The following is a 60,948-nucleotide window of genomic DNA, read 5'->3' on the forward strand; positions in this document are numbered from 1 at the left end:
TATCAGCTGCTTGATGTTATTCCCAACATAGGCCTCGATTTTGTAGTGTTGCTGTCTTGAAGTGTTTTTGCTGATCTAGCACATGTTGATTGAATGCTTATAAGAAAAATCAGAGGACATTTTATCGATAAGAAAAAACGGAGACTCAGGGAGGTCTAGTCACTTGCCCAAAGTCACACAGCTCTTATTCGAGCCCAGATCTGTGTTTCTCAAAATATATATGCTTCCACTACATCTCCTATGCCTAAAGAGTGCCTGACATCTACCTCTGCTTGTGCAGACTCGTTATGTCCCAGGGTTCTGATTAAAGGGTCCCAGGGTTAAGCATCTACAACAAGCCCTTAGAACAGTCAGCTATGTTATAAAATGGGACTGAATATGCTAAGCGACGTGCTAAGTCACAGAAATAAAAATACTGTATAAGTCCACTTATACAGCACCTAGAGTACCTAGCGTAGTCAAATTCATAGAGACAGAAAGTAGAATGGTGGCTGCCAGGGACTGCATGGGGAGGAAGAATGTGGAGTTAGTGTTTTCACGGTAGTTTCAGTTTGGGGCAATGAAAGGTGGTGATGGATGCACAACTACGTGAATGTATTTTATTGTTACTTAGCTATACACTTAAACATTGTTAAGATGGTAAATCCTGTTGTGTATTTTACCCCAATTTAACTAATTATTGAAATGCCTTCTGACTTGTTATGGCCTCATAAATTTCCCCTTCTCCATACCTTCCTCCAAGGGCAGTGGTTGAGGCTTTGTGATTTTCCTTTCCTCTTCTCAGTTTCTTTCTTATGCCTCTTAGGGAACCTGGTTAGCTTCACAGATTTGAGGCTGGGGTTGAGAAATGTTAGCACTCAGTGTAGAAAACTCATTCCACGTGATAGTATAAGGCAAGATTGATATGATGAACCACTATAAGGTACTCTGCAGAAGTCAGAGATGTGGTAGAAGCATTTACGTCTCGAAAATACAGGCCTTGGTCCACAGAGGAGCTATGCGGCTTGGAACAAGTGATGAAACCTCTCTGAGCCTCAGTTTCCTGATCTATAAAACAGCCATAATGCCATCCCCTCATTGTTGTGCCCTCCCTTTAGCTCACCACCATGCTCCTCTGTGTACCCAGCTGATCCTTCTGCCATATACGAATCTTTCACACACAGGATGTTTATACAGAAGGCAGGAATCTTACATGGGCAGGTTTCATCCTCACGGGAACAATGACTCTATCACTAGGTGAGTATTTTCTGAGAAATTTAGCTTGAAAGCAAATGTTCTCTGTTTCTTTAATTACTTCTGGTATGGAGTATCAATGAGAGGTCCTCTCAGAGGATTTGCAAGGACCACTTTCGTCTTCTGATTTTAAAAGATTAGTTGTATTTTTAATCCAAGGCTATTAAAGGTTGACAGAACAAGACGTATACACAATATAATCATCGAATTGTCTTAAAAAGCTAAAAATTGAATGGATTTAGAGTAGAATTTTTGAAAGGAAATTAACATGTATTAAACCTCTGCATGGAAATGAAAAACCTTTGAGAGATAATTTCATAAAGAGGTCACTAGATGTGTAAACCACTGACGATGGTAGTGACATGTTACCTGCGGTGTCTAAAATACTTTAATACTGACTTTTTAATTGGCAGGGCCAAAGGGAGAGACCCTGAAACATAAGTCTGCGTTCTAATCAGACAGCACATTAAATGGACATTTCCAGGATTCACAGTTAAGGAAACCTAAAACGGGGATACACACAGAATCTTAAGGAGGGCCTGACCTCAGTAAACAATGTCTGTGAAAATTTCTAAATATTTAAAATGAATCCAGTCCCTGCGTTGTGGTTTCTTATTTTACTTTTCCTGTCATAGAACCTCATGTACTGTGAGGTTTTGAAAAATAAGATTGGACTGACGGGCCTTTTCCAACATTCTTCCCTCCAAAGGTATCCTATTACAGAGAAGTCAGATGCAGAAGCCTCTCTCCATCCTAGTTTCCTGTGCAGAGTCATCATAGGCTGTCAAATCTGGAAGGGGCTCATGGATTCTTCATGTTACAGAAGAGGAATCTGGGGCCCAGAGTCACACAGCTGGTTGGTGCAGAGCCTGAACTAGAACTAGGCGTCTCAGTTTCCCATTCAACACTTACTTTAAAGATCATGAAATCCATTGACTCTTCCACCTGGTGCTCACCAAAATCCAGCTCCCAGAATGGAATAATAACGTGGACAAGGAAGAGAATCATGTTTACAACAAAGGCAAAGCCAAGTGGAAGAGCAAAATCTTTAAAAAAAAAAAAAAATGTCAGGAAGAAAGAAAATTTACAAAAGTGTGGTCCTCATTGTTCAACTCCTGCTTATAAGTGAGAACATGCAGTGTTTGCTTTTCTGTTCCTGTGTTAGTTTGCTAAGGATAATGGCTTCCAGCTCCATTTATGTCCCTGCAAAGAACATGATCTCATTCCTTTTTCTGGCTGCATAGTATTCCATGGTGTGTATGCACCACATTTTCTTTATCCGGTCTATTATTGATGGGCATTGGGCATTTGGGTTGATTCCATGTCTTTCCTTTTGTGAATAGTGCTGCAATGAACATACGTGTGCATGCATCTTTATAATAGAATGATTTCTATTCATGTGGGTATATACCCAGCAGTGGGATTGCTGGGCCAAATGGTATTTCTGCTTCTAGGTCTTTGATGAGTTAATAGGTGCAGCAAACCACAATGGCACATATTTACCTGTGTAACAAATCTGCGTGTCCTGCACATGTATCCCAGAACTTAAAATTAAATTAAATTTTTTAAAATAAAAATAAAACTTTTAGGAGAAACAAAAAATGTGATCTGACTTCAGTTATCTACTTGCCAAAGGTGTAATTTCTTCCCAGGCAGCCTGTGCAGAGCTTAGATGCCCTGGAGAGGAGAGAATGTTTCAGGAGCCAGCCAAACTGGGCTGCCAGGGAAAGCACTCTTTGCAAGATTTGCCTTTGGGACTTGAGGTCTAAGCTCTAAGACTTTGTCACCAATTATTCTCTATCTAGTTCATGCACATCTGTTCATGCACATCAGTGAAGACGTAAGCTTTTGAAGACTGGTTAAGTGTCTGTTACATCCTCTATAGCACGTTGCACACAGCTGAGAACACGGTAGATGTTAAGAAGTGGTTTTGGAGTGATCCCTGAATCCTCCATCTGCTATTACATCTATTTTTAAGACACTGGAGATGTCCTATAAACAGTACAGAGGTTAAAGTACATGCAGGGAGGGTATCTAATCTAAAAAAAATAAGCTCCTCTTTTTGAAACTAATTCCAAGCATGCCCCACTAAAGATTAGGTGAATGAACTTCCTTGAACATTGTTTGTGGTCTTGATTCTTAACTTATCTTCTAGATTTTTTTTTTTTTTTTTGTAAGCAGAACACTAATTCCCTTGCACCAAGTCATCCCAAAAAAAAGTTTTATTTCACTAACAAAGTCTAAAGACAAAGAGATCAAATAAATCCAAATAGTGTGTCACTGTTTACTAGATCTCCACTGTTTAAAACTTGGAGATCTTGGTTCAAGATTTCTTCCCAGCAAATTTTAGATTTCTGTATAGACTAATCTCCATTCAGGCTCAGATAGGCTAATGCTTTTTTTTCTCCCGTAGGAGGCCGGATAAGAGAACATCTTAGCCAGATCCTTTGAATTTATCAAAAGAATATTGCTTAAAAAATACATTATTCAGCTGTCGATTCAGAAAACTAGTTTTGCAAACTATTCCATGTTGGCCGTGTTACCAGTGGCTCTGGTGCGAATGACTGTAACATCTGCTCAAAGCTAAACTATAAAGTAACTTTGTCACCCTGTCCTTTAACTAAGCAGCTGAGGCTTTAAGGGGTGATGTCTAAGGTCTGCCTCATCAGCTGAAAGAGTGAGCAAATCTATGAAGACTCACCATGTGTGAAAACATGTGGAAGCAAGAGTAACAACAGAAGGCACCAATGTGTCTCAAAGACCCCACCTGAAGGTCTGCCCATCCATGGTAAGGGCTCAATAAATGTAACTGACTTGGAATCGTTCCACCCCTAAAAGGCACTGCTAAATGCTGATCCTCTCCCTAAGGATTCACCACGTGCCATTGATGCCACCCCTCCATGTGCCAAGTCCAGCCCTTAATGACTTTCTTGCTAAGAAAGTTGTAGGGGAATAGAACAGAGTCAGTCTGCCCTAAAACTCACTAAAAGGAGAGTTGAGGACGTGATTGCTGGACTGAGAGGCCCGAAGCATTTAAGATGTATGAAATGGAAAGTTGAGGTCAGAGAACTGAATTCCCTGAACTTTTCTAGCACCCTCTCTCTGGGGAGTTTCTGAGAAAAGCAAAAGTCAATTTCCCAACTGCTTCATTCAGAGGTTAGGGAACCTATCTCTCATTAATCCAATTATAAAACAGGGACTTCTACTTCCTCCCTCATGATTAAGCCCCACATATTCTGGCCTCCATGGGTTTCCCTCTCCATTCTCAAGTAAGCGACAGAGGAGAATCTAACATCCCATCACCCCCTGTCCCCACCAAAGACACACTCAAGGGGCCATTGGCAAATTCTACTGCCCTCATGCCTCATTGGACCAAGGATGTTGGTGAATTCCAGGAAGACTCTAACTAAGTGGACCTGGACCACTTCACAGATGAACTTTGGACATGTCACCTGAATCACAGCATGCTAGACATGTAATTTACCCCAGTATTAGTGAATATTGTAGATGTTCATTTTATTCATATTTCCTTGTTTTAGAATGTCACAGCCTGCAGAATAATTTTTTTGTCCTTACTGAAAATGAAATATTATATGTGTCTATAAACCCTTGTGAATTATCATGCACAAATAGCTTTAAAAGCATGTATTCATTCTCTATCTCTCCCTCACACACACACACACATGCATGCACACATGAACTTCTACTTCCTCCCGTGTGATTAGCCCCCTCAAATTCGTCCTGTCCAGTACATTTAGTTTAAAGATGTGAAAATAGCCAAAGAGGAAAAATAACTTGTACTTGTAGCTTGGCTAAACCAAGTCTCTCTTAACACCTACTGTAAGAGCCATCCAACTGCTTGTTCTTAAAAGTTCTAAGCATTTTATCACAAATTCTTAACACGTGGTTTTCACATGCAGGGGCTTCAGAAAGGCTCAAGTTGACTATATCAGCTGCTAGACATAGTTTCCTAAGCAACAGCACATTACATTTGTGTTGGGCATTATTATATCTTTCAACTTTTCCAATATCTCACATACAGTCAAAGTAACACTCTATTGGAGTAACTAGTATTACTATTTGACAGAATAGGTAACTGAGACTCAGAAGAATTAACAGAATGGTTCAAACTTACAAAACCGATAAATTGCCCAGTCTGGTCGAATGACGAGGTGTTCCAGTACCTCCCGACTCACAGTCTGTGATTGGCAGTTGATGTCTTTTTAGGAAGCAAACAAGCCAGTGGAAAGATGAACAAGGTTTCCCCACTCCCACCTGCTTCTGTTCTATGCAGCCTGCTACTTCTTCAAAGTTCTGTGTCCTTGGCTAAATAAACCATGAAACAAGGGTATAAGTGTGGCCTACTCCTTTTCTCCATGTCCCTCCTGAAACACTATAAAAACTCAAGCTTTTTTTTCCCCATTTTTCTCATCTTTTTTTATTATTATACTTTTTAAGTTCTGGGATACATGTGCAGAATGTGCAGGTTTGTTACATAGGTATACACGTGTCGTGGTGGTTTGCTGCACCCATCGACCCATCATCTACCTTAGGTATTTCTCCTAATGCTATCCCTCCTCTAGCCCACCCCCACCACTACCCTCAAGCTTTATTTTTAAATCCCAGGGTATTCTCCTATTTAAAGAAATCTATGTTAAGTATTTCTACATGTTATATTAATAATGCCCTAATTTATCAGTTTCAAATGAAATAGCTTTGGCTGCTGTCATAGCCACAGCCTTTCTCGTCTTCCTACTAAAATACTCTGCCAAACATTTTAGGTGAAATTTTATGTAATTATTGAACAACACCATGAAATGAGTACTTACATTATCCCATTATGTAGATAAGAACACTGAGGCATAAATTAGTCAGAAACTGTCTGATTATCACACTTGCCAAGTGACAGAGTTATAATTTAAAAGTAGACAGTCTGACTCCAGGGCCTGTGCTATAAACCTCAAGCAATAGGTAATGAGTCCATACTGATTTTTAAACAGCTAGCATTTTACCTGCCCCTACCGGCTGTCAGCACCTTTCTCTCTACATCTATTTGGAAGATTATTCAAAATCTAGAAACTAACTTGGATGAAAATAGGAGATGATCGAGAGTGCTGGGAGAGATTTGTGGCAGCACATTATCCCTGGTAGGAATAGTGCCACAAGTAAATCTCTTTAAGCAGAAATAAACGTTGGAAATAAATGTAATTTACTCCAGGATTAGTGAATATTGTAGATGTTCATTTTATTCATATCTCCTTGTTTTAGAATGTCACAGCCTGCAGTATAAGAATTTGTTGTCCTTACTGAAAATGAAATCTTCTATGTGTTTCATAAACCTTTGTGAATTAGTATGCACAAATAGCTTTAAAGGCATGTATTTATTCTCCCTCTCTCTTTCCCTCTTTCTCTTTCTCTTTCTCTCCCTCTCTCTCTCTCTCTCACACACACACACACACACACACACACACACACACACACACACACACACAAACATGCTATCCAAAGTTATCAGCTCCCTGGTATATTTTCATTATTTTTATTTAAGATATAGCTTGGTGATCTTCCAAAGCAGTCTGTATGAATTTGCTTGATAGTTTTTTAGTTATGTGTGGTATTTCAGATGGATGCTTGCAAAGTTAATTTACATAACAGCTCTTAAATATATAGACATTTGGGGTGTTTCTAGGTGTTTGCTATTATAAGCATTACTACATTGAAAATCCTTATTCACATGTACAAATAGATTTCTAGGATGTATTTTCACAAGTGGGATGCTAGTTCAAAAGATGTAAACATTTTTTATTTAGATAATGTCAAGTTGATTTCAAAAAGCTTTTTATCAAATTATACTCCCAACATCAATTTCAGAAACATCCATGTAATATCCTACACCATATTGAAATTGTAGATTTTCAGTCTTCTTTTATTTTCTAGAATATGTTTTTAATCAAGAATGATCCTAGTCGAATACACAAAGAAGGAAATAAGATTAACTTACTTTGGCTTTACATATGAAAAATTTCATTAAGCATGAAATTCTTGAATCAGACAAGAGTTCAGAAAATATACTTACTTTCTTGGAAAAAAAATACTTAAATGATAAGTTTGAAAATTTCAAGACAGAACTGAAAGCTGTATAAGAAGACTAAATATAAATTCCAGAAATGAAAGATATAATATTTAAAATTGAGATCTCAATGAATGGTTTTAATAGCACATTAGATATGACTAAAGAGAATTAGTGAACTGTAAGATAATCACAGAGGAACTAAAGTACTAATCAACACTAGACTTTTATAAGTTGAGGATAAATTTTTAATCTCTAGAATAGACCTAAAGAAAAACTAAAATAATAAGTAATTTCCCAACTAAGAAAAGCAGAAAAAGGAAACAGAATATTTAAGAAGCCAACATCACCCTGATAACCAAAATCTGGCAAAGACACAATGAAAAAAGAAAATCACAAGCCAATATCCCTGATGAACACAGATGCAAAAATCCTCAACAAAATAGTAGCAAACTGAATCCAGCAGCATATCAAAAAGTTAATTCATCACAATGTAGTAGGTTTTCTTCCTGGGATGCAAGGTTGGTTCAATATATGCAAATCAATACATGTGATTTACCACATAAACAATTTTTTTAAAAAGCCATATGATCATCTCAATAGACACAGGAAGAAACTTTCTATAAAGTCCAATATCTCTTCACAATAAAACCTTCGACAAACTGGGCATCAAAAGAACATACCTCAAAATAATAAGAGCCAGGTATGACAAACCCACAGTCCACATCATTCTGAATGCACAAAAGTTGGAAGCATTCCCCTTCAGAACTGGAACAAGACAAGAATGCCCACTCTTACCTCTCCTAGTTAACATAGTACTAGAAGTTCTAGCCAGAGCAATCAGGCAAAAGAAAGAAATAACAAGCATCCAAATAGGAAAAGAAGAAGCCAAACTTTCTCACTTTGCTGATGATATGATTCTATGCCTAGAAAACCCTAAAGACTCCACCAAAAGGTTCCTAGAACTGATAAATGACTTCTGTAGTTACAGATTACAAAATCAATATACAATAATCAATAACATTCCTACATACCAACAACATGCAAGCTGAGAGCCAAATTAAGAACACAATCCCATTCGCAATTGCCACCAAAAAATAGAAAATCTAGGAAGACCTCTAACCAAGGGGGTAAAAGATCTCTACAAGGAGAATTATGAAACACTGCTGAAGAAAAACAGAGATCACACAAATGAAAGGGAAAACAGTCCATGCTCATGAATTGGGAGAATTGGTATCCTTAATATGGCCATACTGCCCAAAGTAATCTATAGCCTCAACACTACTCCTGTCCAACTACCAATGTCATTTTTCACAGATTTAGGGAAAAAATATTCTAAAATGTATAATGTGACCCAAAGAAATCCTGAACAGTCAAAGGAACCCTAAACAAAAAGAACAAAGCAGGAGACATCACATTACCTGATTTCAAACAACAGTATAAGTCTACAGTAACCAAAACAGCATGGTACTAATACAAAACAGACACATAGACCAGTGGAATAGAATAGAGAGCCCAGAAATAAAACCTCACACTTAACAGCCATCTGATTTTTGACAAAGTTGACAAAAATAAACAATGGAGAAAGTATCCCCTGTTCAATAAATGGTGCTGGGAAAGCTGGCTAGCTATATGCAGAAGAATGAAATAGGATCCCTACCTTTTACCATATGCAAAAATTAACTCAAGATGGCTCAAAGATTTAAATGTAAAACCCCAAACTATAAAAATCCTAGAAGACAATCTGGGAAATACCGTTCTAGACATCAGCGTTGGCAAAGAATTTATGGCTAACACCTCAAAAGCAATCTCAACAACCACAACAAAAAAATTGACCAGTGGGACCTAATTAAAGAGCTTCTCACTACAAAAGAAACTATCAACACAGTAAACAGATACCCTACAAAATGGGAGAAAGTATTTCAGCCTATGCATCCAACAAAGGTCTGATACCCAGAATCTATAAGGGACTTTAACAAATCAACAAGCAAAAAACAAACAGCCCCACTAAAAAGTGGGCAAAGGACATAAACAAACAAATACTTCTCAAAAGAAGACACACAAGCAGCCAACAAACATATGAAAAAATGTTCAACATCACTAATAATTTGAGAAATGCAATAAGATATCATCTTACAGCAGTCAGAATGACTATTATTAAAAAATAATAGATCCTGGTGAGACTGCAGAGAAAAGGGAACATTTATACATTACTGGTGGGAATGTGAATTAGTTCAACCACTGTGGAAAGCAGTTTGGAGATTTCTCAAATAACTTAAAACAGAACTACCATTCAATCCAGCAACTCCACTGTTGGGTATATACTCAAAGGGTAATAAATTGTTCCACCAAAAAGACACATGCACTTGTATGTTCATTGCAGCACTATTCACAATAGCAAAGACATGGCATTAATCTAGGTGCCCATCCATGGTGGAATGATAAAGAAAATGTGGTACATATATACCATAGAATACTATGCAGCCATAAAGAAGAACAAAATCATGTCCTTTGTAGCAACATGGATACAGGTGGAGGTCTTTATCCTAAGCAAATTAATGCAGAAATAAAAAACCAAATACCACATGTTCTCACTTATAAGTGAGAGCTAAACATTGGGTACTCATGGTCACAAAGATGGGAACAGTAGACACTGGGGACTGTTAGAGTGGGCAGCGAAGAGGGGGGAAGGGCTGAAAAACTACCTATTGGATACTATGCTCAGTACCTGGGCAATAGTATCAATTATACCCCAAACTTTAGCATCACACATTATACCAATATAACAAACTTGTGCACGTACCCCTGAACCTAAAATAAAAGTTGAAATTTTAAAAAATTAAAAATAAAGGAAAACAGAATGTGTTTGATTAAATCAAAAAATGTAAGAACAGATGAAACAATTGGAATGTGTTTGTAAGATTGTAGATCTAGATGTAAATTTATCAGTTATTATATTTGATGAGAATAGAATAGATAATCTAATTTATAAACCAAAATGGATATACTAGATGAAAAGAAATTCAAACCTATACTGTTAACAAGAAACACACCTAAAACACAAGGACACTGAAAAGTTGAAGGTTAAAGAATGGAAAAAGGCTTACCCATCCAAACTCGAAGACCTCTGATGAAGCTATAATAATATCATATAAAATATATTTAAAAGCAGAAAACTACTATAACTGGAACATTTCATAATGATATGATTCCATTCACCATTAGAGTTATAATACTATTCTGGGTAAATTTTAAGAATCATTATCTTTTAAAGTTACATTCTGAAACACTTACAAAATACATTACATAATACCTGAGTTTTTTCAAAATGTTATGGGGGATGAGGTAGATGGGAATATAAATAAAATAAGCTCGACCATGAGTTATCTGTGGAAATTATGTTATGGGTAAAAGAGATTCTTTATACTATATTGCCTGTTTTGATATATGGTTACATGTTCAATAATAAGAAGGTTACAAAATGAATCTAGCAAGCATCACAGCCTGATGCCTTTCAAGAGGAACTCCATTTGGTCCTGTGAGTTCAGTTGGTGATTCTGTTGCCCGATCCAACTAGATGGTTGGCTAATTCTGCAGACTATTTTGAAATGACTCTTCTTTGCAAGGTGTTCATCAGAATGCCAAAGGACAGAGTGGAGACTTAACTTAGTTTGCTGTATGAGAGTTGTATGCCTATTTGCATTGACATGTGTAGCAAAAAAGTAATATGTGGAATCAGTGGCTTTTATACCTACATCAAACAATTCCCTGTGATAAACAGACAGGCAACACTTGAAATGTGCATGACCTGTGTGGGGGAAAAATGTTGAAACTCTGATGAAGAACACACAAGAAGACATGAACAAATGGAAAGATGTATCATGGTTTTGGATAGGAAGACTCATAACATTATAGAGTCTATTTTTTCTAAATACATGTATAAGTATTTATAAAATATAAATTTAACTTCAACCATATTTTTTTAAATATCCAGAAGTTTGAAAAAAAAAGAGTAACGAAAAGGGCCTAGCCCACCGGATATTAAAATATCCTGTAAAACTTCCAGAATAAGAAACAACATGGCTCTGGATACTCCAGAAGCAATAAAGGAAAATAATGATAATTTACATAAAAAGAAAAGACTTCTGTATGTTAAAAAAGACTTCTGTATGTTAAAAAAAAATCATAAACAAAGTCAAAAGACCAATGACCAGGACAAAAATCTACAATTCATGTTGGAAAGGACTAATTTTTATATGTAAATAATTCTTAGAACATAATAAGAACCACAACCCAAAAATGAATAAATAATAGGAACAGATTACAAAAACTACAAATGGCCTTTAAATATATGAAAAGATCTGTCAGAATCTGTTTGAGAAAAAATAAATAAATAAAATTATTTCAACATTATTCAACATAAGAGAAATACAAATTTAAATTATACTATGCTCCCATTTTTCATCTATCAGATTAGCAAAATCTCAAAATTTAACAATATACTTTGCAGGAAAGACAAATTTTTTGGTGAGAGTACAAGTTGGTATGAATACTGTGAAGGGCAATGTGATCATCTCTATCCAATTACAAAGAAATACACTTTCTGGATGATTCATGATGTTGAGCACCTTTTCACATACCTGTTGGTCATTTGTATATCTTCTCTAGAGAAATGTCTATTTAAGTTCTTAGCCCATTTTTAAATCAGGCTCTTAGTTGTTTTGCTATTGAGTTTTATGAGTTCCTTATATATCTTAGAGATTAGCCCTTTGCAGATATATGGCTTGCAAATATTTTCCCCCATTCCTTAGGTTGCCTTTTCACTCTGTTGATTGTTTCTTTTGCTGTGCAGCCTTTTTGTTTGATGTAGTCTTGCATTTTTATTTTTGATTTTGATGCCTGTGCTTTTGGTGTCAAACCCATGAAATCATTACGAAACTCAACATCATAAAGCTTTTCCCCTATGTTTCCTATGTTTTCTTTTAGGAGTTTTACAGTATCAGGTTCTACATTTAAATCTTCAAACCATTTTGAGTTGATTTCTGCGTATGGGGTGAGATAAGAGTCTAATTTCATTCCTCTACATGTAGATATTCAGTTTTCCTAATGCCATTTATTGAAGAAACTGTTCTTTCCTCATTGTGTATTCTTGGCACCCTTGTCAAAAAAAAAAAGTGGATCATATATATGTGGATTTGTTTCTGGGCTCTCTATTCTACTCCATTGGTCTATGTCTGTCTTTATGCCAGTACCACACTGCTTTAATTACTATAGCTATGTAATATATTTTAAAATCAGTACATGTGAAATCTCCAGCTTTGAAAAACATACATTTGATCCAGAAGTTATATTTTTGGAAATATAACTTACGGATTAGGTGTACATATTTAAATTAAGGTTATTTGCTGCAGCACTATTGGAAAAAAATTCAAATACCCATCAGTAGAAGACTACCTAAGAAAATAATAGTATGCAAACACCACATGTTCTCACTCATATGTGGGACTTGAACAATGAGAACACATGAACACAGACAGGGAAACAACACACACCAAGGCCTGTTGAGGGGTTGGGAGTCGAGGGGAGGGAACTTAGAGGGCAGGTCAATAGGTGCAATAAACCACCATGGCACACATATACCTATGTAACAAACCTGCACATTCTGCACATGTATCACTTTTTTTTAGAAGGAATAAATTTTAAAAAAGAAAATAATGGTATGTCCATTTTATGAATACCACAAAACCATAAGAAAAGAATGAGGAATATTTCCTTGTACAAATATTTAAAAACTCCCAGATACACTGTTTATAAGTTTCAGATGCATTTATATAGTATGCTATAACTCACGTAAAAGGTAGAAATTAATGAGAACATACATATTATACTTGTATTTGCTTAAAGAAACTCTGAAAGAGGCTGAACACGGTGGCTCAGGCCTGTAATCCCAGCACTTTGGGAGACCTGGATTGGGCGAATCACATGAGGCCAGGAGTTCAAGATGAGCCTGGCCAACATGGTGAAACCACATCTCTACTAAAAATACAAATAGTAGCTGGGCATGGTGGCTCGTGCATGTAGTCTCAATTACTCAGATGCTGAGGCAGGAGAATCACTTGAACCTGGGAGGCAGAGAGTGCAGTGAGCTGAGATCGTGCCACTGCACTCCAGCCTGGACAACAGAGCAAGACTCTGTCTCAAAAAAAAAAAAAAAAAAAAAAAAAAACTCTGAAAAAAATACAGGAAACTAAGAAAACCAAAAGAGAAAGGGGGAAAGTAGAAATGGAGAAAGGAATGAAATGAAACTTTTCACTTGTGTACTTTTTTATCTTCTTTTTCAAACTTGATGGAGACTCCCTTTGCACAAAAGTAAATTAAAAATTTAAGTAATTTTTCAAAGAAAATATATCTCTAATTAATGGTGTAGGAAGAATCAATATCGTGAAAATGGCCATACTGCCCAAGGTAATGTATAGATTCAATGCCATCCCCATCAAGCTACCAATGACTTTCTTCACAGAATTGGGAAAAATTACTTTAAAATTCATATGGAATCAAAAAAGAGCCCACATTGCCAAGACAATCCTAAGACAAAAGAACAAAGCTGGAGGCATCATGCTACCTGACTTCAAACTATACTACAAAGCTATAGTAATCAAAACAGCATGGCACTGGTACCAAAACAGAGATATAGACCAATGAAACAGAACAGAGCCCTCAGAAATAATACCACACATCTACAACCATCTGATCTTTGACAAACCTGACAAAAACAAGAAATAGGGAAAGGATTCCCTATTTAATAAATGATGCTGGGATAACTGGCTAGCCATATGCAGAAAGCTGAAACTGGATCCCTTCCTTACACCTTATACAAAAATTAATTCAAGATGGATTAAAGACTAAAATCTTAAACCTAAAACCGTAAAATCCCTAGAAGAAAACCTAGGCAATACCATTCAGGACATAGGCATGGGCAAGGACTTCACGTCTAAAACACCAAAAGCAATGGCAACAAAAGCCAAAATAGACAAATAGGATCTAATTAAACTAAAGAGCTTCTGCACAGCAAAAGAAACTACCATCAGAGTGAACAGGCAACCTACAGAATGGGAGAAAATTTTTGCAATGTACTCGTCTGACAGAGGGCTAATATCCAGAATCTACAAAGAACTGAAACAAATTTACAAGAAAAAAACAAACAACCCCATCAAAAAGTGGGCAAAGGATATGAACAGACACTTCTCAAAAGAAGATATTTATGCAGCCAACAGACACATGAAAAATGCTCATCATCACTGGCCATCAGAGAAATGCAAATCAAAACCACAATGAGATACCATCTCACACCAGTTAGAATGGCGATCATTAAAAAGTCAGGAAACAACAAGTGCTAGAGAGGATGTGGGGAAATAGGAACACTTGTACACTGTTGGTGGGAGTGTAAACTAGTTCAACCATTGTGGAAGACAGTGTGGCGATTCCTCAAGGATCTAGATCTAGAAATATCATTTGACCCAGCCAACCCATTACTGGGTATATATACCCAAAGGATTATAAGTCATGTTGCTATAAAGACACATGCACACGTACATTTATTGCAGCACTATTCACAATAACAAAGACTTGGAACCAACCCAAATGCCCATCAATGATAGATTGGATAAAGAAAATGTGGCACATATACACTATGGAATACTATGCAGCCATAAAAAAGGATGAGTTCATGTCCTTTGCAGAGACATGGATGAAGCTGGAAACCATCATTCTCAGCAAACTATCACAAGGACAAAAAACCAAACACAGTATGTTCTCACTCATAGGTGGGAATTGAACAATGAGAACACTTGGACACAGGAAGGGCAACATCACACACTGGGGCCTGTCGTGGGGTGGGGGACAGGAGGGAGGGATAGCATTAGGAGATATCCCTAATGTAAATGACGAGTTAATGGGTGCAGCACACCAACATGGCACATGTATACATATGTAACAAACCTGCACATTGTGCGCATGTACCCTAGAACTTAAAGTATAATTAATAAATAAATAAATTTAAGTAATTTTTCAAAGAAAGTATGTCTCTAATTAATGGTGTAGGATAATCTAAATACAAAAACAATGGAATAAATCATTTTAAAAACTGATTATCCTGGATCATTTTACATTGTGTGCATGTGTCAAAATATCACTCTATACCCCATAAATATGTACAATTATTACATGTCAACTAAAAATAAAAGGGGGAAAATAAAATATAAAACTTAAAACTGATAGATTTTACTATAAAGAAATGTAAGCTTTTAAACATTGAAAACTTTATAAATAAGGCTCAAAACCAATTAAATATGAAAACGTTCACCCTCACAAAAATTAAAAATGCAAACTAAACAACAGTAAGATGTCTTTCTAATTTACAAAACTTTATTTTTATTGTTATAGATTTAGGTTGTACAAATGTTGTTTTGTTTCATAGATATATTGCACAATGGTGAAGTCTGGGTTTTTAGTGTAGCCATCACCCAAATAGTGTACATGGTAACCATTAAATAATTTCTTATCCCTCACCCCTCCCCCATTATTAACTTTTTATTATAAAATGATTTGACTTACAAAAAGTTCCAATAAAGAACAAAGAATTCCTGTTTTCCCTTTATCCAGATTTCCCAAATATTGGTATTTTGCCATGTTTGCTTTATCCTTCATTCTCTCAATAAATAGATATGTAGACAAACAGATGGGTAGAATTTTTCTGATACAGTGGAAGTGTGGAGAAGTAGGTCAAAGGATGCAAACTTGTACTTATGTAGAATAAATAAGTCTAGAGATCTAACGTGCAACATAAGCACTTTAGTAAATAATATAGTATTGTGCGATGCAAATTTGTTGAGGTAGATTTGAGGTAATCTTACCGTAAAAGAAAAAGCAAACTCTGCAAAGTGATAGGTATGTTAATTTGCTTGACTAATAATTTCATTGTGTATCATGTAGGTATATCAAAACAGTATGTTGCTCACCTTAAAGATACACAATAAAAATGATAATTTTTCTGAAATGTTTGAAAGCTGCAAACATCATGTCCCTTTATCTCTAGATATCTCAATAAGCAATTCCCTAATCCAAGAACATTGAGACAAACACAGTACAATGATCAAACTCAGGAAATTAACACTCATGTAATTTTATTATCTCATTTACAGAGTTTTGTCCCACAAATGTCCTTTATCTAATATCCAAGACCCAATCCAGGATCACATGTTGCCTTTACTTGTCACCTATTTTTTATCTTGAGTAATTCTTCCTTCTTTCTTTATCTTTACACATGTGAAGACTGAAGGACAGTAATTTTGCAGAATGTTCTTTGTTTGGGCTTTCCTTGTGTTTTTTTATGATTAGACTCAGGTTATATATTCTTGGTAAGAATAGCACAATAATGATATTGTGTGTCTCTCCCATGTACCATATCAAGAGGCACATGGCATCAATGGGTCTCATTTCTGGTGATATTAACTTTGGGCAATTGTTTAGAGGGGAGGGGCTATAAAGTTACATTTTTCTATTTGTAATTAACACCCCTAGGTATCCTGAGGAAAGATACTTTGAAACAATGTAAAATCATATTTCTTATCCAAAAAAAAAGTGTTTAATGACAGGATTCTATTCTGTCAAGAACACTTTCACAAGATAGGTGACTCAGTGTAACACTGTGCACTAAAGGTCTTTACACTCTAACACTAAATTCACTCTAGGAAATAAGCCTAAAAGAAAGTCAGAAGTATGGTTGAAGATGTCTGTTCAAGAATATTTACTACAGTGTTGTTTATGGTGGTAAAAAAGTTAGTACTTCCACAAAAGGAAATATTACTCAAATTATGAAAAATGAACTTTTTAAAGAGAGAGGCCAGGTAGAATAATCTGGAACTAACAGGTCCTGTGAACTTTCCTTCAACCTATTCTGCTCCTTCGGTTTGGACTCAACAGTCATTCTAAACCCAAGTATCGATAACAAGACTCAGCCTCTATTTCTCATTTAGTCTCAGTGTCCTAATCCACAGCCTCTTCATGGCCTTCTTCATTTCAGCATTTCTCAGGGAGTAGATGACAGGGTTCAGGAAGGGGGTTATCACTGTGTAGAACACAGCCACCACCTTGTCTATAGGCAGAGTGGTAGAGGGCCTCAGGTAGATGAAGATGCAGGGTCCAAAGAACAAGATAACCACGGTGACATGGGACCCACAGGTGGAGAGGGCTTTGCGCCACCCCTCAGAGCTCTGGGTTCTCAGATGGAGCAAGATGACCATATAGGATGCTAAGAGGACCCCAAAACTGACCACAGACAGGGTACCTCCATTGGCAACAATCAGCAGACCAATGAGGAAGGTGTCAAAGCAGGCAAGTTTGAGAAGGGGAAGCAGGTCACAGAAATAGTGGTTGATCACATTGGGGCCACAGAAGGGCAAGTGGAAGACGAGAAGGATTTGGGCAAATGAATGCACAAAGCCTCCCACCCATGCTGTTCCTACAAGGACAGCACACACCTGCCGGTTCATGACGGTGGCGTAGCTGAGGGGCTTGCAGATGGCCACATAGCGGTCATAGGCCATCACAGTGAGCAGGAAAATCTCAGTGCCACCAAAGAAGTGCAAGAAGAAAAGCTGTGCCATGCAGCCCCACCAAGACATGGCTTTCCTTTCAGCCAGCAGATCCGAGATGAGCTTGGGGGCTGTAGTGGAAGAGTAGCAGATCTCCACGAAGGAGAGGCAGCTGAGGAAGAAGTACATGGGGGAACCAAGGCTTCTGCTGGTTGTGACAGTGAGCACAATGAGGAAATTCCCCAGCACAATTGCTGTGTACAAGAACAGAAATATCAAAAAGCAAACCCTCTGCACCTCCTGGTTGGGAGAAAGTCCCAGAAAAATGAATTCAGTCACATTGTGTATGTTAGTCATGAGGTTGTCACCAAGAGGCAGCAATTTGGGTGGTGTGATCTGAAATGATACAAAAGACTTCTTCACTGAGTGGGTGAATTACATGAAGGCCCTTGCATAGCTGAGATGCCTGTGAGCTGGAAATTGAAAGATGAGTAGGAGTTAGTTATGTGTAGAAGGGAAGAGCATTCCAAGAAGGCAGAGAGCATTTACAAATGCCTTGTGTGTGGCTGGAATAAAGGAGAGAATAGCAAAAACTAAAGCTGTAGATAGACATTAGTACCAATTTGTGAAGGACTGTTAGGGCCTTTGGGGACCCTAACAGTCCCAAAGTGTTTTTTCCTTTTAGTTGATGAACATACTTGATGATTCCCCATTGTCTGCAGGATCAGACAAAGTCTGTAGTATACAGAACAAAAGTATGGAAAGGGCTGTCCAGTGGAAATAGATTAGAGGAGGAGCTCTATTAGGAAGTTAGTAAGTCCTGTCATTGGACAATGTGGAACAGCCAGGATAGTGCTACTGTCTCCATGTTAGATGTCTTTCTATTGCCTTTGAGTGTTTCAAATTATCTTCTGGCTACGGCTTTCCTTCATGCCACTTCCTTCTTTTTTTTTTTTTTTTTTTTTTTTTTTTCTGAGATAGGGACTCACTTTGTCACCCAGGCTGGAGTGCAGTGGTGTAATCTCGGCTCACTGCAGCCTTCCCCCAGCTCAAGCAATCCTCCCACCTCAGCCTCCTGAGTAATAGGACTACAGGCATGTGCCACCATGCTTTGCTAATTTTTATATTTTTTTTAGAGACAGGGTTTCACCATGTTGCCCAGGCTGGTCTCAAGCTCCTGAGCTGAAGCAGTCCACCCACTTCGGCCTCCCCAAGTGTGGGATTACAGGCATGAGCCACTGCTCCTGGCCTTCTTTTCTATCTTTGGTTTGCAGAACAGTGTCCTCAACCTCTCCGCATACTATTCAGAGTCTTTAGAAGAGATCTCCCTGGTGGACCTCCTTTGACAATCAACATCTCTTATTTCTGCTTCTCCCTCTAATTCTCACATTCTACACTGGGTCACTTGGTGAGCTTGTCCCCTTCCAAGGGCCCAGCTCAACTCAATCCATGTACAGTTCTCCTCTTTACTGGCGCTTTCACTTTCTCCAATCACATCCTCCAGTAGCAACAAAGGTCCAATACCCCCCTACACACACACACACACACACACACACACACACACACACCCCAGTGCCCCCTCATGCTCTGACACATCCTTCTCCATAGCCAGGCTTTCAACACCTCAGGGCATCACTGAGACTGCCCACTGACTGATTGGCAGGCTGTCCCAGTCCACGCTGAACTCCGTCCAAGGTGGCTGAGGTTTTGTATATCCACATAGCCTCTCCTACAGTAACACTCCAGGCCACCTGAGCCTGGGAGCCAGATCATTTCCACTCACACCACAAAGCTTCCTTGCTTCCGTGATTGGGACAATCTCAGGTGATTAAAGACCACCATGAACCAGAAGGAAATCACTGATAGAACGTATAGTTACAGAAACAGGCCGGGCGCGGTGGCTCACGCCTGTAATCCCAGCACTTTGGGAGGCCGAGACGGGCGGATCACGAGGTCAGGAGATCGAGACGATCCTGGCTAACACGGTGAAACCCCGTCTCTACTAAAAAATACAAAAAAAAAAACTAGCCGGGCGAGGTGGCGGGCACCTGTAGTCCCAGCTACTCGGGAGGCTGAGGCAGGAGAATGGCGGGAACCCGGGAGGCAGAGCTTGCAGTGAGCTGAGATCCGGCCACTGCACTCCAGCCTGGGTGACAGAGCGAGACTCCGTCTCAAAAAAAAAAAAAAAAGAAAGAAAAAAGAACATATAGTTACAGAAACAAAGGAAGGACAGACGCCAGCCCCACACTCTCAGATGAGCTGGGCAACTTTACCAAGAAGCTGCTCACGGAAGAGAGGACTAACAGTCTGGACTCCTGGATTTACAGTCGTATTTTTCAGGGAGTGTTTGTATAAGATCTAGAAAGTTCTTTAACCTCTCAGAGACTCAAGGTCCAAACTGTAACATGCAGATAATGCCTGCCTCACAGATAGGTGCCATAAATCCCACTCCCAGTTCCATCCCAGGATAAGTTAAGGGCCAGTCCTATGTCCTGCCCTGGATTCCTCTCCAAGCCATCTCCCCAGTTTGCAGGCCACCTCTGGTCATCGACCCCTCTTCTCTCAGGACATTTTGGGATCCCAGCACTTACCACACTGAATTATCATTGTTTTTGTGTGGCCATCTGCCCACTGGAGTGTGGGTTTCCTTAGGGCAGAGATGATCATTGCCCACCACCCCACCTCTGACGCTTACTGCAGTGCCAGCCATGCAATAGCATTCAGTGAATGTAGATAGGATGAATACTACTGGCTATGTATCTTCCCAGCCTTCTCAGCACAGTGTTTGGTAAGTTGGTGTTCAGTAAATATTGAGGAAGAAAGTTCCCCAGAGACTAACACCACACCTTCTCCATCTCTGAATCCCAGAGCCTAGCACTTGTGTTTGCCTCAAAGACCAGACAGACGTGGAAGCCCTTTGTCATGTGCTGTACACTTCCTGGAACCATTCTCTTTACTTTCAAGGCGGAATCAGTCATTACTACAAAAGAAGTCCATGGTCACAAAGCAAAACTCACCCCAGTGTTTTCTGTGGCTTCGCCGTTCTCACCAGTTGCCTGTTCTCTTCTAACCACGGAGAGGTAAATAACACCCTGAGAACGGCCCTAGGCTCACACAGGTTTCTCCATTAGCCAATCAAGAAGCATTACAAATGGTCACACTACCAGCCAGAGCTCCTGCCTCACTGGAGTCCCAAAACAGAGAGGATCTGCTCCCCCGCACCCTCAGGCTTGGAAATGTTGAGAAATGCTACGCCGCTGGGGTTTCAATTACACCTAATGTACAACAAGAGCGAAGTAGACTTGCCCCCCAAGATGTTCCACAGAGAACTTAGAGCCTGGCAGCTCAGCCCTGAGTTCACACTGCTTAAAAGACACCAGGGGAGGAGGCATGTGATCAGGTGAGAGAAGTTCGGTTCCCAGAGAGCCGCACCCTTTCCCCTTCCTAATCAGGCCGACCACCTCATGGGAAGCAGGACCTGAAATTCCTTGTAGGAAACAACCTGCAGAAAACAACTCATACTTGTAGGAAAATTTCAAACTTCCTTGTAGGAAACAAGTTCAGAAACCAGTAGGAATTGTGAACAAATTCAATTCACCCCATGTTTGCACTTACTCTGCATGGGGCTGTTCAGAAGTCCATGAACAACCGCCCCTGCTTATCAAGAACTCAGTCATGTGGCCTTACATAAAGTGGCACTATTCAGAATAGTGGCCCACGGAATAGAGACCACAAGTGTCAGCAAACTGAAATAGCACTTCTCTGTGTCTTTGGTGTGAATGAGTTATGGATCAGTGGTTCCCTACCGGGGGCAATTTTGCTCCCAGAGGACATTCGACAAGGTCTGGGAACATTTTCCATTGTCACACCCTGGCTGGGAAAGGAGTGCTACTTACATCTAAGTGGGTAGAAGCCAGGGATGCTGTGAAACCCCCTACAATGCACAGGACAGTCCCCCCAAACAAAGAATTATCTCATTCAATGAGTCAATAGTGCTGCTGTTGATATACTCTCGTTTAGGTGAAACAAAAGTTGCCCTGAATTAATAATCATTGAAATTGGGTGTTGAGTACATGGGAGTTCATTACACTGCTTTGATCACACCTGTATATATTTTAAATTTTCTGTAATAAAAGGTTTAAAAATGGCATAAGAGCCCTTCTTAAAATGAAATGTGCCCTGTACTAGTGCTACTCACAAATATCAGTAACTCAGCCTTGATCGAAAGAGTTGAAACAAGATTCCACAAGTTCCAACTAATGATTGATAAGAAAACTATAATGAGATATTTTCAGATTTAAGAAAAGATTTGGCACATTGCTTTTGAGCATGCAAACACTGAATTCAGCATTATCCTTTATAAAGAAACACAAGGAAAATTAGCAAATAATTACATAAAAGCCCCAAGTGCTTAAGTAGAACCTATATTTATTTTGTAACATGTCATCATGAAGTTGAGTTTCTGTGAAAGTCTGTCAGTCAAAATCTTTTCTACATTGAAATTTTGGTTTCATAAATCTAAGGAAAATCACTGTTAAGCATGAATCTATGAATGTTTGTTACAGGAAACTAAATTTGTTTAAACATTCTTGGTACGAAATGTATTTGTTCACCTAAGGTTATAAATTTTGCCATAAAAGGTTGATTTTGTTTCCTAACCTAGCAAAGATTAACCCATTGACTATGCTCTCATTTCTCCAGTTATAATTAAATCATGTTATTAGAAAGAAAGGACAGATCTGGCTGGGTGCAGTAGTTCAACCCTCTAATCCCAGCACTTTGGGAGGCCAAAGGTGGGCAGATTACCTGAGGTCAAGAGTTCGAGACCAGCCTGGCCAACATGGTGAAACCCTCTCTCTACTAAAAATACAAAAATTAGCCGGGCATGGTGGCACATACCTGGAATCCCAGCTACTCGGGAGGCTGAGGCAGGAGAATTGCTTGAGCCTGGCAGGGCAAAGGTTGCAGTGAGCCGAGATTGTGCCACCGCACTCCAGCCTGGCCAATAGAGCGAGACTCTGTCTCAAAAAAAAAAAAAAAGAATACACAGATCCTTCTTTTAGAATTATATCTATATGCATTCCTCCATGTGAAAAGACACTTCTCAAAAGAAGACATACATGTGTCCAACAAATACATGAAAAAATGCTCATCATTAATCATTACAGAAATGCAAATCAAAACCACAATGAGATACTATCTCATACTAGTCAAATGGTTATTACTAAAAAGTCAAAAAAAAGATGCTGACAAGGTTACAGAAAAAAAGGAAACACTCATATACTGTTGGTGAGGATGTAAGTTAGTTCAGCCCACTGTGGAAAACAGTTTGGAGATTTCTTAAATAACTTAAAACTATCATTCAACCCAGGAATCCCACTATTGGGTATATACCCAAAGGAAAATAAAGCTTTTTACCAAAAAGACACATGTACTTGTATGTTCATCACAGAGCTATTCAAAATAGCAAAGACATGGAATCAGTCAAAATGCCCATCAGTGGTAGACTGGATAAAGAAAATGTGGTACATATATACTATGGAATACTACACAGCCGTAAAAAAATAATGAAACTCTGTCCTTTGCAGCCACTGGATGCAGCTGGAGGCTGTTATCAGAAGAGAACTAACACAGGAACAGAAAACCAAATACCACATGTTCTTAATTATAAGTGGGAGCTAAACATTGAAAACAGTTGGACACAAAGATGGGCACAATAGATACTAGGGACTACTTGAGTGGGGAGTGTGGGTGGGGGTGTTGGTTGGAAGGCTACCTATTGGGCTCTGTGCTCACCACCTTGGTGATGGGATCATTCATATACCAAGCCTCGGTGACACGCCATTTACCCGTGTAACAAGCCCCAGCATGTCCCCCAGAACCTAAAATAAAAGTAGAAAAAAAAAACGAGAATGTGAAAGTTTCTAGCAGCTTTTATTCATAACAGCAAAGGAAAAAAAGAAAAAAAGAAATCAACCCAGTATCCACCACCAAGAGAAAAAAAATGTACACACACACACACACACACACACACACACACATATACTGGTTTTTGGAATGCTACTCACTAAATAAAAACAATCATAACCCACAATATGGATGAATCTCAAAAATACTATTTTAAGTGAAAGAAGCCAGATACAAAAGAGTACATGCTTTCATTTAAACAAGCTCAGGACAGGTTAAACTAATTCATGATGATAGAAATTAGATCAGTGGCTGCCTGAGGAGGGGTGGAGATTGCCTGGAAGGAATCACGAGAGGTTTCCAGGGTGATAGAAATACCCTACATCTTGTTGGGAAGTTGGTTCACAGAAGTATAAATTTGTCAAAACTCATTAGATTGTACACTTAAGGTCTGTACATTTTGCTGAATATAAATTTTACTCAATTACTGAGAATACATTTTAAATGTTATCACCACAAAAACAATAACTTTGTGAAGTAATGTAAGTCAGCTAGATTTTGTCATTCCACAACATGTGTGTATATGTATATATATATCAAAATGTTGTCATACGTGATAAATACATACAATTTTATCTGTCGACTTTTTTTAAAAGTAAAAATTAAACAAAATTATTTTCATAAAGTAAACCTGACTGAGATGGGAAACCACAGTGAAGGGAACTTCTGGTCCGGGAATCAGAATATCCGAGTTTGTGCCCAGGCTTTGTGCTTGATTTACCCTGGAGCAGAAATCGCTAGTGTTCCTAATAGTTATTTTCTCCTTCTTCCTTCTATAGTATTAGAACCCCTGAATTTTTAAAAGGGCACATGCCCACCTGGAATGAAAATTACATTACCCAGCCTCCCTTGAAATCTCAAGGAAGGGGACATGACTTATTTCATCTCTTCCTGCTTTCTGATAACAGGATGCAGCCATTATGACTGGAGCTCCAGCAACCATTTGGGGCTAGGCAGTGACCTTGGGAATGAACACTATAAAGAATGGAGGAACAAGATAGAGAGAGAACATTTCTATCCCAGACTGTGAGCTTCTTGACTTCTATCTAGGTTTAGATTCTGACCCTTGCAGCTAAAACCTAATCTAAATGATGTTTCATCTAAAACTGTACATTGGCAATGATTAATTCGTATTTCATTGACATCACAGGATTACAATGAGACTTCAGTGAAGTAATGAATGTGAAAGGGCTTTGAAATATGCATAAGGTATTATGCAAATACAGGGTATCAATTAATAAGTTCAAATATGGATTTCATGTATTAGTTTGGACAGTTAGTATTTTTTGTTGCAAGATAATATATGAACACTATGTCTGTCTCTCAGATAAGTTCTTTTCTAGCTGCTTCAAGCAATCTCACTTCTGGCTCAAACCCTTTCCAAATGATAAAAACTAATAATGCTGACATCATTTTGATATATTTTATTCATTCCACAGCTCTTGAGCATCTACCACCTGTCACTCGTCACACTCGGTGCAAAAGCAGCAATTCACCTAAAATCAATTCGCCAACAATAGTTTGCCAGATGGTCAAATTACCAACAGTCAATTCACAAGATTAACCAATTCAACAATTTTGCTATCAGGCAAATGGCCAGTTTACTGAATTATTAATTCACCAAAGATGTGCCTCCACTTCCAATCTCGGCTAATCCTTTTCCTCTTAATTAAGAAGCTCTAAGCAACCTGGATTGTAAAACATACACAAAGTCAGCATTCAACACATCTGGATCAACAAATCCATTGAACATAAAAAAAGCAATTGAGTTACGCCAACTTGGCAGAAATTTGCAAACACAATTTCCAGACAGTTAAATCAAGGGCAAAGCCCTCAAGGCAGCAGAAAGGACATGTTCAATGCCCACGCTCAGCAAAATCATTGTAAAGAACTGTGAGGTAAGTATACCAAGTCTAATAAATATTAACCACTTTTAATCCAGTATGTTGACTTTTCACCACATATGATCCCTGAGAAGTAAGATTAAAATATATATATGGGCTGGGTGCAGTGGCTCACATCTCTAATCGCAGCACTTTGGAAGGCCGAGGCGGGCAGATCACCTGAGGTCAGGAGTTCGAGACCAGCCTGGCCAACAGGGTGAAACCCTGTCTCTACTGAAAATACAAAAATTAGCCAAGCATGGTGGTGCATGCCTGTAGTCCCAGCTAGGCGGGAGGCTGAGGCACAAAAATCGCTTGAACCCAGGAGGCGGAGGTTTCAGTGAGCCAAGATTCACTACACTCCAACCTGGGCAACAGAGCGAGACTCCATCTCAAAAAAATATATATATGTGTGTGTACATATATATGTGTGTGTATATATTCACACACATATATATGTGTATATATACACACACACATATATATGCGCGTAAGTTCATATATATGTTCATATATATATGATTTGAATGATTTAATACACTTTGATTCTCTGCTATAAAATGTATCCCCATTTTTTCCCATATCTCCAATTTCATATGTGAAATGCTTTTAAAATATAATTTTAAAGAACTAAAAATATACCTTGAATAGTAAAGAACAGAATCAACAAAGAAAACAAAAGTCTGGCCGGGCGCGGTGGCTCAAGCCTGTAATCCCAGCACTTTGGGAGGCCGAGGTGGGTGGATCACGAGGTCAGGAGATCGAGACCATCCTGGCTAACACGGTGAAACCCCATCTCTACTAAAAATACAAAAAAATTAGCCGGGCGTGGTGGCAGGTGCCTGTAGTCCCAGCTACTCGGGAGGCTGAGGCAGGAGAATGGCGTGAACCCAGGAGGCGGAGCTTGCAGTGAGCCGAGATAGTGCCACTGCACTCCAGCCTGGGCGACAGAGCAAGACTCCGCCTCAAAAAAAAAAAAAAAGAAAAAAAAAGAAAACAAAAGTCAGTGATGTGGACAGAAGGAAACAAATCAGTGTGTGTCAGGATTCCTCATGTAAGGGCACATGCTGAAGTTTAACAAATCCTTGAACCTTTAAACATTGAGAAATGAGTACTCTAGAGCAAGAAAAGTAGTACAGAAGGAGACCATGGCATCTCAGAGATGCAGAGAGTATCCCTGATCCTTGACTTTTTAATCCCTAATTCAGCCCATGTGTACTTGGATACCAGGAACAGCCCCTTATTCCTCAAATAAATTCTCCTTTTTGTCTAAGCTAGTTTGAACAGGCCTCTGTTTCTTGCAAGCAAGATCCCTAATATGTAAACCTAGGGAAGAAAGATATAAGTCAAACGAAAACCATTATTACAATAAGAAAATTCAAATAGAATTACCAGTTAGAAAGCATAACTGAAAAATATTACAATCTACCATAGGTAGAGAGATTTTACTCCAACTTCCTCTGTTTATCAATGAGGCAACAGAGGCAGAGCAGGATTAACGTGCTTCTCAAGGCCACACACTAGTTATTTGCCAGATTACTAACTCAGAACCTGTGCTCTTCCAACCACATTAGGCTGCCTTCTATTGGTACTGGATGGTGGTTGCTACTGCAATTCAATGATCAGACTTTGTCCCCAGGGAAAAATCACCAACGGTCCTGAGGGCTTTTAGAAAACAAAGTAGATGCTGTCTAAGATAAATCACACAAATAAGGAAAATTCAGGGGATCGGTATCATGGTTAATATTTGAATTTAGAACATCTAAGAAATAAACAAACACCACAGGAAGCAGCAAACCCAAAGATTCTCCAATCCTGTTTGATGCAGAAAACCTATCCCCCTACTCAAAGTCCAAGGGCTATGATTAAATGTCAAGATCCTTGAACTATTTAAAACAAAGTAAGCCACATACTATCGTCAAGAGACTGACTTCCCCATGGAATTTCTCTTCTCTAGAGTAAAACTTTGTCAAATAACTTGAGGAAAAGTACGAAATCGGTTTCAATTAGTTTAATGAGATTCCCATAAAGTTTTTGCAACCAATAACAAGGTAGTAAGAGAAGAAAGTTGTAGGTAAGATATGAAGAGGACTTTTTACCCAGATTCGACTACTGAGAATAAATACAAGAGTAAATAGAGAAGAAAAGAGGTCTGGACAGGAAGTCAGGATACCTGAGTGCTAGCTTGGGTCCAGTGGTTAACTATGACCATGCCATTTCTCCTCTCCATCCTCCCCTATTTCCACTTCTATATAAGATGACGGAGTTCGTCTAGATTATCTTCACTGTGCCTTTCAATTCTAACATTCATGTATTCACGTATACAGTCACTTGGTCTGGGGCCAGACACAGTGGCTCACACCTGTAATCTCAACACTTTGGGAAGCCAAAGCAGGAGGATCACTTGAGCCCAGGAGTTCAAGACCAGCCTGGGAAACATAGTGAGATCCCATCTCTACAAAAAAAAAAAAAAAAAAGTTAAAAAAAAAAAATTAGCTGGGCATGATAGCATGCGCCTGCAATCCTAGTTACTCAGGAGGTTGAGGTGGGAGGATCCCTTGAGCCCCAGAGTTCAATGATGCAGTGAGCTATGATTGTGCCACTGCACTCCAGCCTGGGCAACAGAATGAGACCTTGTCTTCAAAACAATAAAAATAAAAACAGAAATCACTTAGTCTCCCTGTGCCTCAGTCTCCCCATCAATGATGAAAGTAGGTCATAATCATGTAATATGATGAGAATTTCTTCTGAAGGAGATGTCATGTGCCCATTCATTCATTCATTCAACAAATAATATTGAGCCCTATTAAGTGCCAAGCACTGTTCTAGGTGTTGAAGATTTGGCAGTGAAGAAACAAAGTGCCTAGACTTGTGGAGGTTGCACCCTTCATATCCCCACCAGCACATAATGGAAATGGAGACAGAGAGTAAACCAATAAAACTTGACAGGCAAATCAGATAATAGGTTCTATAGAGAAGAATAAAACAGATTGAGTATGATGGGGAAAGCTGGTGGATATTATTTACATAAGGTAGTAAGGAAAGGTCATCTCTTACTAGGATCTCTGGCTGCTGTCTTGAGAAGAATGAAGTAAAGTGGGAAATACAATGAAACTAGTCATGAGACCATTACAATAAGCCAGTCAAGAGATGACTGTGACTTGAGCCAGCATGGTAGCAGTGAAGATTTTATGAGGTAGTCAGATTCTGGACATATTTTGAAGGTAGAAGTAACAAGATTTTCTGGTCTTTTATTGCAAGGAGTGAGAAAAAGAGAGAAATCAAGGACACCTCCAAGGTTTTAGACTTCAGCAATTGGACCAGAGTTGCATTTACTGAGCTGGGAATGACTGTGGGAAAAGCAGGGGAGTGGGGAAGATACTTCTGTTTTTAGACACATTAAGTGAAGTTACCTTTCAAAACTCCCAGCAGAGGTGTTGAGTAGACAGTTGAGTATATACATCACAGTTCAGGGAGGACGTCCAGGCTGAAGCTATAAATTTGAGAGTCATAAACTCATGAGTGTTATTTAAAGCTGGGAGACTCAATGGGAACTCCTCGAGTAGGTAGGGCAGGGGTTTGAAAATGAAGCCCTGGGTCAGGTAGAGATGCTTAGAAATTGGAGAAATAAGAAGGCATCGGCAAAGGGAACTGAGAAGAGCGGCCAGTGTGCTAGGAAAGGAACCGAGAGGGAATGGGATCATGGAAACAAAGATGTATAGTTTCCAGGAGAGACTAGTCAGCTGTGTCAAATAATGCAAAAGGTCCTTGTAAGAAGTTGCTAATCATGAGGCAGGAGGTCACACAGGCCTGAAGTTCATTCCTGAAGTGCAGGTGGAGAGACAAAGGGGCAAGGTGGACTGAGAATGGCATGGGCTGGCACTGTGCCCCTTCTCTCCAGCCACCTTGGCACCTCACTGGGGTGAGGGGTGGTGAGCCAATGACCATGTGAGGGTGAGTTAGAAGAGCTGACTAGTGAAAGCCTGAAATTAAAGCCACAGAGCCATCACTGTGCCAGGGACAAGGGCAGTCTTGCTGCTGACCCTGAGTAAGAGCTACAATTTTGAAGTAGAAGTAAACATTGAAGTGCTCTAGACTTTTGCTGCCCAGTTTGGTAGCCACTGCTCATGTGTGACTATTTAAATCTATTTAGTTAATTAAAATTAACTAAAATTTAAAATTTTGTTTTTTAGTCATATTAGAAATATTTCAAGGACTCAGTAGCCACATGGCTAGGGACTAGCGTGTATTCATACAATAAGAACACTTCCATTATCACGGAAAGTTCTATTGGCAATGCTGATCCAGACCACAGCAGCTTCAGAAAACAGAATGTCTACCTAGAGTGCAAGCTCCATGAAGGCAGGAATGGTCTCTGTCTTAAGTACCACCACATCTCCAGAACAACACCTGGCATGTAACATATGCTCAGTGAGTCTTGTTGAGTAAATTATTAAATGACTTTAAAAGTCCTGAAATGAGTGAATAATTAAGTGAATTAGGCAACAATGAGACTCTGTGATATTGCAAACCTCATTTATGAAAAAATTTTAATTACATGGAAATTGTGTAAAGTGCCTGAGACTCTATGCCAATCCTTACAGCCATTCTCCTCTTCCTCTTTAGGAACAGAACAGAACCCTGAATTTTCACTGAACACAACTCCACACACTATAAGAGATTATAGTTGGCCAGGTGTGGTGGCTCACACCTGTAATTCTAACATTTTGGGAGGCTGAGGGGGGTGGATCACTTGAGGCCAGGAGTTCGAAACCAGCCTGGCCAATATAGTGAAACCCTGTCTCTACTAAAAATACAAAAATTAGCTGGACATGGTGGCACACATTTGTGGTGCCAGCTACTCAGGAGGCTGAGGCACGAGAATCGCTTAAACCCAGGAGGGGGAGGTTGCAGTGAGCCGAGATGGCACCACTGTACTCCACCTGGGCAACAGAGAGAAACTTTGTCTCAAAAAAAAAAAAAAACTTATAGTTCCCTGCCCCCTTTGCAATTAAGTTTCACCACGCTGCTAATTGTTATCAAGCAATATGAAAGCAAAAGCGCTATATGGCACCTTTGGAAAATCTCTTAAAAGGGAAAGTGATCAGTTTTCCCCCTCCTTTCTCTTTTCCTGTCCCCTGGAATAGAAATGCACTGCTAGAGCTGTGTTGTCCAGTATGTCATCCACATGTGGCTATTGAGATTAACTTATTAAAAGTAAATAAATTAAAAATTCACTTTGTGGGTCTCACTTGCCATATTTCAAGTGCTCTACAGACACTACCATATTTTTTCTCTATACCATAATGCTCAGAAGCATTGCCATATTGAACTGCACAGATATAGAATATCTCCATCAGGGCTGGACTTTCTGCCCCTGAACTTTTTAAATTCTATCTCATTAAAAGTTCCTTTTTTTCCTGTTATATGCAGTCAAACCTATACCTAAATGAATACAAATAATTAATGGACAGAGGATACAAAATTGTATATTTGAATAGTTTACAGCACTCTACTAATTTTTCTTTAAAGAAAGCATATTATATTGATTATCTTAAAAACACATTTTTGATGTTGTGATAAAATCAATGACCAAGAGCTAACTATATGTTCTCCAGTGCTAAGTGGTATAATTAGACGATACTACTTTTGTTAATTGAGAAGACATCTTTAAAATTTTACAACATTCTCTGTCTCATAAAACAATGAAAAAAATGTTTTCCTTTAACTTCTGTGCTTCCTTTAGCAAGGCCAGAACAAAGTGAGTCATCAGCTCTCAACAGATCTAAGTCTCAACTCTCTTGAGGGTTGAGAGGTAGGTGACATGATTCCTAAGAATTCTGACGATTCAGTTAGAGTAGATATTATCTGCCTGTGCAGTATCCAGCCACTCAGAGTTCACTGATGGTGTCCTATCCACAGCTCTCAGAGAGGAAACCAAGCCTACCCATGAGTAAGGGACTTCTACCACAACCTGCATCCTAAAGTCCTAGCCTGCTTTAATACAAGCAAGATATCAAGAGAAAGGAAGGGTGCCTTCACTGTGTTTAGTTAGGGAGCAGATGTTTTAAAATATACATTAACAAGATATGAAAGCATTTAGCCTAAAAAAGTATAGGGAAGCTATTTTACAGTCAACATCTATTTAACAAATACTAAGTGAGTACCTATGATGTGCCAGGTAGATGGTCTAACAGAGAATGTTTATGTTCAGAGAAGCAATGCAGCGTGCAACAGAGAATGTCTATTGAACTACCTTAGAATGCTTGAACGCTTTTGGGGTGGAATCAAGGCCTATTCTGAGTAGCTCTACAGGACAGAATGATCATTGTGTGGGTAGAGATGTAGTCATCACACAAAATAAAATTAGTAACCAGTTTTAATGATGAAGATGAGGATGGCTAATATTTATTGATCACCATGTTCTTTTCTAAAAGCTTTTCAGGTATATTACCTGATTTAATATTCAGAATAATCCCTTTTTTTCTTTTTTTTGAGATGGTGTCTCGCTCTGTCACCCAAGCTGGAGTGCAGTGGCACTATGTTGGCTCACTGGAACCTACATCCCCCGGATTCAAGTGATTCTCCTGCCTCAGCCTCCCAAGTAGCTGGGATTACAGGTACATGCCACCATATCTGGCTAATTTTTGTATTTTTAGTAGAGATGGGGTTTCTCCATGTTGGCCACGCTAGTCTCAAACTCCTGACCTCAAGTGATCCACCTGCTCTGGCCTCCCAAAGTGCTGGGATTACAGGCATGAGCCACTGCGCCCAGCCAGAATAATCTTACAAAGTTCATGTTATTGTTAGTCATTATATTTATACAAAAACAGTTGTTCAGGGAAGTTAAATACTTTGGATCTTGGGTTGTGGCTCACAGGCAATTGGAACAGCCTAACAAATGTCAGGGCCTGAGCTCTTAGAATTTCAACAGGAAGATGTGCTCCTCACCATGAAAGTGTTCAGAAAGAACCTGTAAGAATTGATATAGCAAGGATTGTGCACGAGCCCAAAGGGTTGTGTATTCCACATGCACAAGGTATCAACTATGTGCATGATATTTAGAGCTGCAAAGAAGGGACACTGGACAGTCCTGCCCTTGAGAACTTACAGTTTATTGAGAGAGAAACACATCAAATAATTAGAATTGAAGTGATAGGGCAATAATATGTAAAAATGACTGTGGAAAGGAGACATAAATTCAACCCAAAGAGGAGGGAAGTCAGAGAAGGTCTTATAGGGAAGATGACTTGAACCTAGGTCTTGAAGAATGTATATGATTTTGTCATACAGAAAAGGGAAGTAAAGTTATTCCAAGCAGAAGCAGCGGCATTTTCTCAGGGATTAATGATAGTCGTCTATGGACAGCGTTAATGGGAACACTAAGGGAAATGAGAAAAGTTTGCTGGTGCCTTTAAAACCACTATTTACCTATGTGTTCAACCAGTGCCTACAATAGAAAGGAAAAAGCCCTAAGATCTATAGCACACCCATGATACTCCATCCCTCTGCTAGGGAAGCTGCCTGAATTATTTCACCTGATTCTCAAGAAAAAGCGGAGGATGTCATGCAAATTCAATGCCAATATCTGCAATTTTGAAGCCAACAGGGGCCAACTTTATGATATTCTATAAATTATGTACAATTATATGAAACAATGGGGTAAGGCGGAGATGCTGAGAAGTTAACCAAAAGTGCCAACACAGACTATCTCATCTCCCTTTCCCAAGAAATACTAATAGGCATTAAAAGAAATGGCCTTTCATGGTCACTTAGAACAAGGGACAGAGGTTTGGAGTAGAAGCATGCTTGGACAGTATCACCCTCCCCTTCATTCTTTAAGTTAGGCCTAATAAGCATTTTCTAACATTATGTATTTTTCACATCTGGATAAGACTAACAATGTTTTTGTGAAACATTGTATTTGTGAAAATATTTGACTTGATCTTTCCATATTGATAGGTAGAATTATGTCTTTTTGACATTATTTTGTTTACAAATGTTGGACATTGTGAGAAAGACCAGAGAGACTGAAGGACTATCTCTTGTAAAAACATGTCGCAAGAAGTAAAATTGCTCCAGGGACTTTTCTGGGGCTCATGGCCAGACGGTCTATGGTACAAGATACCAAGAGCCAACCAAAAAGAATAGAGAAGTAGTCCCTGGAAATTTTTTTTTTTTTTTTTTTTTTTTGAGACCGAGTCTCACCCTGTTGCCCAGGCTGGAGTGCAGCGACACAATTGCGACTCACTGCAAGCTCCGCCTCCCGGGTTCAAGAGATTCTTCTGCCTCAGCTTCCCAAGTAGCTAGAACCACAGGCACGTGCCACCATGCCCAGCTAATTTTTGTAGTTTTTAGTAGAGACAGGGTTTCACCATTTTGGCCAGGCTGATCTTGAACTCCTGACCTCGTGATCCACCTGCCTCGGCCTCCCAAAGTGCCAGGATTACAGGCATGAACCACCGTGCCCGGCCTTCTTGGATGTAATTTTCAAAGACATACTTATCAACATTGTAGATCAGATTGGTGCCCTCCTTCCTAAATATTCCCTGATAATTCATCTGGTTGGTTTCCTTTTTTAATGAAATAGAGTTTGTTATCATGAGGGAGTTTGAACAAAGAGGGGAGAAAGAATGAAGGAAGAAAAGAAGGAAGGGAGGGAGGAAGGAGGAAGAGCAAAAGGGAGAAAGAAAAGAAGTGAGGAAGGGAGGAGGTAACAGGACGAAGTGATTTAATCTAAAAAACATTTGTCCACACGTTCTCCTTTGCATTTGCACTTGGTTTGAGGCTTCATATTACCCAAGCCCATGATATTGTTGCTATCTGCCCTCTGTCCTTCAAACATTACACCAAGATAGCGAGTGTCTTCGGTTGCTAAGGAGAACCACAGCAGCAGTATCATTAAGCCTTTATATTTGTTTCTGTCATTCTTGAACATCCCACTAAAATCAAAATCCATTTCAAGAACAGAGAGTAATCGGACATACATTTTGTATCACTTTTTCATCCCTCAGCTCTTTTTCACTCCCTCCTTGAGTTCTCCTTTTTGCTCCACAATCTTCTTATGGCGATTTTCACCTCTGCATTCCTGAGTGTGTAAATGATGGGGTTCAGCATGGGGGTGATGACCGTGTAGAATACAGCCACAAGTTTATCTTCAGTGAAAGTGGAAGAGGGTCGCATGTAGAGGAAGATGGCAGGTCCAAAAAACAAGATGACCACTGTGATGTGGGAAGCACAGGTGGAGAGGGCTTTGTGCCTCCCCTCCGCAGAATGGTTCCTCAGGTTGACCAGAATGACAATATAAGAGGACACCAAGATGAGGAAGGAGAAGACAGAGAATAATCCACTGTTGGCAAACACAATAACCCCCTCCATGAAGGTGTCGGTGCAGGCAAGCTTGAACAAAGGCTGCAGGTCACAGAAATAGTGGTCAATCACATTAGGACCACAGAAGGGCAATTGGATGATGACGAGAATCTGAATTACAGAGTGACAAAAGCCCCCCAGCCAGGAACCGGCCACCAGAAGGTGACACAGTTGACGACTGATAATGTTCATATAATGAAGAGGCTTGCAGATGGCCACATAGCGATCATAGGCCATCACCACAAGCAAAAGGATCTCAGCAACCCCAAAGAAGTGGAAGAAGAATATCTGAGCCAGACAACCTTCCAGAGAGATGGTTTTAATCTTGGCAAGTAAGTCTGTGATGAATTTAGGGGCAACAGTGGAGGAGTAACTGATCTCCACCAAGGACAGGTAGCTAAGGAAGAAGTACATGGGGGAATCCAGACTCTTGCTCATACTGACCGTCAGAACGATGAGGCCGTTGCCCACCACTGTGGTCAGGTACACGGGGAGAAACACCACCAAGCACACTCTCTGCACCACTGGATCCTGGAAAAGGCCGGTGAAAATCAACGTAGTCACATTACTTGTACTGGCCATGGATTCCACTTGAAGAAGACAGATCTCAGAGAAAAGCCCTGTGACAAAGCACATGCAATCTTAACACTAATCCTTCATGTTTGTTTAGCACTTGCCTGTTAATAAAACCCTTTCATGTATACTTTCTGACTCACTTGTTTATTTATTTATATAGTCAATGTTTATTCACTTGGTGCTTAATAGCCTACCCTATGCAAGACACTGGTCAAGTAACCCCATAAAAACTCTATGATCCCCATATAACAAGTAAGAAAACTGAGGCTCAGAGAATTTGTGAATTAGCCAAGCCTCCCAGATCATAGTACTCCAACTCATACATTACTTCATGTATACCCCACTAAAAAAATTACCACTTTCAGCATGAAAACCATTTATATTAATTACTAACATTTCTCCTAGTCTCCATGTTCTCTGATCATGGCTTTGTGTTAGAGATTGTATAGTGACCTTCTGCTCCTGACTCTTTTGTTTCCTCCATTTATTTATTCCCCAGAAATGCCAATGTACTTGAAATGTCTCCATTTTAAAGAATACCTTTGATGTTTTCCTTACATTAACTACGTAAGTTTCTGAATTCTTTTAGACCCTATGGTTTTCGCCCAGTCCTATAGCTTCATGAATTTTTACAACCATTTTGAGAAAATTTTGGCAGTTGAGAGCTAAGTGAACGTGCAGAAGCTGTTTGGAGTATAGCTCCCTATGGAACAATAGTTTGAATATAATAGATGGACATCACCATTTTGCTTGTTTCTGTCTTCCAGTTTGCTTGCCATTAGCAAACATTTTTGTCAGCAGGATTTCTTTTAATACAATTCTTTGAACCAAAGGTTTTGTTAAGTACCTACCACATGCCTAGGCAACTCAGGACATAGGAAAGGAGAATGGAATATGGTTCTAGCCTCAAGAGGCTTGTAACTTCATATGATTAAACAGCACATTTATGAAATGAAGGAGAGAAAACCTTCAAGATTTTCTCTGCTTTTAAAACTCTTTTGAAGTATCTCAGGCCTGGCGCAGTGGCTCATGCCTGTAATCCCAGCACTTTGGGAGGTCAAGGCAGATGGATCAACTGAGGTCAGGAGTTCGAGATTGGCTGGCCAACATGGTAAAACCCCATTTCTACTAAAAATACAAAAATTAACCAGGCATGCTGGCAGGCGCCTGTAATCCCAGCTACTCAGGAGGCTGAGACAGGAGAACCGCTTGAACCCAGGAGGCAGAGGCTGCAGTGAGCCAAGATCTCACCATTGCACTCCAGCCTGGGTGACAAGAGAAAAACTCCATCTCAAAAAAAATTAAATAAAATAAAATTATTTTGAAGTGTCTCTTATTCATCTTACTTTTCCTTCTTCTACTTGTGCTTCCATTTGAAAATAGATTCAATACCTTTTCCTCCCTAATTTCTCTCATCGTGAAAATTTGAAGAGAAACACAAGGTAAAAATCTGCTGAGAGATGCTCAGTAAGGTGCTTGGCTAAAACTGGAGATGAAGTGGAGTATTAACTGGTGTTTAAAAAAAAAAAAAAAAAAAGGAAAGAAAGAAGAGGTACCCGAGAAAACAACTGAACGGGAGAGAGAAAGCAAGATGGGGCCTCTTACTGGTGCAGAGGAATGGAAATAAGGGAAGCATCAAAAACAACCCAAGAAGGCTGCGAAGGGGTCTGGTGGCCTGGAGGAACTAGAGCATCTTGTTACCTGATGTTTGCCGTCACGTGGTTGTTAGGATGATGATGAAGATGGTGAGTATTGAGGTTACCAAATGTTCACCATCTTCATTGTCACCGTCTTCCTAACAACCACAACTGCAGGTGCTGCTGCCATTTTTTCAGGGTCTACAGTCATCCCCTCATTTAATTCTTCCTGTACCTCTTTGAGGTAGATAATTGATAGATCAGGGAAATGAGTCTCAGAGAAGTTTAGTAACTTGCCTAAAGAAACACAGCTTATGAGTTACATAGGCTGAAACCAAGCCTATGTAAATAAGGGTAGTGGAGAGCCACCACACCTCAGCTAGAGGAGAAAGGGATTAGCCACCCCAGGGCCTTGGAGAAATGGCATCGAAACTCATGATCAATACAAAATTTGGCCAAATTCATTTACTAATCCCTCCCTGTGAATAGCAGGAGCATCATTAGAAACTCCACGTTATTGGGAATATTCCATTTCCACCATTTCTGGATCAGGTAAGACCAAGAAACCATGTAGGATCCCGAGCAGAGTGTGAGACTCAGGCATTCCCCTCTCCTACTTTGTCCCAGGGCAGGGATTTGGATGGGAGGTAGCAATGCAGCTGGTGAGATCGAGCTATGGAATCTGTCATTCCCTCCCAGCGCAGGTGAGCTGAAGAAACCCCTCTCATACTGGGCCTTATAGCAGCACCATCACTTTCCCCGTCCCTCAGGCTTGAAACCACGGAGTCACGTCTAATTCATGCCTCCTCCACCTGTCATATTTACACAATCTTTATGTCCTGTTGATTTCACCAGTTTCCTCCTCTGTCTTCCTGCAGCTGCCATCTTCAAGCAGGACATAAACTCATGTGAGGATGACCACAGACATCTACATGCTCCTAGTCTAGTCCCTAGTCTTCATCCCAGTCTATTCTGCACACTCAGGTTAGAAATTCTTCATCTTTCCTCAGTACCTGCAAATCATTCAGAAGTTGCCATTGTCTCCCTATTGGCTGGCAATCCATCCTAAATTCTTCCAATTGACTTTTAGAAACCTCTACAAGATTTCCACAGCCCCCTTCAAACCCACATTACTGGGCACTAAACTGCACACAATCTCAGTTCGAGGTCTCCTCACCTTCTCATAAATACAAGTTGATCCCCAACACAGGGGCATCTTTCCTACTTTTCACATTACCTGATGTATCATCCCTTTTTGCCTCCCTTTCCAAGTGCCAGCTAGTCTACGATGTCTGCTGTCTAGGAAGCTTTCTCTGGTTACTTCAACACTGATTCATTTATCTCTGCTCTCAACTCTAGAAATCAGTTTAAGTCATCCTTCTGCTAAATGCAAGAAGGCACACAGTATTCGTCTCATAGCAAGCCCTCAAAGAATGTAAGCTATTATGATTGTTATACTTCTAAAATGCAAATCTGATAAAGTCATGCATTGACTTGAACTCTAGCAATGGTTTTCCACTGACTACAAGATTAAGTCCAATACCATCAGCATGACATTAAGACTCTCCAAGAACTGGAGCTTGTTCACCTTTCTAGATTCAGCTGCCGTCACTCTTAACTGGAGCTTGTACTCCAGCCATTCTGAACGATGTATCATTCTAAAAAAAACTGTCTTTTTGCATAAGCTAATCCCTCTGCTTGGTTGGTGTGCATATCTTGACTTTCTAACTAACTTTTCTTCTTGTTTTAATACTCAGGTCAAACACCACCCATCGCTGCACTGCCAGGCAACACCTCTTCCATGTTTTGTTGTGTTTTACTCTTTTTGAGACAAGGTATCACTGTTTCAACCAGACTGGAGTGCAATGGCATGATCATAGCTCACTGTAACCTTGAACTCCTAGGCTTAAGGGATCCTCCTGCCTTGGTCTCCTGAGTAGCTAGGACTACAAGTGCTACCAGGCCCAGGTCATTTTTTAATTTTTTTGTAGAGATGGCATCTTACTATGTTGCCCAGGCTGGCCTCTACTCCTGGTTTCAGGTGATCCTCCCAACGCTCTAGGATTACAGGTGGGAGCCACCATGCCCGGCCTTCTTCCATGTTCTTTACATATTTCTACTGGAGTAGTTAGCATATTTTATTGTAATTACTGTTTCTGTATCTGTCTTCTTTGCTGCCTTTATTCATCTCTAAATCCTCCAAATAACTTCTCAGCAAATATTCATTTAATTGAATTTTTAAATGAATAAATGAAGTTCTTCTACCACCTACAGTTGAAAGCACACAATGCAGCACACACTTTATCTTCATACAGCCTCTTTTCTTTTCTCTCACTGTGGTTTTATGGTCACCTGTTTGTCTTTAGAAAAACAGTTGAAGTTTATTACGTCCACATAGCACCTAAACATCAATCTCATCGATGGTGCACAGTATATATATAGACTTGTAATTGATGATAAACTGATTAACCAGTAGATTGATAAGAAAAAAACTAGATTCTTTAATGCTATCTCTCTACATTTTCTTTTAAGTCTGTTGACCTCTTACAACCTACCTGAGACTCTTTCTCACCAAATATATAAAGTTATGAACAATGTAGAATCATTTTTATTTCAGAAATAAACATTTTACTGCACTGGGTCAAAGCCGCACATGCTGAAATTGAGATACTTTACCTACTTCTAGATTATTTTCTATGAGTTGAGTGGGGAGGACCCTAACATCATTATGTTTTCCAGAAGACATTTTTTGTTCTTTGGTTTGTCCAGTGTTACTTGGACATGAATAGCCCAGTTCTCACTTAAAATGCTAACTCTCTTACACACACACACACACACACACACACACACACACGAGTCTTTATGCTGAGAAGGTTACCATAATGGGCCACATGATATACATTTTAAAAACAAACAAAAAAACCTATTAGGGGAACTTAATACAATTATGTCAGATGGCTTAATGAAGTCATTGTGAGAGCACAGAGGTGATGAATCCAGAAGGGCAAGTGACCTGCCTTTTAGTGGAGGAGACAGTTCGAGGTTCAGGGTCCTGTAAAGGACAGAGATAAACAAAGCAAGGACCCCTGGCTAAGCTGCCTTTCACTCTTCTCAGGAATTGGTCTAAAGCAGTGGTAAAGAGGGTGAGTGTTGAAATTGGGAGCCAACTCTTAGCTCTACCGCCCACCTATCATGTGTCCTTATTAACAGTTTTTTTTTTCAATAGAGTAGCAAGTTATATTTGGCATAGTTGTTGCAAGAATTAGATGTGAGATAAAATATATAAAGTACTTCACAGGGTTGCCCAGCAAATAGAAAGCTTTCCATAAATAGTAGCTTTTCTTAGCTCAGATTTTCTGGTATTTATTTACATTTCTTTCTGCTTTCTGTTTCCACCTTCCCCAAGAGAAAGGCAGCTATTTGATAACAAATTACCTCCTTTTTCTTCCAGCACTTTCCCAAATAAATCCCACACCCTGGGGTCGTGGATTACACGTAAAAGCCTAGGTAGGAAAATTATCATCTAAATGCTAAACAGGTAGAATTTTATCCTCTAACGTGAAGCCCCAATGAGAGAAATCTGACAGGGACAAAACAGTGAGTGAGAGGTAGCCTAGAAGACCCATTGCTATGAGCACAAAGCCACATCAGAAGGTCTCCTTCCCACCACCTGCCTCAGACCCCCAAGTGGTACTACATGGAATCCCAGAAAGTGAATGCCGGAAAGAACTTTAAGACACATTCTGTCCAGCCCTCTCCTTTCTACAGAGTCAGAAACTGAGCCTAAGAGAGGGAAAGTGACCGCCCTAGATCATACAGAGATTTGGCGCCTCTAACTCATGCTCAGTGAACCTGAGAACTCTTTCTGGATAGGGCATTACCTACCTTCCTTGGGTAATATTCAGCCTTAGAACAGAGAATGGAATGGGAGGCTCCTTCTCCTTAGGATGAGGAAAATTTTCTTCCTCCGTGGCAAGTGCTCATCATTCAGAGGGGTGTCCAGGGCTGACAGGACTGAAGGAGTGTGACTTGGAGCACAGGAGGCCCCTCTTCAGAACAAGAATCTGCCACTCACCTTCTACATCTGCATTGAAGGCACCCCAGTAGATTAAACCACTTCATCTTAGCTAAGGCACCAGGTGAAATCAAAGCAATTTTAGAGCTGAATAAATTTGTAGACCATTCATTCAATATCCTTAGTTTTCAGACGATGCAACAAAGGGCCAGAGAATTTAATTGACCTTTCAAAGTTACACAACTCATTAGTTACTGATCAAGTTGCTGAGGTACCAATAAGTGCTCTTTCCATGACACTGGGATTCCTTTCTAGTGATCTTGATTTTTGTTGCCAATGAACAAGTAAATCTTGCTTCCACACAACAAAATTCCCTGGGTCCTGTGATCTTACATAAAATGAACAGCCTATGTTGATGTGGATAAATTACAAAAGGAAGGATTCAGGAAACCAATCCCCTGATCAGTCTCTGGATCAACTATTAAAAAACAGAAAAAACTAAACTACAGGAAGCAACTAAATAATGATTTTTAAATTCTGGTTTTTAGTTTAGAAAACCCAGCCACTCACTAGAAGACCAACAACTGTTTTTCAACATTGAGATGCTTTGAACTATTTGAAATAAATTGAGCCACAGCTGTAATCAGGGGACTAAGTTTCCCAATGGAATTTCTTGTCTCTAGTGTGAAACTTTGCCAATAAACTGCAAGTTAGGAAAAGTTCCAAAATGTGTTTCAATTAATTCATTGAGAGATATTTAGGAAGTCCCAACCATCTGGTAGTTATACTCTGAGAGAAGGCAGCTACAGACATTAGGAGAGTGTTCTGAGTTAACCACTGAAATATGCAACTGAAGGGAGAAGAAAAGAGAGGGTAGGTCAGGGTCAGGGGCCGCCAGCAAGGGGACATTAGGCAAGTTCCATTGCCCCCACAGTTTGTAGTTTTACAGCCGTGAAATGACAGAATTGGTCTCAATTATCTTTCACATCCCTTCTTGTTCTAACATTCTACGCTTCAAGATCACTTAGACTCTGATGTCTTAAACACCCCATAAGTGATAAAGATGCTGATCATGGCCACAATAATAAAATAACTGCTATTTACAGGGTACCTACTATGTGCCAGACACTATCCCAAACATTTTGCAGCCATTGTCTTTAATGTTGACAGCAACTCTGCAGTTTCCTTCTTGAGCATTTTTATTCTTTTCTCCATACTATTTTCTTCTATTGCTGTCAAAACTACCCAGATTTTGCTTTGGTGAAAACACACCATCCCAGTCCCAGTCATGTATTTTGCATAATGTTGGTCACCTAGAGGTGGACTTCGGTTGGCTTAAGCAGATCTACAAAAACCACCCCTTTGGTTCAGGGATGGAAAGTAACCTAGTCAGGGAGACAGCAAGGCATTTGACGTATTTGCAGGGAAAAAAAAAAAAAGCTTATTCTATCGTAAACAGAAGATACCAGAAGAGAGAGAAATATTTGCTCTGAATAGTGTTGAGTGAAGGTCTAGAACTGCTGTAGCCACTTTGTTACAAAGAGGAATCATGAGCTTCCAGAGGGCCACCAAGTGAGACCTAGAAGAGCAACAAGCACCACAAAGAGAAGAGTGTCAAGAAAACATAAACTGCAGCCCGGTGTGGTGGCTCACGCCTGTAATCCCAACATTTTGGGGGGCCGAGGCAGGTGGATCAACTGAGGTCAGGAGTTTGAGACTAGCCTGGCCAACATGGTGAAACACCATCTCTACTAAAAATACAAAAATTAGCCAGGCATGGTGGCACGCTTGAAATTTAGCAATCTCACCACTGGGTATCTACCCAGAGGAAAAGCCATTATATGAAAAAGATGAAGACACTTGCACACACATGTTTATAACAGCATAATTCACAATTGCAAAAATATGGAACCAGCCTAAATGCCCATCAACCAACAAATGGATAAAGAATGGGACATATGTACATATCACATGCACACATATATATTTTATATATATATATATATATATATATATATATATGGAACCAGCCTATATGCCCATCAACCAATGACTGGATAAAGAATGGGATATATATAATAAGTGGGATATATATACACACACACACACGGAACCAACCTCAATGCCCACAATCCAACAACTGGATAAAGAATGGGCTATATATATAATAAATGGGATATATATATATATATATATATATATATATATATCACAGAATACTACTCAGCCATAAAAAGGAATAAAATAATGGCATTTGTAGCAACCTGGATAGAGTTGGAGAACATTATTCTAAATGAAGTAACTCAGGAATGGAAAATCATGCATTGTATGCTCTCATTTATAAGTGGGAGCTCAGTTGTGAGGATGCAAAGGCATAAGAATGATATAATGGCATCTGATGACCCAAGGGGAAGGATGGAAGGGGGTAAGGGATAAAAGACTATACACTGGGTAGAGAGTACACTGCTGAAGTGATGGGTGCACCAAAATCTCAGAAGTCACCACTAAAGAACTTATTCATGTAACCAAAAACCACCTGTTCCCCCAAAACTATTGAAATAAAAAAATTGTTGTGAATATTTTTTAAAAGAATGTACATAATGAACATAAAACAAAAGATCTTTTAAAAAAATTTAAGTAAGTCCCTGTTTCTCCCTAGAAGGGGTTTATGTCATACATCAAGTTCCCCAACTTTTATAGCTACCTCCTGAAGAACTCTAACCTAAACCTCACAGCTCTGGGAGCAGAGCATACGCAAGTCTCCCTAAATCAGAGACCAAATAGGCAGTTTTATTTATTTGAGATGAGGTTCTGAGGAGGTTTCAAGATGGCCAAATAGGAACAGGTCCAGTCTACAACTCCCAGCGTGAGCAATGCAGAAGGTGGGTGATTTCTGCATTTACAACCCAGGTACTGGGTTCATCTCACTGGGGCTTGTTGGACAGTGGATGCAGCCCATGGAGCACGAGCCAAAGAAGGGCAGGGCATCGCCTCACCTGGGAAGCACAAAGGGACAGGGAAGTCCCTTTCCTACCCAAGGGAAGCCATGACAGATTGTACCTGGAAAATCAGGACACTCCCATCCTAATACTGCACTTTTCCAACAGTCTTAGCAAAAGACACACCAGGAGATTATATCCCGCAACTGGCTTGGAGGGTCCCATGCCCATGGAGCCTCACTCACTGCTAGCACAGCAGTCTGAGATGGAACTGCAAGGCAATAGTGAGGCTGGGGGTGGGGTGTCCACCATTGCTGAGGCTTGAGTAGGTAAACAAAGCAGCTGAGAAGCTTGAACTGGGTGGAGCCCACCACAGCTCAAAGAGGCCTGCCTGCCTTTGTAGACTCTACCTCTGTGGGCAGGGTATAGCTGAACAAAAGGCAGCAGAAACTTCTGCAGACTTAAATGTCCCTGTCTGACAGCTTTGAAGGGAGTAGTGGTTCTCCCAGCATGGAGTTTGAGATCTGAGAACGAACAGACTGCCTCCTCAAGTGGGTCCCTGACCCCCAAGTAGCCTCACTGGGAGGTACCTCCCAGTAGGTGCCAACTGACATCTCATACAGCCAGATGCCCCTCTGAGACGAAGCTTCCAGAGGAAGGATCAGGCAGCAACATTTGCTGTTCCACAATGTATGCTGTTCTGCAGCCACCACTGGTGATAACCAGGCAAACAGGGTCTGGAGTGAACCTCCAGCAAACTTCAACAGAACTGAAGCTGTGCGTCCTGACTGTTAGAAGGAAAAATAACAAACAGAAAGGACATCCACACCAAAACCCCATCTGTACATCACCATCATCAAAGACCAAAGGTAGATAAAATCACAAAGATGGAGAAAAACCAGAGCAGAAAAGCTGAAAATTCTAAAAATCAGAGTGCCTCTTCTCCAAAGGAACGCAGCTCCTCAACAGAACAAAGCTGGATGTAGAATGACTTTGACGAGTGGAGAGAAGGCTTCAGATGACTGGTAATAACAAACTTCGCTGAGCTAAAGGAGGATGTTCGAACCCATCTCAAAGAAGCTAAAAATCTTGAAAAAAGATTAGATGAGTGGCTAACTAGAATAAACAGTGTAGAGAAGACCTTAAATGACCAGACGGAACTGAAATCCATGGCACGAGAACTACATGATACATGCACAACCTTCAGTAACCAATTTGACCAAGTGGAAGAAAGGGTATCAGTGATTGATGATTAAATGAATGAAATGAGGCAAGAAAAGAAGTTTAAAGAAAAAGAAACAAACAAAGCCTCCAAGAAATATGGGACTATGTGAAAAGATCAAATCTACATCTGATTGGTCTACCTGAAAGTGACGGGGAGAATGGAACCAAGCTGGAAAACACTCTTCAGGATATCATCCAGGAGGACTTCCCCAACCTAGCAAGGCAGACCAACATTCAAATTCAGGAAATACAGAGAACACAAGAACACCACAAAGATACTCCTCGAGAAGAGCAACACTAAGACACATAATTGTCAGATTCACCAAAATTGCAATGAAGGAAAAAATGTTAAGGGCAGTCAGAGAGAAAGGTTAGGTTACCCACAAAGGGAAGCTCATCAGACTAACAGTGGAACTCTCAGCAGAAACTCTACAAGCCAGAAGAGAGTGGGAGCCAATATTCAACATTCTTAAAGAAAAGAATTTTCAACCCAGAATTTCATATCCAGCCAAACTTAGCTTCATAAGTGAAGGAGAAATAAAATCCTTTACAGACAAGCAAATGCTTAGAGATTTTGTCACCACTAGGCCTGCCCTACAAGAGCTCCTGAAGGAAGCACTAAACCTGGAAAGGAACAACAGGTACCAGCCACTGCAAAAACATGCCAAATTGTAAAGACCACTGATACTAGGAAGAAACTGCATCAACTAACGAACAAAATAACCAGCTAACATCATAATGACAGGAGCAAATTCACACATAACAATATTAACCTTAAATGTAAATGGACTAAATGCTCCAATTAAAAGACACAGACTGGCAAATTGGAGAAAGAGTCAAGACCAATCAGTGTGCTGTATTCAGGAGACCCATCTCATGTGCAGAGACACATATAGGCTCAAAATAAAGGGATGGAGGAAGATCTACCAAGCAAATGGAAAACAAAAAAAAGCAGGGGTTGCAATCCTAATCTCTGATAAAACAGACTTTAAACCAACCAAGATCAAAAGAGACAAAGAAGGCCATTACATAATGGTAAAGGGATCAATTCAACAAGAAGAGCTAGCTATCCTAAATGTATATGCACCCAATACAGGAACACCCAGATTCATAAAGCAAGTCCTTAGAGACCTACAAAGAGACTTAGACTCCCACACAGTAATAATGGGAGACTTTAACACTCCACTGTCAACATGAGACAGATCAACAAGACAGAAAGTTAACAAGGATATCCAGGAATTGAACCCAGCTCTGCACCAAGCAAACCTAACAGACATCTACAGAACTCTCCACCCTGAATCAATACAATATACATTCTTCTTAGCACCACATCGCACTTATTCCAAAATTGACCACAAAGTTGGAAGTAAAGCACTCCTCAGCAAATGTAAAAGAACAGAAATTATAACAAACTGTCTCTCAGACCACAGTGCAATCAAACTAGAACTCAAGATTAAGAAACTCACTCAAAACCAGTCAACTACATGGAAACTGAACAACCTGCTCCTGAATGACTACTGGGAATATAACAAAATGAAGGCAGAAATAAAGATGTTCTTTGAAACCAATGAGAATGAAGACACAACATACTAGAATCTCTGGGACACATTTAAAGCAGTGTGTAGAGTGAAATTTATAGCACTAAATGCCCACAAGAGAAAGCAGAAAAATCTAAAATTGACACCCTAACATCACAATTAAAAGAACTAGAGAAGCAAGAGCAAACACAGTCAAAAGCTAGCAGAAGGCAAGAAATAACTAAGATCAGAGCAGAACTGAAGGAGATAGAGACACAAAAATCCTTCAAAAAATCAATGAATTCAGGAGCTGGTTTTTTGAAAAGATCAACAAAATTGATAGACTACTAGCAAGACAAATAAACAAGAAAAAAGAGAAGAATCAAATAGATGCAATAAAAAATGATAAAGGCGATATCACCACCAATCCCACAGAAATACAAACTACCATCAGAGAATATTATAAACACCTCTATGCAAATAAATTAGAAAATTTAGAAGAAATGGATAAATTCCTGGACACATACACCCTCCCAAGACAAAATCAGGAAGAAGTTGAATCCCTGAATAGACCAATATCTGAAACTGAGGCAATAATTAAGAGCCTACCAACCAAAAAACATCCAGGACCAGATGATTCACAGCCAAATTCTACCAGAGGTACAAAGAAGAGCTGGCACCATTCCTTCTGAAACTATTCTAATGAATAGAAAAAGAGGGAATCCTTAACAGGATTTCCTTAACAGGAAATGTTCCTGTTAAGATAAAAGATTGCAGAGACCAAGGTTCTTTTGAAATCTTAGTGACTGCCCTTAGTGACAATAAATGACACACGTTTCCTATTCAGATATCTAAAAGGTGATAGACTCTTACTTAATCTCTTCAGAATTGGGAGAGCATGGAAGAAAAAGATCTAGCTATATTATTAAAGATTATTTGTAGATGCACATTTTCCCCCACAAAGGACAGCTTCACAGGACCATTTCAAAACAAGCCAAAGAAACATGTTTTGGAAAATATTTTGGTTTTGTTCTTTGTCACATAATGTTATGCCAGAGTCAGACTGGAAAGTAAGTCATGATGTATAGGGTTAAATAAAACTCATCTGATGAGAATTTGTGGTTTGTAGGGCATCAATCCCCAGACCCCTTAGACAGGAATTTGGGCTAGATAAAAAAGAAATCAGAGCTTAGTTCACATTACTCAGTCACAGGTATTTCTTTATAGTAACACAAATGGTCTAAGATAGCCTGTAAGTTAATAACTGGGTCAGAGACCACTAATTGTCCACCAAAGCCCTCTCCCCCCCTCGTTTAGGCACACAGCTAGACAACATTGCTGACCACTAATGCAGTCAGGAGTGCAGGTAAATAAGTTCTATCCAATAGAACCTGAGAAGTGATGTGAGTCACGTGCAGGCCTGACCATAAAAGCCTCCTGTGCACACACTCCAAACCCTGCCTGGGTGCAGATAATGCAGAGACCTTAGCTGATATTCCTGAATGACAAGAGAACCGCCACCCACCAATCTGACACTACTCAGCACCGCCACCTGATGTTGATGAAGCCCTTGGAGTTTTCTGGACCATTTGCTGCCATGACCTATCCTAACATAACAAACTGAGTTGTTCAGCTTTCTAGCAGGACAATTTGGCCACCTCCTTGAAAATGTAATGTGCATCCCAGTGAGCCAGAAATTCTCCTGTTTACCTCTCCTGAAGTAATATTGCAAATGGCCCAACAGTGATGTATACAAAGACACTGCAGCATTGTTTATCATATAAAACATTATTTGCAATGTACCCAAAAAAGGTCTACCTAAACACAATGGAACGTTGCTTATATGGAAGATGTGGGAGATAAGAGAAGAATGAAGACAGGCCAGGCGTGGTGGCTCACACCTGTAATGCCAGCACTTCGAGAGGCCAAGGCTGATGGATCTCTAGAAGTCAGAGTTCAAGACCAGCCTGGCCAATATGGTGAAACCCTATGTCTACTAAAACTACAAAAATTAGCTGGGCTTCGTGGCATATGCTTGTAATTCCAGCTACCCAGGAGGCTGAGGCAGGAGGATCACTTGAACCTAGCAGGCAGAGGTTGCAGTGAGCCGAGATTGTGTCACTGCACTCCAGCCTGGGCAACAGAGTGAGACTCCATCTCAAAAAAAAAAAAAAAGAATAAAGACGAAATAAATAAACAAATGAGACTGTACATGGATCAGTGATGAAACAAAGAGTATAATTAGCTCAATCTTGAGATTGATACATACACACACACATTTTGGTGCATGTGTAAAATAAAATACTATGAAAAAGTTAAAAGAATGGATACATCTACATATACTGACATTCAAAAAGCTCCAAAATATATTATTAGTTAACCAAAAAAGCAAGTTGCAAAACATAATACTTTAAATGAAAAAAAAAAAGAACACTTGTAGATTGAATCCACATATTCAGGTGTTTCCACCAACCCTCCATAACTCAGACATTGACCTCTTTGAATTTAGTGGAAAATGTTCTCTGCTGCTACAGGGATCATCAAGGGAAGAAAAGGGGCCAATTAGTTCTTCTTTCTGTAAGTTTTGATGATCATTCAGCCCTCTGCCCTCTGGGCCCGCACCCAGGTTTTATGGCATGGTGACAGCCTTTAGCAACTAATTATACCCTAAGGAGCTGAGGCAGAGAGTTAGGAAAAGTTTTCAAAGAAGCAAATTAATGTCATCCTCTAAGGGGTTCTTCAGAGCTACCTGAGAACTTCTTTTACCTCCCTGAGATTCTCAGCAGCTCCAACTACATAATTAAAGGCATGATTGGAGGTTGGGAAAAAACATCCTCACTAAACGTTCAGGTCACTGATAAGCCAGGACTTAGGGTTCCAGATTCCTCCTGTAACCTTACTGCGGGCCAAAATTAAGACATAATTTTTAACTAGCACCCCTTTAAGGTCCATAACAACACATTCGGAAGCAGCTGGGCCACTGTGCCAATGCAGAAAAACAGAGGCCATTCATTTCTCCTCTACTCCTTCCCTATACAGGTTGCTCTGGAAGCGGAAAGGACACTGCCATTTATGGAATCCCTGCTGTGCACTGGACCCTGGGCTGAGCACTTTATTCAACCTCCTGACACATGTGGCAGAGAATGCCAATACCCACCAACATCCAGTTATCTTCTTCCTGGGCATGCAGTTAAATACCATTTCCCTATCAATGGAATGTGGATGAGAGTCATACACAGATGTCCCTTGGTATCCACAAGGGATTGGTTCCAGGACGCTGGTGGACACCAAAATGTATGGATGCTCAAGTTCTTTACATAAAGTAGTGTCACGTTGTCATATAAACTATGCACATCCTCCTGTGACCTTAAATCATCTAGATTACGTATAATACCTAATACAGTGCAAATGCTATCTAAATGGTTGTTATATTGTATCTTTTATTTTATGTTTCATTATTATATTGCTATTATTTTTATCTTTTATTTTAAATGTTTGTGGGTTTTATTGATAGATATTTTTCTCCAAATATTTTCAATCTGCAACTGGTTGAATCTGCGAATTCAGAACCAGTGAATACAGAAAATTGACTGTATGTCACTTCCCAACTTGTCCATAAAAACTGCCCACACATTGCCTTTGGCCTTCTCTTCTTTGTCTACCAGCTGAATGGTGACACTTGGGGTGACCTTGAGTATTGAGGAAACCTGCCCCCAATATTTCAACATAGGTTCTTTCTATTTTCCATAAGTGTCAGCCAGCTGAGAAATAAAGAGAAAGAGCACAAAGAGAGGAATTTTACAGTTGGGCCACCAGGGGTGACATCACATACTGGGAGGACCATGAGGCCCACCCGAGCCTCAAAACCAGCAGGTTTTTATTAAGGATTTCAAAAGTGGAGGGGTGTACGAACAGGGAGTAGGTACAAAGATCACATGCTTCAAAGGGCAAAAAGCAGAACAAAGATCACATGCTGCTGAGGAAACATGACAAAGGGCAAAAGGCAGAACTCCTGATAAAGGTCTATGTTCAGTGGTGCACATATTGTCTTGATAAACATCTTAACAGAAAACAGGGTTTGAGAGCAGAGAACCAGTCTGACCAAAAATTTACCAGAATGGAGTTTCCCAATCCTAGTAAGCCTGAGGGTACTGCAGGAGACCAGGGCGTATCTCAGTCCTTATCTCAACCGCATAGGACAGACATTCCCAGAGCAGCCATTTATAGACCTCCTCCCAGGGAATGAATTCCTTTCCCAGAGTATTAATATCAATATTCCTTGCTAGGAAAATAATTTAGTGATATCTTCCCTACTTGCACGTCCATTTATAGGCTCTCTGCAAGAAGAAAAATATGGCTCTTTTTGCCCAACCCTGCAGGCAGTCAGACCTTATGGTTGTCTTCCCTTGTTCCCTAAAAATCGCTGTTATTCTGTTCTTTTTCAAGGTGCACTGATTTCTTATTGTTCAAACACACATGTTTTACAATCAATTTGTACAGTTAACACAATTATCATAGTGGTCCTGAGGTGACCTACATCCTTAGTTTATGAAGATAACAGGATTAAGAGAATAAAGTAAAACAGGTATAAGAAATTACAAAAGTAGGGGCCGGGCGCAGTGGCTCAAGCCTGTAATCCCAGCACGTTGGGAGGCCAAGACGGGCGGATCACGAGGTCAGGAGATTGAGACCATCCTGGCTAACACAGTGAAACCCCGTCTCTACTAAAAAAAATACAAAAAACTAGCTGGGCAAGGTGGTGGGCGCCTGTAGTCCCAGCTACTCAGGAGGCTGAGGCAGGAGAATGGCGTAAACCTGGGAGGCGGAGCTTGCAGTGAGCTGAGATCCGGCCACTGCACTCCAGCCCGGGCGACAGAGCGAGACACTGTCTCAAAAAAAAAAAAAAAAAAAAAAAAGAAAGAAATTATAAAAGTATTATTTGGGAACTGACAAATGTCCATGAAATCGTCACAATTTATGTTCCTCTGCCACGGCTCCAGCTGGTCCCTCCGTTTGGGGTCCCTGACTTCCCACAACACTTGAGAGGTTTAGGTTAAAGGTTGTACAACCCCTACCAGTGTAGGTTCTTGAGTGGCTGCCAACCACATGAAACTGGGGTATGAGAATAGGCCATTGAGATCAAGGGGTTGTTTATTATGCAGCCATTAATTTACTCCAATTCCTACAATCTATCTCACCACCTGGAAAATAAAAATTAAATCACATCTTTTTTTTAATCCAACTAATGGCTCAAGGCCTCACCTGTCTTATTATCAGGAAGTCCATTCTCTCTCACACAATGCCAGATCCCATCTACATCCCAAATTGTCCAAGAACTTCCCAGGAACACTCAGTCAAAAGGACTCCTGCTTCCAAAAAGTCATGTGGAAAGAGAGGACATTAAAAATCTGGCCAATCCTTGTTTTCAGTCATTATCATGCAGTTGGTCCCATATAATCTGGTGGGCATGTGTCTTCCGCCCACTGCTACAGTGATGCTGCTGCAGGTCTGACTTCCACCATGCCATGATTAGCTTCCATACTTGTGCTCCAAGGTCACTGTTCTCTTTGTTCATGCTCAGCTATTGATCCCCAAACACAGTGGTCAAGGATGGTTGGATCCAGAGAAGCTTCCAGCTCCAGCACATGCTGCACCAAATCAAGCCTCCTACGCAAACCTCAGTCCTGAGCCTACAGCATCAACACAGGTACCCCTTTCCCTCATGGTAGGATCCCCTTGGGGCTTTTAATATTCTTCTAGGCAGATGGATCATCGTCAACATCTCCCTAAACCACCAAAATAGGTTTCCTTAATTGCAAATCTCAGAGAGCAAAAGACAGGGTCTCACTGGATATGGGGGCTCACACCTATAATCCCAGCACTTTGGGAGGCTGAGGTGGGCAGATCACCCAAGGTCAGGAGTTCGAGACCAGCCTGGTCAACATGGTGAAACCCTGTCTCTACTAAAAATACAAAAATTAGCCAGGCATAGAGGTGGGCACCTGTAATCCCAGCTACTCAGAAGGCTGAGGCAGGAGAATTGCTGGAACCTGGGAGGCAGAGGTTGCAGTGAGCCAAGATTGCACCACTGCACTCCCGCCTGAGTGACAGAGTGAGACTCCATCTCAAAAACAAAACAAAAGACAGGGTCTCATCCCTTCCTTTCCTGAAAGCCCCTTGCTCTGGATGAAAATCCATCTCTACCCAGGGGAGAGTGGTCTGCCTCAGGAAACACATAATAGGTTCCTACATCACAATCTCTGGACTGTTAAACAGGGCATTCAGTTAACTTCTTAGAATAGAGACACTACTCCAAGGAAACTTTGTGCCTCTGTCTATATAAAGGCTAGCAGTTCATCTTGAAAATGCACACACTATCTCATTTAAAACTATGAGTAAATGCGATCATGGTTCTCAGTTTGCAGATGAAGAATCAGAGATTCAAAGAGGTGGGGTGGCTTGCCTGCAGCATCACACCTAGCAGATGGTCAGCCAGGACCATCTAATGCCAAAGCCTAAAGCTTGTACCTAAACCCACCTCCCTGCCAGTCCCGCGAGTCTGCCAGGTACCTTTCGCATTTCTCTTCCCCGCCCAAACCCTTTCCTAGGTTTTCCTTTTCCCCTTCCCAGTTTCTCTGCTCCCAAGTGATCATGTGTCTCCTGACCCTGCTACTTATGCTAAGTCAGCAGGAATGTCAGCATCTGAAAGCTGCATCTTAGAAGTAACTCCCTCTTGCAAAGCTGGGGTGGAGTCATGGAGAGAGCCCAGATTTTTAAGCCAAATAGATGGGAGCTCAATTCCCAGGCTTGCCATTTACTAGCTGTGTGGCTTTGGCAAGATACTAATTATTTCCACTTTTTTAATAAGGACTTCACAGGGGCTGATAGAAATTGATGATTGTTTCATTTTCCTGCTAAACCAATCTATGCTTTGTTCCTTCTGCTTCCCTCCCATCAAACCAACAGATATGGCTGGGTGCGATGGCTCATGCCTGTGATCCCAACACTTTGGAAGGCCAAGGTGGGAGGATCACTTAAGGTCAGGAGTTCAAGACCAGCCTGGCCAACATGGTGAAACCCCATCTCTACTGAAAATACAAAAACTTAGCCAGGCATGGTGGCGTGCATCTGTAATCCCAGCTACTTGGGAGGCTGAGACATGAGAATCGCTTGAACTCGAGAGGCGGAAGCTGCAGTGAGCCGAGATCATGCCACTGCACTCCAGCCTGGGCAACAGAGTGAGACCCTGTCTCGAAATGTGTATATGTATGTATGTGTGTGTGTGTGTGTCAAACTCAGAGGTCTATAATAATTTTAATATTTTATGTGGAGGGCAGGCCCTGGCTATAAAAAGTTCTAGTTTGGTTATAACTGTTAAAATAGACTTTTTTGAACCTCTCATGTGAAAATAATCTGGAAAGCCAAGTTTAGTGGAAAGAGAAAGGGATTTCTAAATTTCAAAAAACTGTCTTTACTTATCCAGAGAATGTCCAGGTGCAGTGGCTCAAAGCATAGTCCCAGCACTTTGGGAGGCCAAGGCAGGAGGATCGTTTGAGCCTAGGAATTTGAGACCAGCATGGGCAACATGGCAAGAACCTGCCTCTACCAAAAAAAAAAAAAAAATTGCCAGACATGGTGATGTGCACCTGTGGTCCCAGATACTCGAGAGACCGAGGTGGGAGGATTGCTTGAGCCCTGAGCCCAGGAGGTCAAGGCTGCAGTGAGCCTGAGCCAGGTTTGCACCACCGCATTCTAGCCTGGGAACACAGCGAGACCCTGTCTTTAAAAAAAAGCTTTTTTTTAAGAGGAAAGCTCAGAATCTGAGCACACAATTTTATTGTAACTGAGGAGAGAGAAAACTGAGGATAAAACAGGGAGGGCATGAAGAGGCTCTGGCTGGATATGCAGTGGAAAGAGACATTCAGAGAGGATGAGACTAGAGGCCCTGAGGATACCACCTGGGCCCCTGACAAAGATCCATCCCAGCATCCTACCCTTTTGCAGGGGAATTGGGACTCAGGGCAACAAAAAGTCAGGAAGAAATTCCAGATAAGGCTGAACAAGATGTTGAGAACATCCAGATAGGAGCTTTGCCCCACTTCCAGCACAGCACAGGAGCAGCAGAGCCGCATGGGTGAAAGCAGAGCTGCAGTGTGCATGTGCGAGAGACCGGGAACTTCCCATGTACCCTATCCCAGGGATGCTGAGCAGCCACACAGACCATGAAACTTGAGGTCCAGACAAGGAGGCAGCCTAAAGCAGGGTCCTCAATAATGGATTGAGGACAATCATTAATTAATGATTAATTAATCCTCTGTAATGACAGAGTCCACGGCCAGGAGCAACAAACATGGCCAAGGGGAAAGGGAGACTCATTTTGTCTCCATCAGATTCAGCAATAACAGGCAACACCTGGAGATACGCAGGGTAGGATATATCAGCAAGAGCCAGTGAAAGCCACAGAATGGCCTGAAGACCAGAAGGGTTTCCACCCCACCGCTATGAGAAGACACAGGCTTCCCCCTCCTCTAGCCTCCATCTTAAAAAAAAAACAAAGGAAGCCAGGCACGATGGCCAACGCTTGTCATCCCAGCTACTCAGGAGGCCGAGGTGGGAGGATCACTTGAGCCCAGGAGTTCAAGACCAGCGTGGGCAACATTGCAAGACCCCATCTCAAAAAAATTTAAAAATTTGAAAATAATCAAAGGAGGAGAGTGGATAGAGATAACTTTCAAGACTGAGCATTTACCAAAGAGAACCTGAGTTAGCCTAAAAAACAATTGGGCTTTTTTTTTTAACTTTTAAGTTCAGAGATCCATGTGCAATTTTGTTGTACAGGTAAACGTGTCACGGGGGTTTGTTGTACAGATTATTTCATTACCCAGGTGGGTATTAAGTCTGGTATCCACTAGTTATTTTTCCTGATCCTCTCCCTCCTCCCAGCCTCCACCCCCAAGCAGGCCCTAGCATGTGTTGTTACCCTGTATGTGTCCATGTGTTCTCATCATTTAGCTCCCACTTACAAGTGAGAACGTGTGGTATTTGGTTTTCTGTTCCTGTGTGAAAAACAGTTTTTAGGCCGGGCACAGTGGCTCAAGCCTGTAATCCCAGCACTTTGGGATGCCAAGACAGGCGGATCATGAGGTCAGGAGATCAAGACCATCCTGGCCTACACGGTGAAACCCCATCTCTACTAAAAAATACAAAAAACTAGCCGGGCGAGGTGGCGGGCGCCTGTAGTCCCAGCTACTCGGGAGGCTGAGGCAGGAGAATGGCGTAAACCCGGGAGGCGGAGCTTGCAGTGAGCTGAGATCCGGTCACTGCACTCCAACCTGGATGACAGAGCGAGACTCCGTCTCAAAAAAAAAAAAAAAAAAAGAAAAAAAAGAAAAACAGTTTTTAACCAGAAGACACTGAATCGCCTTTAACAGACAAGTCCATGCTTTCCACAGCCCTTCGCCATCAGCAGGACGGGGCATGAAAGCAAGACGAGATCAGCCCCAAACGATCCAGGGTGCTGTTCTGAGGGTACTCTGCTGAGCTGCAGGGCACATTTTGGAACCCGCAGCAAACTCATCTCCTAGGATTAATAGAACATCTGGCAATGCTCGGCAGTGTCAAGCCCCACCCAGAGCAGGCACTCCGTGAACATCAGTCTGTCCTCCTCCTCCAAGGTTGGGATTTTATGCAATCCAAGTGTTTGGCTGGAAGGCTCTTCCTGACACCCTGTAGCTGTACTATGGTGGAGAAGGCCTGCTCCATCCATGTATTCTTGTACTCAGGCGTGCATGCATTCAGCAAACGCACTGTGTATCCAGATGCCAGGCCGTGTGCTGGCCTCCGGGTATCCAGGGATAAATGAGAAATAGCTCCTGCCCCACAGAATTGTAAAGCCACAATTACAATCCTGTGTTCCAAATGCTATGATAAAAATAGTAGCTAACATTTACTTATTACTTACTGTGTTCCAGACATTACCTTTTCTCTTAACGTTGACAACAGCTCTATGCGGGAGAGCCAGCTGGGCCCCAAGGGCATGTGTGAGATTCTATGGTAGCACAATCTAAATAGAAAAGAGTAAGAGAAGGCTTTCTAGAGTGAGGAATGCCTAAAGCTGAGTTTGGCCAAGGAAAGGGGGAAGGATACAAGAATTTGAGCAAAAGGAAGATAATCTTGTAAGATACAATAAATCTTTCTGAGTTTCTCTTCAAAGGATTTAGCCTGTTAACTTCCTTATCCTTTGTTCTCAAACTCAACTTTCTTGTTCTTCCTTGCCCCAGTTACCGTAAACAGCCTACCCCATTCCCGTTAGCGCTAATCAATAACTCATATCTGTTCCCTTGGTGACCTCTACCCATTGTTCCCCCAAAACTGCACGTCTCATATGCTGTACCTCCGTACCTCACATCCCTCACCCCTTCTATATTTAGGAAAATATGTACAAGGAGCCAATTGGGTCAGCTCGGATTTTGCAGTCTGACCCCAGACCATGGGGGAGTGACACTGCGTTAAGGATAAAAAACTCCCTGGTCTCCTTTGTTCTCTGTGCTCTTGTGATTTTGACTGACGCAAGTGACACCATTCTGCAGAAGTAAATTGCCTTGCTGAGAAAATTAAACTTTTGCCTGAGTGCTGGTTTTACTTCATGGCACTGAGCATTTATTCCTGCAGCATTTTATATCCAACAATCTCTTGTGTAGAAAATCAAGTGTAAGTGGTTTATTATGGCTGAGGGTGGATTCTGAGCAGAACGTAGTGGAGGCAGGCTGGTGGCTGGGACAGAGCCATGTCCCATCCACCACTCCAGGTGCCCTCCTGCCTCAGCTGGTTACTATGAAGTGACTGAGATGACCCCCTCCCCATCAGAAGCAAATTCAAAGGGCAGATCCGTCTTGTTCTCTGATGCCTTCTTTCCATCTCACTGCCACCAGGACCAACAACATCACACTAGGAGGCAGAGCAGAGGGAGGCACAAACTCACCAGTCACAGTCCAGGAAAGAGACCTTCCCAGTGGCCAAAGCCAAGCCTTCTCCCTTGAGCTACTCCCATGAGAGGGCTGGCCCCTCAGGGGAGTTTGCGCCTCAAAAGGCCCTTCCTTGTGTTGAGCCAAACCTGTCTCCCTGTCACTGTCACAGGTCCTAGGCTGACCTGTGAGGTCACATGAGGCATGTGTCTGTCCCCTCTTGCCCATGGTGGCCTTCCAAACTTTCCAAGAAAGAGCCATGCCATCTCCCTCCCTCCAAAGGTTCTGGAAGTAAGCAAGCATCCACGCCAGGTGGAGTGGATGGGATCAGTGGATTTGTTGAAAGGGCCTTCACAGATTCTTCCCGTGGAGTCTATGGCCCATGTCAGGGAACATGAAATGCCTCAGAAGGACCCTCACACTGCCAAGGTTGCAGGATCAGGGCCTACAGGTCTGGATCAGGTTATCCAAGACAACCATGACACCTGAGCATGCCATTTTGACATGACAAAATTGGTCTCATGACATGACACCTGGTCTCACACCCAAGGCTGCAGCTGTGGAAACACAGAATTCCTTAGATCCTGGATGTGTGGCCCTCGCTAAGTGGGAGATTCGAACAGGTGATCCCAACTTGGGAGGCTGAGGCAGAAGAATTGCTTGAACCCAGGAGGCAGAGGCTGCAGGGAGCCGAGATCATGCCATCACACTCCAGCCTGGGCAACAAGAGTGAAACTCCGTCCCAAAAAAAAAAAGAAAAAAAAAAAAGCAAGTTTCATGAGCCAGGTGTGGTGGCACACACCTGTAGTCCCGGCTACTCAGGAGGCTGAGGTGAGATGATCACTGGAACCCAGGAGTCTGAAGCTAGCGAGCCATGACGGTGCCACTGCACTGCAGCCTGCATGACAGAGTGAGACCTCATCTCTAAAAATAAGATTTTTTAATTTTAAAAAAGCACATTTCAAAAAATTGAGCACAGAACCAACTTAAGAGGTTAGCAGCCAGGATAGTGGTTAGTTTTGCCAGGGGGTGGCTGAAAGGGGGCACCAAGGTGGCTTACGGCATGCCAGTCATATATACTTTTTTTATTTGGGTGCTGGTTATACAGGTGTGTTCATTTTTGGAAAATTCCTCACACTGCCAACCTAGGCTGAGTGCATTTTTCTGTCTGTATCACACTTCAATAGAAATATTACTCAAAGAAGTATGTTAATCTTAAAAAGAAATATGAACATGTTTGGTTCCAGTTTTGCAAAAAGATGAAAGCAAATACATGAAGATGTATGCATGTATGCATATATGGGGTGTGTGTGGGGGGGGGTTGGTGGATGGGTGGGTGGGTATGGTGTGTTTGCGAGAATTCTAAAGGTTACAGAATTATTTATAGTAAAATGTTAAGAGTGGTATTACCTATGTGGTGGGATGTATTAGCCTATATTAGTTATCTCTTTCTGTGTAACAAATCACTCATAGGTGGGAACTGAACAATGAGATCACTTGGACTCGGGAAGGGGAACATCACACACCGGGGCCTATCATGGGGAGGGGGGAGGGGGGAGGGATTGCATCGGGAGTTATACCTTATGTAAATGACGGGTTGATGGGTGCAGCACACCAACATGGCACAAGTATACATATGTAGCAAACCTGCACATTGTGCACATGTACCCTACAACTTGAAGTTTAATAATAATAAATAAATTTAAAAAAAAAAAAGTTTAAATAGTAAAAAAAAAAAAAAAAACAAAAAACAAATCATCCCAAAACAGAGAAGTTTGACACAGTAAACATTTATCATCTCAGATGCTTTCTGCAAGTCAGGGAGGCTGGGTAGGTTCTGGCTCGGGGTCTCCCAGGAGCTGCAGTCAAGCTGCCGGCCAGGGCTGCTGTCATCCCAAGGCTGACCTGCTTCCAGGCCCATTCATGTAGCTGTTGGCAGAAGGTTCAGAAGAAGCCCACCACGTGGGCCTCTCACAAGGCTGTTCAGAACATGCCAGCTGGTTTTGGAGAGAGAGGGGCAGGGGAGGGGTCTGGAGGCAGAGAGAGAGAAAGAGCAAGAGAGAGAGAAAGAGAAACTGTACAGTTTTATCTCAGAAGTGCGATGCCATCACCTCTCTGCAATCTACCAGTCACACAGACCAACCCTGCTACAGTGGAGGAGGCGCTACACAAAAGCGTGAATACCAGGCGGGAGGATTATTGGGGACCATCTTGTTGAATGGTGACAACATAGGATTTTTTAATTTTCCTTCTTTTCCTAAATTTTTATACCATGAACATATGTAACAAATTATACAGAAAGCTGCCAGCTGCTGGCAAGGGCACTTCCTTTGCCCTGTTGTTGGTTTTTAGCCTTCCCTTATGGACCTCCTGGTTCCTTTTCCAATCCTATGTGCTCCACTGCCCTGCCACAGCCTAGCCAAGGATTGCTTCCACAGCCCAGTTCTCTGCCGCCATCTAGTGGCATCATCCAAAACTGCTGGCCCCAACAGCGGCCCATGATTCATCTTTTGGGGTCGGGAAGCTTCACCTGCCTGCAGGAAGGTAAAGCCCAGGCTCTCATGTTGGAGGCCACATTCAGCCCCAAATAGAGCTATGAAACCCCAGAAGGGATGGGATGGCTATCAGAACTTGGAAGCTTGGCCAGGCGCCGTGGCTCACGCCTGTAATCCCAGCACTTTGGGAGGCCAAGGTGGGTGGATCTCCTGAGGTCAGGAGTTTGAGACCAGACTGGCCAACATGGTGAAACTCAATCTCTACTAAAAAAAAAAAAAAAAAAAAAAAAAATTAGCCGGGAGTGGTAGTAGGCGCCTGTAATCCCAGCTACTTGGGAGGCTTAGGTAGGAAGATCACTTGAACCCAGGAGGCAGAGGTTGCAGTGAGCCGAGATCACACCAGCCTGGGCAACAAGAGCAAAACTCTGGCTCAAAATAAATAAATAAATAAAAATTTAAAATGAACT

At 40.9% G+C, this 60,948-nt stretch overlaps 2 protein-coding genes across 2 annotated transcripts; both read right to left on the bottom strand.

The window, feature by feature from the left end:
- Window positions 1-17,257: 17,257 nt before the first annotated feature.
- OR4X2 (olfactory receptor family 4 subfamily X member 2) lies at window positions 17,258-18,563 on the bottom strand. The gene has a single exon (XM_007999013.3). It carries the CDS (start codon window positions 18,250-18,252, stop codon window positions 17,323-17,325), a length of 930 nt encoding a protein of 309 aa, XP_007997204.2. The 5' UTR covers window positions 18,253-18,563; the 3' UTR covers window positions 17,258-17,322.
- Window positions 18,564-34,315: 15,752 nt separating this feature from the next.
- OR4B1 (olfactory receptor family 4 subfamily B member 1) lies at window positions 34,316-36,011 on the bottom strand. The gene has a single exon (XM_007999022.3). The coding sequence runs from the start codon at window positions 35,748-35,750 to the stop codon at window positions 34,767-34,769; it is 984 nt and encodes a 327-aa protein (XP_007997213.1). The 5' UTR covers window positions 35,751-36,011; the 3' UTR covers window positions 34,316-34,766.
- Window positions 36,012-60,948: the final 24,937 nt, after the last annotated feature.

This window comes from Chlorocebus sabaeus, chromosome 1, assembly GCF_047675955.1.
Source record: "Chlorocebus sabaeus isolate Y175 chromosome 1, mChlSab1.0.hap1, whole genome shotgun sequence".
NCBI classification, from domain to species: Eukaryota; Metazoa; Chordata; class Mammalia; order Primates; family Cercopithecidae; genus Chlorocebus; species Chlorocebus sabaeus.

Coding starts and splice junctions, on each gene's coding strand:
- OR4B1 (XM_007999022.3), bottom strand. CDS start 35,750: ATGTGCTTTGTCACAGGGCTTTTCTCTGAGATCTGTCTTCTTCAAGTG.
- OR4X2 (XM_007999013.3), bottom strand. CDS start 18,252: ATGACTAACATACACAATGTGACTGAATTCATTTTTCTGGGACTTTCT.